The sequence below is a fragment of the Cololabis saira genome, chromosome 19 (genome assembly GCF_033807715.1).
Source record: "Cololabis saira isolate AMF1-May2022 chromosome 19, fColSai1.1, whole genome shotgun sequence".
NCBI classification, from domain to species: Eukaryota; Metazoa; Chordata; class Actinopteri; order Beloniformes; family Belonidae; genus Cololabis; species Cololabis saira.
In genome coordinates, this window is record NC_084605.1 from 31,033,779 (window position 1) to 31,104,622 (window position 70,844).

The following is a 70,844-nucleotide window of genomic DNA, read 5'->3' on the forward strand; positions in this document are numbered from 1 at the left end:
ATAGCACGTTTTCATGTTGTTTCCTTTGCACAAACTGCATACCAAACCCCAAGTATTTACTTTGTCTCTCTCGCCATCCACAAAGTCGTCGTTTGTGTTGGAACGGGTCGGGCTGAAACGTAATGCTAGGACTCGTCTGATAATACCATGAAATGTTATTTTAAACCATAATGTGCATCTAAATTTAGAGAGGGAGTAAAGTTCTCTGTTTTCATCTGAGGGTGGGCACAAAGGTTGGCAGCACTATGTATAAATACTGAGGTCATAAATCGATAACGGTGTTCCAAATGAAAGGAAGTGCAAACAAAAGAAAAAAACAGCAGTCTTTGTGTATTTGGACTGAAAATTCCTGATGTTTATCACATGTAATCCACCTTTTATCCTTTTTTTGGGGGGGGCATGTCTCATTTAACCATAGTGCTTCAACAAAATTCAAACACCAAGTCACCCCATGATGAACTTTAATCCAGATCTTTTCATGACTTCACTTGTCTCTCCAGAGGTGGGACTTTTTAGATTGTTTTAGCACATTTTTGAGCAGCATTTCACAGAGAAAGGGAAACAGTACTTTACTGTTTTGAAAAGTGGTTACTGCATTTTTAAGCTGCCACAATCATTCAAAATTATTGTTATTTTCTGTCTTTTACTGTAGTCATTTTGGTGGCTTTAGTAGTCAGACAGCTCTAGTTGTCTGGCACATCTGGACTAACTTTTCGCATGTTTTGCTTTGTCTAAATGTAGAAAAACCGTCATCTGTTTCCGCTGTGGGAAAGGCTTTTACACTGTGGTCAGCCACAAAGGTGTCCCCAAAAATAATTCAAAAATAGTTCAGGAAAATGTCCCTTTGTGTCACATTACGTAGTCATTTTAAGTGTTGACCAAACACTCAATGTGTAACCTTAACAACCTAAATTGGGTAATTGTGAATATTAATCTCTGTTATGACTTGGCACAATGAAGCACTTGGTAACTTCTCTATGTGACATGAGTGAGCAAAAGGTTACAGTTCAGAATTAAAGTAAATGACACTTTCATTAGTGGGAAGAAGTGAAATTTCTAATAAATGCGAAAAGTGCTTTGTCAATATTGAAACGATCTCGTTCCATAGTTATCTGAGGGGGGGCTAAGAACTAAGAAGGTAAAACTTAAAATTAAAAACAAATTCAGCTTTAAAGGAGCTTGAGGCAGGATTGTGGCAGGATTTATGAAAAAAATCCGTATACGTTTTAAGTTTTCTAGTAATAATGTCAGATGAAGCGTTCCAAACTCAAAAGAATGATCTCTCTAGTGTATCTCTCCGTTGCCTTGAACAGGCTGTGTGCTGCAAAATGTGCTGCAATTCGGTCCCGAATTTCCCGCGCTGTCCTGCGGATGTGACGTCACATGACGCTGCATGCGCGTTCTCCCCGTTCTCCCGTGCCGGTGTGGGTACCAGATTGTATCGGGCTGCAATATTTTCCCCGGAAGTGTCGGCCTGAAATATTTTCCCCGGAAGTGTGCATTTTTTCCCCGTGTCTTCACATTCAAAACATCTTTTTTGGCAATTGCGGATTAATCAGTGAGCGCTTAGTTGACGTTACATTTTTTTAATTATATTTATATAATGTATTATGACTATTTTGCTTAGACATTTACAGATTCAACAATGAGAACATATAGAGACATACACTTCTGTAAAGTCAGAAGCAGCAGATCCTAGTGGAGGTAAAAGGGAGAAGAAACAAGGAATTATCAGAATTATCAGTGATCTTACTGACATAGGCTAAAAAAAATATTAGAGTTAAAATATTTATTAAAGACGGAACGTCATCACGTACGGTCAAAAGCCAATCACAAGACGGAACGTCATCACGTACGGGGAGCCGGTAAAAAAAAGCAGGTGGGAAAAAAAAGCACCGACACCGGCTTCACTGTTGGCTGCAGTAACCCCAAACGGCCGTCGTGGTGAAGGGTGGCGCTAGACAGTCTCATTTCTTAAAAGGAGCCTCAAGCTCCTTTAATCGAAAAGAAGATGTTCGCACTTAATCCATTTTCAATAAATGCATGATACTGACCCTAAAATGCAGTTTGCCACAGAAAAAAACACCTTTCTTTAGGTTTTGTGGAACCTGATTGTGTGGATAATATCTTTGAATGGGATATTGTGAATACAAAGTTAGAAATCAATACTCTAGTTTTACAGGCCGATAAAACTGCTGAGTTTTATGCCTTCTGTGTGAAATTCTGTTTCCACAGCTGTACTGTCATTCAGTATCACGTGCAACAATTTGAGCTTTATGAATTACATCCCTCAGCTTGAGATAATTTGCACTGCATTTAGATTTATGTCTCTTTCTCAACCATCATTATCGTCTACAGCAGCATAAATTTTATATGTATCACTGAGACATGCAGGAATTAGCTCAATTTTGGGTGTGTTTATCACAGATCCTGGAGCACACTCTCACTCCCTCAGATCTGTTAAGCATATTTCCAACCCCTCATGGTTGATGTGGCAGAACACCATATAACAGAGCAGGAGGGTGTGGTTACCTAAATGCCCTCATTTTACTGCTGAGGAGGGGGGGGCTGAGAGCGCTTTAATTCCGTGGAAAGTGGTGATTCTATATTTGCCCCAACCATGCAGTGACTCCACCCTCCACATGGCCCACATAAAGCCACTCCAGTAGAAGAGTTTATGAATACTGAACCTCTCCTCATTAAGTTTGGACGCTGTTACTGAAGACCTGGCAGAGGTTTTTACGAAAACAATACAACCAAACCAACCAGACAATGATCTGTTGTTACGAGTGACCACACTTGCAGTGCACTGAAGTGGTGTAGCACAGCTGTATGTGAAAGCATGCATGAATGAATGAAAGGTTGGATGTTGAGAGGAGAAAAACAGATTCGGAGAGAAGCTGTATAAATGCAGCAGTTTTGTATGTGGGTGGGGTCAGGTGGACAAAATTGACTTCGACCACATTATATGTAAAGTTGGGGTAATTACTAGGTTTGGAAGATTTAAATAGCTGGGCCCGCAGTGGTAAACATACTGGCAGTCAAGGCGGCTGCCTCTGCAGGATCCTTCTGTATTGCCTCCTTAGCGACAAACCAAGTCTGCTGAAAGCTTAAACCTTTTCACAAGACAAGAGGGCCAAAGTCAATTCAATTATTGCCCCAAAACAAAAGGAGAAAGTGAGTTAACCATTTGTGTTAAACTATGAAAACAATGGAATTAGCCATACATTCATTATGTAGTTTTTTTATGTAGTATACATTGTACAGTATAGACCAAAAGTTTGGACACACTTCCCCATTTGTTTGAATGAGAAGATGTGTCCAACCTATGGTCTGTACTATATATATATATATATACTGTATATATATATATATATATATATATATATATATATATATATATATATATATATATATATATATATATATATATATATATATATATATATATATATTAGGGGTGTAACGATACACTAATCTCACGATACGGTACGATACACGATATTGAGGTCACGATAACGATACGATATTATAGCAGTATTTTTTTAACAACCTTGAATGAGGAACATATGACTGGAAAAAATTGTCTTTTATTTGAAAGACACAAAATACAAAACAATGCTGTGTATTTGCCCTATTGTTACAGTTTGTAATGCTTTATAACTGTTTAAGTTTTAAAAAGAAAGCCAGGCCAACCATTTTCCACAAACTGAACTAAAAGTAAATGTCAGGTTTGCATTATGCATCTTCAGTTTCATACAAGTACAAATATTTTGCCACAAACTGAATAGTTTCTCTCATGTATGATTTGACTTTTTTCTTTTTTCGGATGCGCGTTACTAGTCAACACAATAGATTAATATTAATATTCCAATATCGCGATGCACTTTGTCACCTCCACGACACGTATTGTGACGTTTTTGTATCACGAAATTTTGTGGCACGATATATTGTTACACCCTTATAATATATATATATATATATATATATATACACATTAGGGGTTGCAGTGTCCCTGTCAAGTATGAGCAAGACAAGAAGAATTTAATCCTGGAATTGCTGTGACTTGAGGTGAAAACCAATGACTTCGGTGATTTCCCAAAATGAAGTTGGCTTAGCATTCAGCCATTCTTTGAAAATGCAATTTCTAAAAGAAAAAGACGAAAGAAAGAAAAGATAAAAGAAACAACATGAATAGATCTTGAAAATGCTGAGTGTAAAGTTGATTTATACCTCTAAATGAAACCGATAACATAATAACCTACGTTTGCGTTAGACGCTCCACCCTAGCCCTTCCCACAGCCTGACATTAACCTCCTCAAAAATGTAACTACACCTTGGGTTGACAAAGAGTGCAACAAATGTAATTGGTTGACTTGGTAGCAGTGTGCTGTATTTCCTTCTGTATTCCCCACAACCACTTACCGTTGAGCAAGCGTTACCTCAACGTTGCTCAACGTTCATCAGCTCCAACTCATGTACGGCACAGCTCATTTACTATGTTGCTTCGTGTGAGCTACATAAAGCAAGTAACCGAAAGAAAACTCAGGATTGCAGAGGTAGAACGCTGAGGGAAATAACCCACACTGCCATCTAACATCTGGTGGTGTAATTACACAGACACAAATGACAAAAAGCTAGCGTAAACTCCGACTACATGTATTGTAGATCCCATATGCAGTCTATGTGTAGTTGCTTTGAAGCATAATTCAAGCATAAGTGCCTACCATCAGTATTGCTCTGTAGCCACTTACACACAGAACTTTCATTATCAACATTCTTTCTTGTTTTGTATGTGAATGACTGAGATGGAAAGGTAGGGCATTTGTGCGGTGTTCCACCTTGGGATGCAGTAAAGCGGAAACAAGCTCGGTGCAACAAGGCTCCTATCAGTCGGATGATTCCGGGACATCGGCATGCTGTGTGTAATCACCCACTGATGTGGCTGCCTCTGCACAGTCCGTGTGAGTTGACTACTTCATCGATTTTGAGTGATGAAGCAGTCAAAAATCAAAAAAGCACAGCAAAATATGCTGTGCTCCACTTGATATTTCCAATATATGTTTTGCACGATTCAGTTTCTCTTTTTTTTTCCTTTGACATGAACATATTTCCTTGTCAAAACTCTGATCTCCTCAAAAATGAGATATTTTACATGTAATGTAAAAGCTGATTTATTGCAATGAACAAAATGAAAAAAGAAAAAAAAACTCAACATCAGCAAACAGTCTGGCTTGTCAAAAATATCTTATCATATCCAGCCAAGAGAATGGTGTCAACATGAATAGATCCACTGACAAACCTCCTGCATAATCCTGCAAACCAGCTGCAGTTAAAATGTGAGCTTACAGTAGCAGTACAAGCACCTGTTTTACGTGACTGATCCATACAGTCTTCAAGGCAATATCAAGCAAATTCTGACTTACAATCCTCAACAACAGAGGAGACATTCAAAAAGTATATTAAAAAAAAGCTTTCCCTGCGGAAGTAAAAAGAGTTGAACCTTCATAGCAAAGTCAGACTTTTTAGTAAATAAATATATTTATATGGGACGTTACTTCTGAATTTCAATGAAAAAGAAATTGCTTGGCAAGAAACTGGTATTTCCTCATGTGGCCACATGTGGTGTTATACAAAGAAGTTCATTTTTTAGTTTCTTTGGAACAAAGCATCTTATGTTCAGAATGCATGAGCTATTAGACAAGAAGAAAATGAAAATGAAAAAAGATCTAATGGAAGATTCTGGGAGTGTTTTAAACAGCTCATTACTGCTCACCAACCCACAGCTATAGCCCTTAGGGATCTCAGATATGAAAAGTGGGACAGATTTGCAGGCAAGCCAACAGCATTGAATGCATTTCATTGACAAAATAGTGCAGAGTGCAAAGGTAAAGATACGTTCCCGTTCTCTCTTTTTCTACATTTAAAGCAACATTATAACCCCATGCTCTTGCTTCAGTAGCTTTAATATATTTTTTAATCAGAAAAAAGTCAATTTTCCTCATCAAAAACTCTTAAATAGTAAAACCTTTAAATAGCATATTGTTTGAAAATGTATAAATCTGTCTGCTGATAAACTAATCCAATAAATATAACTCACTGCAGAGGAAAGTTTAAAAAAGATTGACTTTTCCTGCATTTCCGTTGTTTGTTGTTAATCTTTGTTGAATTCTATAAAGCATTGAAAACTTTATCCTCGATCAGACTAATGGACTTGTCTGTTAGCACCTTTTCACTGCTCACGAATTTGTACCCAAAGAGCTTGAGTGTTGGTCCACAGACTCTCTGTACAACCTGAGCGATCTTGAACGGTAGACTGAACCTCCATTTTTCTACTTGTTCAGAGGAGTTTTTCTGCGTAGAATAAACACCACTGGTCTCCTTAGAAGCGTGGGTGTTCTTCAGAATCCAGGACTTCACCTGTGAGGTGAAGGGGATTCCTGAAAACTTGTACATCTCTGCTGCTTTCTTCATGGGGAACCGAGCGATGTCCTCGTAGCGCACCAGCATGTAGCGCCCACGCAGCCACGGCGGCTGCCGCAGGCCGACCTTGGCAGACAGTCTGATGTTGTCGCAGTTACCTTTCAGCTTCCTGACTTCGTCATCATCAAGGGGCACATCCCCACCCATAGCCCACTCCTTCCAGTTCTTGTATTTGGCAGCAAAGGCCACCATGCGCGAGGCCAACACTGCACGAGGATCCCGAACCAGCTGTATGAATTTGACGTCCAGGCGTGGGTCTTCAGCTAAAGGACGGAGATTCTCCAGCTGGCGGACTCTCACGGACTTGATGACCCTGTGATCCTTCTGGAGGCAAGACTTTGACGCCATGGTCAGGTTCAGGGGCCCACAGCGTCTGGTCTTGCAATGATAGCGCTCAAAGACCCCTTTGACGACAGGGCTGCAGACAGATTCCCCACACAGAGAGGTGCTGGACTCGCGGCGGAAAAGGGCTGGGGTGATGTGATCCACAGGCAGGGGGTCTATGAATTTTTCCAGCAGCGTGAAGTCACACAGGAGGAGATGCTGCAGCACGTTGCGGTACGCCGCGGCCGCCGCTGTAGCGTTGGTTCCTCCGGTGTCCAGAGTCAACATCTTTTCCACGTGCCACAGAGGCTCAAATAGGTAGAACATGTTGTCGGCCTGCTGGTTGAAAAACTCGCCGACAAAAGAGGAGCCTGTCCTGGTGGTGGCTAACAGAAGAATGTGTTTCTTGCCACTTTTCATCACCTCCTGGTGTTTGCTGTAGTTCTCCAGGCGCCGCTTCATCAGCATGAAATCTTTGCTGAGTGAAGGGAAGGACGCATTGTGCTTCAGCAGTATGCGGGAGAAACCACCAGGCCTTAGAGGGGTCTGGGAGGTCTGCTTCAGCGTGAGTTTATCTGAAACCCTGAGAATGTGACACCCAAAGTTATGTCATCTTTAAAAGTTAACACATTCACGGCTTCGTTATTTAACCTGATATTGACAGCATTTCAGTATTTTTTGCTCAATATAAACTGCTGATACTGCAATGGACTTACCTTGAGATAATCCGGTTTTCTTTCTCAATGATAACAAGTGCCACAAAGAAGACGATGCATATTGTGTATTTGATCCTCATTCTTGGAAGCGGTTGTGTCTGGATGCGTTTTTACAGACTCCTTCTTGACAAGTCCTGCCAATCTTGCAAATCTCCAGTTGCCTTCTCAAACAGACTTCCACTTATTTGTATTCCCTGTTGTGGGCAATGTTTCCTCCTGCCAAATGAAATGAACATCAACCTGTCAATTACGCATTTTTTGCAAATTTGAGAACAGCTATAAGCAACCACTTTCTCTTGATTTGTCCGTTAACAGACTTCTTGATGTTTGTTTTATGCACTGATGAAAAGGGGGAAGTTGGAGCAAAAGTTACACTTATAATACTGCACTGTGATGCTGAGTCACAGCCGCAGCCACGTAAAGCCTATGCTGCTTTCTACAGACTCTCGCTTCCTCGATTTTTTTTAATTGTACAAAGTTGCACCTTATTCTTCAATAGCACAATTGAAACATTGACTTAAACATTTACAGAAGAGAAAGCAACTGAATGTGAGAATCTAGAAGCCAAGCCACTCTTTGCCATGAGGAAGTCCTTGTTATCTTTAAGTGCACCAGTGCATTTAAGGAACATTCCCACCCACCGCGCTAGACTGGGGGCTGGTGCACATAGAGACACTGTATTTATGAGTCTGTGTAGAAGTTACTTTTAAAATACCGAGAAGAAAAACATCCACGAGGGCAGGGTGAAAATATGAGTGACAGACCGCAATCAAGCGCAATTTCACCAATTAAACTGTGATACCACAACTGTAAAGCTTCATGCCAGAAAAGCTCAAGAGTTGTCTGGCTTGAAGTGATACTCTCTACCCCCCACAGATGTAGGCAGTGGAGCAGCCTGGTGTCCAAACTGCCAGCTGCTTCGTCTTGTCAACACTGGTGGGAGTGAAAGGGAGGAGTGGGATATCTTGAACAGAAGCTCCAAAACATAGACTTGAGACTGACACATGTCCAAATGCTGAGAGGCATAACTGTGCTGAGCTAAAAATGAAGGGGAAGGCCGGCCTGTCACAGAGCCGTAAATTTACTGCTCTGAGCCCGAGGGCCATTCGGTAGTTTTACAAGTCTGTAGATGGCAGCCAGATGAAGATAAGGGTGGATTTAATGGCACATGTTTTGGGAAAATCTGGAGCATCCCTGAATGATTAATATCGGGTCTCTTTGAAGATAATGGCAGCCCGGTTCAGATCCCTGACTAATCTTCAGAGTTTAACATAATCCTGCATACCTTTCCTGCCAGTGAAAGGGTCAGTAACACAGCGAGAGTAAATGAGACAGCCTCCGCACAGGAAATTTGCTAAGCATCAACAAACTGCTGCTGTTAATTAGCAGAGGCACATGCAACACCCCGGTTTTTTCCACTCAAGGACGGTACTCCTGTGTTTGACATGAAACAAGCTCCACTCCGAATGAAAGCCCGATACATGACCAACATTTTCTGAATTTTTGTTGAGCCTGTACGTCTTCGAGTTTCTGTGTTACACATTTGGTGCTCCAGTTGTCATGCTGTTGCAACCTCTGTCCTGGCTAGTTCTGCAGCACAGAAGCAGCTCCAAATGACTGCAGTCTAAACACAAGGTATGGTTGGACACTGCCTGTGAAATTCTCTGAGTGGGAACAGGAAGTTTGCAGCTCCAGTACAGCGCTGTTGACGTGGAACGATGTGAAATGAAATGTTGAACGGCCCTGCAGTGCACTGAGCCCCACTTTCACCGGAGGGGAAAAGTCAGCCTGGTCTTTGCACCACCCTGCCGCATGCCACAACCACAAAGGCCTCTTTGCACAGGAGTGACTCTGAACCCCCTATTCGGGGTGAGATGGCAGAACATAAACAGCTAGGTCATTCACACGTCACACTCGCAGTGACTCAGTCCCTGGACGCTCCAAGTCATGTTGAACTGGTCAGATAGCCGACTGCTTCAAAGGAAGGTACAGTTTGTCTGAGAAAAACAGCAGGAACATATTTGCTCTCTGCGGCCTCTTTTTCTCCACTGACTGTACTGTACCTGAACAAATTAAGACAACATAATTTGTATTGATCAGTGAGAAAGTATATTGACAGAATTTATAATGCTCTTACAACAGGGTTGGAGTGTATATGAAAAAAATAACATTCCACATCAACAATTCATCAAGAAAATAAGTAGTCTGGTGGGTTGTCATTTATATTGTAAATTAGATGTACACCAATTATCTCAGCTTATTGCATCTGCTGTGTAAAGAAAAAAAAAAGCCCCACATGAGCTGACATTCGTGAATGTTCACAAACCACTGAGGCATATGACACGTTTGATCATCTGCTCATAACAAAACCACTGCTCCACCATTTATCATCTTGTTACAAATGCTTTTAATCGCTGCTTCTTATTTAAGTCTTATGTAAAGGCAAATTAAACACCTGCCATCTGAGCCCATTTTGCATGAGACTGTGTTACAAGTGTACACTATGGTGTTCAATGTATTCATTGAAAAGATCCTCAATGACATATAGATAAGGCCCCAATAAGAAACAGATAAAAGACTAAAATGACAATTTTAAAACAACACATATCTGTTTTTGTAATGATTATGCATTATAAAAACAGATCATTATCATGTGCTATATAAATCATTTTGGGGCATGCTACAATCAGCAATGGAAATATTCAGCCCCACCATGCTTACAGGTATCAAACAATGTTTGGTGTGTTTTTAAGTTTCAACGAAAACAATCATTGACTTCTCAGTAGATTAAACTATTTAACTGTTAAATACGAGTAGTAAAATACCTTAAAGTTGAACTTGTTTGATTGACAGGGCAACGATATTTAAAGCAGGATATTTGATCAGCACTCTCCTTAGGCTACTGTTTCTAAATGTACCTGTAACATATTCGTATTCAGGTGTAGATTTTGGCAGATTTCCAAAGGAAAACCAGTTGGGTTGATTTAAGTCATTATCAATTTGCATTGAACGTCTGGCAAATGAAACCTCGGAGTTACCGTTGCCGTGGTAGCCAGCGGTTAAATCAATCCGAATATTCATCACTGGGCGTCATAAATTGCCAACAGTTAACTAACTACGACTGTTCCTCTTTTTGCAGCCCCCAGTGCAAAAAGGGTCTGGGAGAGGAGTGAGGGGGGAATATAAGCAGTATAAATAAGCAGTATGGGGTAAGATAAGACCCGGGGTACAGAGCAGATACGCATCGCTCCCCTCCCCAGAAAATCTACACCCACAGCACTGGAATGTCATGCAGTCTATATATATATATATATATATATATATATATATATATATATATATATATATATATATATATATATATATATATATATATATATATATATATATATATATATATATATATATATATATATATATATATATGCATATACATATTTACAGAAGAGACATGCTGCAAAGTTAAAAGTTTCGAGAGCAGATTCAAACTGCCAGCTGTTTTTCCATTTAAGGAGTTACTGCACTCTGATATAGTTTAGATTAAAATATCAACGCTTTAACATTGTGTGGTGGTATCACTCAAATATGATGTATATAGATCAGTTTTCTCCAGTTTCCATATACCAACCATTCTGGGGGAGCTGCGGTGTTTGGAGGAGTCCCGCTATTTCATCCACTTGTTCAGCCTCTCCTGAAGGTGCGAGTCCCGAGAGAGATGAATTCCATTACTTCCCAACAACTACCTCACTTGTGTGAACAACGGTCCAGTCCAGAGGAAGTACCTGAAGTCGCTGCGGTGTGGGAGACATGTGGATCAGATGGAATCATGTTGAATAAGGTGCAGGTCAGGTTGCCCGGTGAGCTGAATGACAAGTCTGTGCAACAGTTGTCCCAAGTGAACAGCTCAGTGAAGCAGTGGGGATATTTGGGGCCAGAGGAGCGGAGCTTCGAGCAGGAGGCGCGCTGCCACTGGCCCGCACAGAGACCCTCTGTTTGGCGGGGAACAAAGTCAACTTTTTACATATACCATAATGCAAATGATTTAGGGGAAAAGGGAAGGTTTAAGGCCTCAAGACTCCATGAGATATTGCTGTTTTAGGTCAGTTTTAGATTTTAGTAGAGATTAATGCTATTTTAACGAAAGGTTGAGAGCTCCACCTAGTGGACAGAATCACTAAATGCGTCTCAAAATTTAAATAATAAGATATGATACTCCATCTATTCATTTTCTATACCCGTGTTATCCTTTGCAGGGTCACGAATATAATATAATATAATATAATATAATATAATATAATATAATATAATATAATATAATATAATATAATATAATATAATATAATATAATATAATATAATATAATATAATATAATATAATATAATATAATATAATATTATATTATATAATATAATATACATTTTATAAAATAAAACATTTCTGAACTTATCAATATGACTCTGTCCTTCACAGGATAAGTAAAATGGATCACTGCAAAAACTCAAAATCTTAACAAGAATATTTGTCTTATTTCTAGTTAAAATGTCTCATTTTAGTAAAAAAAAAATCTCATTACACTTAAAACAAGACTCATCACTGGAAAAAACAACAATTTTCACCTGTTTCAAGTAGATTTTCACTTGAAATAAGTAGAAAATTCTGCATGTGGAACAAGATTTTTTTGCTTGTAATAAGAAGATAAATCTTGTCCCACTGGCAGATTTTCCTACTTATTTCAAGTGAAAATTTACTTGAAACAGGTGAAAATTGTCAAATAAGTTATTTTTCTGGTGATGACTCTAAATGTTGAAATAGCAGTAAAACCACATTCATTGATGAAATTACATAAGGGATGGAAAGGGGGGATGGCAGTTTTACAGGGGGGATGATTTGGCCCGTTTTTATTTCATCCCCCCACAACTCCAGTACTGAATATAATATAATATAATATAATATAATATAATATAATATAATATAATATAATATAATATAATATAATATAATATAATATAATATAATATAATATAATATAATATAATATAATATAATATAATATAATATAATATAATATAATATAATACAGTAATGGTTGCCTCACACCTACCAGGTTTTCTCTATACTGCTGATTCCACCAAAAACATATGTTTAATAAATGTTAAAATTACAGGGGTTTCAATTTAACACAATGGATGGATGGAAAATGAACTAAAATATATTGTATTTCTTGTGCTGAAAGGAATATTCTGATGTTACTATTGTGGATTGATTTCATCTCATGGTAGTTCATTATGAGCTATTTTCAGTGAATCAATCAAAAATACTTTATCAAACGCCAAAGGGAAATTAATTGTTGCATTAGTCGTGACTTCACTCTCTTAAAGGATTCATTGTACAGGTGTATTACTATGGTGAGGTGTTGTGCAAATGGAGGGGTGTTGTGCAAAAAGGAAAAATAGAAAAAGACTATACAAAGCCTTGTTATTTTATCAACGTTTTAATGGCATATCCCTGCATTTCATTGTCTTTGATGAACAGATAGAACATGCATAAACTTGACTCTCTTAATCCTAAATATAATGGAAACATTGCAAACATCTGTATGGACCTGTCCCCTCATAAAGATCTAAATCTGTGTTTGATTCTGAAGGAAATCCCATTGATTTTAATTTGGATAAATATCAGCCTCACTGATTTTACTAATGTGTGTTATTTAAAGGTCACCGTTAATTGGCCAAGTGATAAACACTCTACTTCTACTATTGTATAAATGTTTTCTGTATGTATGCTAAATAGACAACAAAATAATAACAATAATAATAATAACAGCATGATGAACTCTTGATGTTGCTCTGATGAACTCTCAACACTCATAGAGTCTCAGAGTAATCAATCACTGTGCAATAATAATAATAACCACACAATCCTATGCTATAACAATGCACCTTTCATTAACCATGTCTACCTCATACTGCTGCACCTTTCACTTTTTTTTAAATTGTATATATGTTAATAAGAGCCATTTGTCTATTTACTGTACAGTGAGCGAAACAACCGGAGTCAAATTCCCTGTCTGGCATGTTCAAACTTGGCCAATAAACCTGATTCTGATTCTGAACAAGAACAATAATAATAATAATAATTAGGATTGTCATATAAACTTTTTTAGAACAAAAAAAAAGATGAAAAGAAAAAAAAAGCATTGGGGTGCCTAAGACTTTGCACAAATGTGTAGCTAATAATAGATGGCCTTAGGCTTTATGTGTAATAAATGTCCTTGTATGCAGAGCAGATGTCTAAGGGATGTTTTTTCTATATACTGCTCGGATTGGCTCCATCTGAATCTGAATAGAGTTGAAATGGGGTTTAGAAAATGGACGAATAGATGATTACATGATGATTGCATGGGTAATGAAACCTGAAACGCAGCCAGACTGTGAACTACAAGTCCCATGAAACACGTCGCTCAATGATGACGAGCGGAAATAGAATCTTCAAGAAGGTTGCAAAACAATTGCGTCAGAAAACTGCGCAGTTCTTCGCGGAAAGGTGAACGACGGACAGCTCGCTCTCGGTAAGTTCACTTTCATTATTGTTAGACGACATTTCAGTTGGTTGCAGTGAAACTTTGTTTTCGGTTGGTAATACAGTTAGTTGTCCAGGACAGTGTCGGACCGACAGATATTTTAGATTACGTAAATGCGTAGTAGATGGGAGCGACTCAGCAGCAGCTAGTGTGAGTCAGGATAAACAACTGGAATCAGACGGTACTATGTTTATATTATTGCTGCAATACGCTTTAGGTTGATTATTACGACGGAGTATTAGGGCCAAACTAAGACAAAAAAAAAAAAGAAGGAAATTACGAGAATCATAATATGATGAGAATAAAGTCGTAATTTTACGAGAATAAAGTCATAATGTTGCGAGAATAAAGTCGTAATATTATGAGAATAAAGTCATAATATAATGAGAATAAAGTCGTAATATTATGAGAATAAAGTCATAATATTACGAGAATAAAGTCGTAATATTACGAGAATAAAGTCGTACAATTATGAGAATAAAGTCGTACAATTATGAGAATAAAGTCATAATATTATGAAAATAAAGTCGTAATATTATGAGAATAAAGTTGTAATATTATGAGAATAAAGTCGTAATATTACGAGAATAAAGTCATAATATAATGAGAATAAAGTCGTAATATTAGGAGAATAAAGTCATAATATTATGAGAATAAAGTCGTAATATTATGAGAATAAAGTCATAATATTATGAGAATAAACTCGTAATATTATGAGAATAAAGTCGTAATATTAGGAGAATAAAGTCGTAATATTAGGAGAATAAAGTCGTAATATTAGTAGAATATAATTTATGAGAACTCTAACAGGAAGAGCCTCTTCTCCCTGTGTTAAAAATGAGGAATATTGAGCATCTTGTGAAGTTATATTTATATATTTATAATATATTTAATATTTACGACTTTATTCTGGTAATATTATGTCTTTATTCTCGTAATTTTACGACTTTATTCTCATATTATTATGACTTTATTCTCGTAATTTCCATTTTTTTGTCTTAGTTTGGCCCTAATACTCCGTCGTAGTTTATTGCCTCTGTGACATTAGTTAAATGTTTCGTGAGGACTATAGACGGATGTGTTTTTACGTCGTTGGACATCTGCCCCTGTTTGTTATTGTCGTTACGTTTATTCCACAGTTGCTTTTAAAAACCTCTAGAGCTGCAGGGAAGTAAGTACCCTGCTGTTGACCTGTCATCATTTGGTACAATGTACGAATTCAACCAATAAACAAACCAACCAACAATAAGAAAAATGAAGTCGTTCGGCCAGAAAAAAAAAAGTATTAAATAAGTTTGACATTATCAGAGGTGTCTTCAGTATTCACATTCATTACTCAGGTAGAAGTATAGATACTAGAGTTTCAAAATACTCCTGTAGAAGTTGAAGTATCAACTCAAGTTTTTTACTCAAGTATAAAAGTCCTGGTTTCAAAACTACTTAAAGTATAAAAGTAAAAGTAATGTGGGGGAAAAAAGCCATTAAGGACAAAAGCCATTGAAAATGAATGCATCTTATAATGCAAATATATTAAAGAACCATATATGTGTACTATTGAGCATTAACATGTGTTTCAGAGAGCAGGAGATATGATGACTAGTTGCCTATAAGTATTGTAATGGTGCAAAAAGTCAAACTTCAGAGGCATGTTATCATTTATCCTAACCTTTATTGGAATGTACATCCAAGTTTAGTTGCAGGAATCTGAGGGAACGGATGTAAGAACAAAACTGGACAAGAACATCTGAAACAACCACAACCAAATTCACTCTATCCGGATGGAGCAATTTAACTGGATAGTTTTTTTTTAAAGGCCGAAATGAAATAGAGTAACAAGGCTGTTTTTAAAATGTAAGGAGTAAAAAGTACAGATAATTGTGTGAAAATGTAAGGAGTAAAAGTAAAGTCGTCTGAAAAATAATTACTCCAGTGAAGTATAAATAACCAAAATTTCTACTTAAGTAAGGTAACGAAGTATTTGTACTTTGTTACTTGACACCTCTGGACATTATAAAGGACTGTTTTCAATGACGGTACATTTGGATTTCATTGTAGGAACGTGTGATGAAGCCTGCTGTTCTTATAGTATTTGATATTTGAATTAATAATTGGCCTTCAATAAATACATGAATAAAAATGTTGACCATTAAGTCTGTTTTTGGGTTCTTTACTAGAAAGCTGACAATAATATTCCTGACTTTCATGTTGTCTTTCAGACTTATAAAAGTGAATAAACCCATTCACCATGTTAGTGGCAAGGCTGACATGCCTCAGGAGTTTCCCGCTCGTCGGGCTTCGCCCTGTGTTGACCCAGGGCTGCTCAGGCCTGAGAGCAACTCCGCTGAAGGCTTGTCCACCCCTGCTCAGGCCTCAACAGGTACTGCAAAGTTTTGTTTTCTTCCTTCCAAGTGTAGTATACATGGCTTTCCGATGCTTGTCAACTTCTTTTGGTAGTTTGGTCTTTTTCAGTTTATATTCAATGGCAGGTAAAAACTCCCCTAGTGGAAGAAAAACCTTAAGCCAAACAGTGGCATGAAAAAACTCCCCTTTATTCAGGAAGAAACCTGGACCAGGACCTGGATCATAAGTGGGGACCCTCCTGCTGAAGGCCAGCTGCACAGAGCAGGAAAAGAGAAAACAGACAGAAAATGAAGAACAGAGAAAGGAGAGACACAGACACAATGGCTAACTGGTGCACTACAGGGATAACTATTTAAGCAGGTGTAGACAGCAGACACTGATGTGGTCAGAGGGCGGGACTGCAGGTCAGGAAGTCAGCAGTGGGATGATCAGAGGGTGGGACTGCAAGGTCAGCATGCAGCTCCTGAAGCTCTGGCCTGCAAACATGCACAGAAGAGAAAAGGAGGGGGCAGACCAGCACAACAAACTACAAGAATAATAATGGCTTGGTTTTATATAGCGCCCTTCAAGGCATCCAGAGCGCTTTACAGAGACCATTATTCATTCATACACATCCTCACCGGTGGTGGTAGCTACGTTTGTAGCCACAGCTGCCCTGCAGACTGACGGAAGCGTGGCTGCCATATCGCGCCAAACGGCCCCTCCGACCACCACCAAACATTCATACACATTCAAACACATTCACACGGGGCAAGGGCATAATGGATAACCATTATGGTTATGAGATACTTCTAATTAATAACTGAGAAAGGAAAGAGAAGGAGGGGTGATGGGCACGCTCTGTGGATCATGTTGGTGTCCCCCTGCCAAGTAAGCCGATGACGGCATGTTTGAGGAGAACACTGACTCAACTTGTCACAATGGTCTCATACAAGACAAAAACATTCGGTCACATTTTGGTCACAGGTCTTGTTCTGTTAGTAAGTTACTCTCTAAGTCTGACCTTATTTGTTCTCAGAAAAGTTTCTTCCAAAAAATTCCCTTCAGCAGAATGTTCAAATATGAGAATGATTTAAGTTACATTAATGCTGCATACAAACCTTTCTGGTGACGAGTAGACTTAGTAGTTACACAAGTTATACTCTCCCTGATTGTTTTCTGTCTTTACTTTATTTGTCACTTTAAAGTCTCAGCTCTGTATTATTATTATTATTATTATTATTTGCAGTTTTGTTTAAAACATTTTTCTTCTTCTTTTTCCAGGGATTTTCATCCAGGGCCAAATTTGGATTCCGTCGCACAACCAGGGATCAGATAAAAGAAGCTGCTTTTGAGCCAACAAATACGGCCATCAAAAGTAAATACTGTGATACATGTTGTTATATCTTTTGTAATCAGACCAGTTTACAAAAGATTCAAGCCTGAGATATTTTAAGTCTTCTACACTGGTAAATTAAATGATGAATATGTGATGCCTGAACAGAAAGCTATAATTAAATACATTGCTTTTGTTTCTTCCACTAGTTGACAGCATGGGAAGAATTATTCTGGCTGGAGGTGCAGCAGTTGGTCTTGGAGCTCTGTGCTACTATGGACTTGGGATGTCAAATGAAATTGGTGCCATTGAGAAAGCAATGTATGTGATGATGCATTGTATTGTCAGCTCTTAAGTTTCATTTTCTTTTTTCCAGACCTGTTAAATACTGTATGTCTGTTATATCTTCTAAAACTTGCCTTTCCTCTCTATGCAGGATCTGGCCTCAGTATGTGAAAGACAGGATCCACTCCACGTACATGTACTTTGCAGGCAGCATTGGACTGACGGCTCTCTCAGCTGTTGCTGTGAGCAGAACCCCTGCACTTATGGGTCTGATGATGAGAGGATCCTGGCTGGTGAGCTTTGCAATCAAAGGGGTTTCAGGGCTTTGCTTCATTAATATTTATTTATATATAGTAATATGTAATTTTTTTTTTTACATACATGTCGTGTACAGGACTGTCTCAGAAAATTAGAATATTGTGATTTTCTGTAATGCAATTACGAAAAACAAAAATGTCATACATTCTGGATTCATTACAAATCAACTGAAATATTGCAAGCCTTTTATTATTTTAATATTGCTGATCATGGTTTACAGCTTAAGAAAACTCAAATATCCTATCTCAAAGAATTAGAATATTCTGGGAATCTTAATCTTAAACTGTAAACCATAATCAGCAATATTAAAATAATAAAAGGCTTGCAATATTTCGGTTGATTTGTAATGAATCCAGAATGTATGACATTTTTGTTTTTTTTAATTGCATTACAGAAAATAAAGAACTTTATCACAATATTCTAATTTTCTGAGACAGTCCTGTACATCATTGAGTTACCAAGGGAATGGAATTTTTAGATGGATTCATAAAAAAAATAAATGTTTCTTATCCAGGCAATTGGAGCAACTTTTGCAGCAATGATTGGTGCAGGGATGCTGGTTAGGTCAATTTCATACGAGCACAGCCCAATGCCCAAACACCTCGCTTGGATGCTCCACGCAGGTTTGCAGCTTATTTTCTTGCAGAATGCTTACATTATATTGTCTTAAATGGCCCCAATAAATATGTGATGTAGTTGTATTGGATAAACACTAGAGGGCGTTCATGTAAAGGCTAGACGGCAGGTGGTGCGTTTACCACCTGCCAAACCTCTAAAGTCCACTAACTTCATCTGTTTGTATTAATACATTGTTCTCTTGAAATATATTTTCAGTTCTTTTGCTTCTTGCATTTTTAAGGTGTGATGGGTGCCGTAATCGCTCCTCTAACTCTCCTGGGAGGGCCTCTGATGATAAGAGCTGCCTGGTATACAGCAGGCATTGTGGGAGGTCTGTCAACTGTGGCCATGTGTGCTCCGAGCGAGAAGTTCCTCAACATGGGAGGACCATTGGCTGTTGGTTTTGGAGTGGTGTTTGCTTCCTCTATTGGTTAGTATAATTCACTTCTAGTTCATAAATGCTGTCACAGTTTAAATGATGACTTTTTTTTTTAAACGGCAAAATACTATTTTGTCTACAGTGCATTAATGTTAGCAAAAACAGACCATACTTTTCTTTGAAAACCAATTTTGTTTAAATATTAATACATACTGACACTATCTGCTGACATGTGGCAAACAATACACCATAGCAGAAAAAGTTTGAAGTGGCATGTCTTAACAGCAGTATGCACACTCTTCTCTTGTGAAATCTAAAAAAAGAATGACCTGTTATGTTTATCCATGAGCACATTCACAACTCTGAGTGTAAGATTTGGGGGAATAACGTCACAGATAGCATCAAATTTCATTAATGTTCTCACATTCAGTCCATCTTGAAAAAAGCTAAAACCAAAAAAGGTGTACTTGCATACCATTCTGTCTATATGATTAAACAATAAGCTATTAATAATATGGATACGACAGATATCAAGCTTTTTTCATCTTCATTAAATCTAAAGCATTTCTGCAAATGAAGTATTCTCACACTAAAATAAAAATGTTATTATTGTGCATAAAATCATCTTTATGCCCTACAGCATTCAGTTAGTGTAAATGAAAATATAGCGTATTTTAATGGATATGAAACATGTACGTTTCCAAATTAAACTTTACAAAACCAACATGTGCAACGATCTCTTGGAGCATGTAAAGTGTTAAAAGTAATCTTCCTCCAAACAATGTGGGGAATACATCATGGTAATCTGGTCCTCATCCGATCTGAACATTTATGAATACGTTCAACCTCAGATGAAACGCAACATGACATATGGGACTGTGTCATTAGTTACCAAACAAAAACTAAGGCAAGGTGAAGTTAATGGAAAAACTTGGCATAGTCTTACTATTTCTAATACAATTAAGAGGTTAAGTTGCAGTAGTTGCTGCTAATCAAATGCACTTGATTACTTTATATAAAAGGAGCTTGCAGAGTTGCACCTAAACAAACTATAAGATTTCTGTAACAATGTTTAAACAAAGTCGTAAAACAATTTATCAAATCTACAACAAAAGCACTGAAGAAGAAGAAGAAGGAGAAAAAAAGTCAGTCCTTAAATTTCCCAGTCAAAGTCTGTACTTAAAACTGATTGAAATACTGTGATAAAACCTTAAGAGAGCTCTGCATAAGCCAATGTTGTGGAAAAACCCATGAAATGCTATTTAATGTGTTCTTTCCAACTAGGTGAATAACTGGACTTAAACTGAGTGTCTAAGTTATCAAGACTTGAGAGATGATTCAGACTTCAGTAATTAAACAATTGCATGTAAAAGTGTCAAAACATACATGAGGCGTCTCTCGATGCAGAATGACAATGAAACAAAGGAAGCATAGTGATTTTAAGGCACAAAGGATAATTCATTCTTACGATTCGAGTAGACAAAATCATCTTTAAGGTCAGTGTTAATCTTTTTTTTTACCAGTTTTTTTTTACCAATTGGTACATTTACCGTTCGTTTACACGAAAACAAAGCTCAAAGTCACCAAAAACGGATCATTTCTGAAAACTCCGGCCAAAGTGGAGATTTGCAAAACCTCTGTCTTCATGTTTGCATCTAAACAGAGAGAAACGGACATTTAGGCTTCAGAACGTCACATTATGCGACAAACGTCACCAGCGTCATGTGTGCGACCTGTGTTTACAATTTGTTTGGCCACCGTCAATATTTTCTTGTATTTTACCTGTTTTATATTCTAAAGTCACACTTAAAAGTAACTCCACTTCTCTGTCACTCCAAACGAAAGACTCTCGTTCATCTTGGAAGTAACTGGAAGTTACTCGTGTCATTTGTTGATGTTTTTTTCCAGGATTCCGATTGGCTAGCATGACTTTATCTTCTCGTTACACTGCCCCCTTTGGGTTTGGCAGCTCATAGCACCGTAACAGCGTATTTATGCAGGTTCGTGTAAATGATGGTATTTTTCAAAAAGTAGAGAGCAGTTTTGGTTTAATCAAGTGGCCAAGGTTACATTTTCCATCACAGCAAATACACAAAATGATCAATGAACTGCAGCAACATTGCTAAAAATCAAATGAAAAAACAAAAATGTGTTTTCTCTGTAGGGTCCATGTTCCTGCCGCCTACCTCGGCATTCGGAGCAGGCCTGTACTCAGTTGCCATCTACGGAGGCCTGGTCCTTTTCAGCATGTTCCTCCTTTATGACACGCAGAAGGTTATCAAGAAGGCAGAGACGCATCCACTGTACGGTGTGCAGAAGTTTGACCCCATCAATGCGTAAGTCACTCTGGAGTTACAATGTATTTTTCTGCAGACTATCACTTGTAATGTGCCATGCGGATCTCATGCGTCTGTTAATCCTACAGGTGTATGGGGATTTACATGGACACACTCAACATTTTCATGAGGCTGGTGATGATTCTGTCTGGCGGCGGCGGCGGCAGAAGGAAGTAAACATCTGGATGACCTCTGCGTCACTCTTTTGTTCGACAGAGCTGAACAAAGTCTTGTTTTCTATCAACATACATCAGGTGTTACCTTTTTAGAGGCAAGTTTTGTGTAGCTGGTGACAAACAATGCTTTGCAAGCATGTGAAGATGGGGAATACACATTGAGGCGCATGTTGCCAGTACAGCTGTAGAAGATAAATTGAGGCACATCATTAATGGAGAATGACCTCTCACTATATTTCGGAAAGTTATGGTTTATCTTGGGGTCACAGATCTGTTAAATATGTCTTTCATTTTCCTGCCTCAGATTTTCTCTGTATTTTTTTTTCTATTTATTTTCTCTCTGGATTAAATATCAAAGATATATTAAAATAAAACGGATATTTCAACAGCTTCACAGTCACAGACATCTAACTGACTAGATTATTTACTTGCTGGAAAATTCACTGATTGTGCACTTCAACAACAGGGTGAAGAAGTTGGGATGAATTCATATCTTTTGAAATAAAATGCAGCAATTTCAACAATAGAATCAATAAACACATCAAACAACATTTTTGTATCAGGTGCTATTATTATTGTTTAAGTATTTTTTATTTTTTTTAATGAAAAGTGATCTTGAAATGAACAGAGCGTGAGAGCTGGGGCGACCCCTAATGGATGTCTATCATAAGACAAAACACACTGATACATCTGCAGCATTAAAACATCTGCCGGGCCAGTCTTACCTTTTTTACTACTTGAAATCTATCTTGTTAAATTAGTTCTGGTGTCCAATTCACAGCTATTTCCATTGGTATAGAACGTACCGAATCAATAGTAATTGAGCGGGGTGGGGTTTAAGTGACGCCTCCTACAGGTGGGGCCCAAGAGACGCTATTCAAAACAACCAACCTACCTAAAAATAGTGCTGGGCGGTATGACCAAAAATTTATATCACGGTATTTTTCAAAATTATATCGGTTTCACGTTATATCACGGTATTTTTTTTTCATGCACGACTGGGTGTTAACCACATTTTCTAATGATTTGGAAAGGAATTGCTGCAGTAAATTGGCTTAGAATGGCCTATTTTACTGTCATGAGGAGGATGCATAAATCAAATAAATTTTATTTAGGCATGCTTTTCAAAGAAAAAAATCTTTTACAAAATTACAAGGTAGAAAATATTTATTGAACATAAAAAAACTGAACATTTTTTAATTTCCCAGCATTATGTTGTTTTGGTTCCACCTCCTGGTGAATGTTAGGTAAAATTCTTATGTGGTTACTTTTTGGTTGGCCAACGATTTATGTTTGTGGTGTTGCGCAACCGGTACGGGAGCGTCTATTTCCTTATATTACAACGACGTTATTAATTGTTTGTTTTTTTTTCGCACTTATTCCACCGAACACCGAAAGTGGTTATTTTTGCCATTTTCGGCCGAACAATTTTGGTTACCGAACAATCGGTGCATCACTACTGCTAAACAGTCCCCTCACAAACAGTGTCCAGCGGCGCTACGTTCTGCCGCGCGGTGGAACGTAGCACCGCGCGGCGTTCCCAACGTTGTGTACGCTACTTTACATACTCACCGGTATTACGGTATATGAAAAATTCATATCATAAGAAAAATAAACACCGGTATTCGGTATCAACCGGTATACCGCCCAGCAGTACCTAAAAATGCTGCAGAATCAGTTAGTTTTTACTGTAAAACCAACAGCAGTCATTCACACTTCCTGCGCCATTACATGGCATGTTGGGTGTCGTTTGTTGTTGCTGACTGGTTGTATGCCTATCCATCAGCATCCTATTGGCCACAAATTCTAAGTGTACAGTAGGTGTTTCTACACTGAGAAGAAACATGAGCTATGGGTTAACAGGTGTTGAGTTAGCATATGGACTTTGGATTTGGACGTCTTGAGTTCCAGATGCCGTACATATGGGACGATGATCTTTGTTTTTTATAGTTTTTTGTACCATGTTCACTTGAACGAGCACCATTTTGAGGGAGAAAATAAGCTGTTTCTTGGGGGTTTTGTGTATTCAACTTCCTCTAAAGGTGTGACAGTTTCAATCTTTGAACGCTGCCGAACATCCACATTTTTAAATATACAGAACAGGTCTAATGCTAATTATTACTGAATAATTGTGACCTGTTTTCTAAGCTTTGATACGTGCTTTGATCCGTGCTGCCACAAAGTAATCTGACGGAGAACTACTTACATGCTTTAATATCTGTTATCCACACTCTCAGCAGATTGAGGGAACAGCGGGGTCCACCCGGTAGTCCTTTTCCCCATAAACAGTCGGTGTGTAGTAGCCGATGACAAAGGCTTAGTGTAGTAATCCTCTTGTCCACCATCTGGCTGCTCCTCTGAAATTAAACCTTCAAACCAGGGTCCTTGCAACAGATGCTAACATCTGTAAATATGCAGGTGTTTTGCTCCAGCATGTACACGTGGGGTGTGCAGCTGCCAAGCCTTGTTTTTAAACCTCTGGGATCACGCGCATGCTTTGGGCATGTGTCTCACACAAACTGCATATGAAGGCGAACTAATGTGAGGGATCAAATAAAAAGCAGCAATGGTTGATATTGCTGAAAGCTTCAGGAAGGTGAGCTGTGCCATCACTGGGGATAGAAACTGGCCCTCTGTCTGTCATTTTTGGATTGATGACTCATATCTGGTTAGGATCCAACGGTTTTTAATACTTAGGCTTGAAGCAGATTGATCGTGTGTGTGCGTGTGTGTAGAGAAGAAGACAAAAATAATCCCAAAAAACAGGAGATGTGTGCATGTTTAATTAAAGTTGGCTCCCTGACTATGAACTAAAATTGAAAATATATCCACTAGGGGTGTAACGATACACGATATTGAGGTCACGATAACGATACGATATTATAGCAGTATTTTTTTTAACAACCTTGAATGAGGAATGTATGACTGGAAAAAATTGTCTTTTATTTGAAAGACACAAAATACAAAACAATGCTGTGCATTTGCCCTATTGTTACAGTTTGTAATGCTTTATAACTGTTTAAGTTTTAAAGAGAAAGCCAGGCCAACCATTTTCCACAAACTTAACTAAAAGTAAACGTCAGGTTTGCATTATGCATCTTCAGTTTCATACAAGTACAAATATTAAGCCACAAACTGAATAGTTTCTCTCATGTATGATTTGACTTTTTTCTTTTCCAGAAATGTAACAACTAAAATTAAATAAATAAATAAAAGTAAATAAATACATACAATTTTACATCATAAAAAAGATTGATTCATGCTCACCTTATAAGTGTAAGAAGAGATTTATTTTTGTTACGAAGGTTATTTTAGTAATTCAGGGTTCATTATTTTATAAATATATTCTTTATATTCTGATGTAAATCAGGGACTATAATTACACTAGTCAGTTTATCTGTAGTGATTAGTCTGTTTTAGATTGGGCGGAGTGATACGGCACAGTACAGCACTAGGTGCTGTGTTGTCCACGTGTTATTGTACTCACGACCCGAAAAAGGTTTAATTTAATAAGGTAAGGCTTAACTCTACACCAGACTTAAAAGTTCAGAGCTCAAAACCCCCCAAGAGTCCCGTGATCGGGACCGCAAAACGGTACTACTTTCTCTGAGCGGAGTAAGATTTTGGTCCGCGGGTCGAGGCGCGGTCGGATTCTTCTATTAATACATCTATTAATACATCCATGGGTCGGATGCGCGTTTCTAGTCAACACAATAGATTAATATTAATAATCCAATATCGCGATACACTTTTTCAAATTTCGTGCCACGATATATATCGTATATATTGTTACACCCCTATTGTTGGGCCACCACAAATTCCCAATTATTATATTTACTGGCGTTTTTGTACATAGTTCATTGTAAATATACACATTCTATTTCAGGTGATTGGTAGTAACTTTCAGAGTCTGTTATGTTATGTAAGTGAGTGGAAAATGGGATTTTTTTATGTCATAACAGCAAAAAATGAAAAAAACAACATTAGAATATGGCTCCTATAATGAATAAAGTAGTGTAGTGATTTTCCATAAACAAATACCTTTAATTTGTGCAAGTTGATCCAAGTTCTAGGAGTGCAGTTTGATTGTTAAATAAACCCTTAAAGTGACTAAGTGCCCCACAGATGGAGCCATTTTTTCCTTTAAAGAAGAGACATTTCCCACCATGATGTTTTATAGCAGTGATCACTCAGAAGCCATCTAATTCCCTTTGCAGTAAAAGTTCTCACTAAAGGAAAAGCTGGATCATGTGCATGCCAGCAATATGTCACCCAGCTCAGACACGCGCACACTTCCTCGCCTGGGCAGTGTCACCAAATCCTCTCACAGTTGGTGTCAGGTCAAGCATTAAAAGGTGCTGTCCTCTTGTCACACCCACATAGACTCACTGACTTGTTGACAGTGTGGTGAAGAAAGATTCATTTGGCCAAATCACCTCCAAATCAGTATTATGCTCAACAGGCATTTTCTATCACTTGAAGAGCTTGATGTCTATACTCTACGTCTCATGAACTCTTCCTGTCATTGAAGCTACTGCTGTGGAAACGACCCCTTCCATCCCAACAAAACAACTTTACACGTCACAAAAGGCACATGATGTGGAAGTACATTTATTCAGGTTATACTTTTAATGTCCTGTTATTGAACAATATGAACTTCAAATTCTGGTAGTACATCAGCAATATCTACTGGTTTTTACTTATAGCAAATTATTTTGCATCGTTGGATCATCACAGCAGGTTGACACTCACTAACTGATATTTACATGTTGCAGATAACCTGGACCAGAATTATGTCATGTGAGAAGAACACACTTGTAATAGTCTTTATTGTATTATTTATCTATTTAACGTGTTTGTGGCAGGGTGGAGGTTGATTGGGCATAGGTGTGCCCAATCAACCTCTCCACCCTGCCTAGTTACATAAGAAGTGGCTGCACAGCAGCAAGAGGTCTCTGCTGAAGGTGCTGGTGCACGTGTGTCTGCAGTGAACAAGAATAAAAACGTTTCCTGCACTAAACCCTGTGTCCTCTGTCCTGTCGGTCGGCCCCAGTGGCAACGAGCTTGCTGCAGTGTTACTTTAAAAAGTTGCCATGATGACATTTTTTCCTTACACACATAAGTAGTGCAAGTTTACTCTTCGAAGAACACGGACGATTGCAACTAAATGCACATGCCTGAAAGATTACATTTGAAATTTCAATGTAAGATTTTATTTATTATTTTGCAAGATTATCTGACGGTGATTAACCCCTTGATGCCCAATGTCGCAGCTTCGATAGATGCGTTTCTGAGACCTTTACACCAACCCCCAAATCAAAACAATAAAACAAAAAAAAAGATTTATACAATTAAAAATGTTGTAAAAGGAAATATATTTAATATTTCAATACATAATAAACACTTATGTACCAGGTGTCAATGGTTAACTATGTTGCAGGTTCTGATTGTATGTGGATTAATCTTTATGAGCAGTGTATTATCAAAGACTAAAGATCTCAGCAGCAAATAAATAAAATAAAAAAGTGATACTGTGTTTAACTTAATTTTAGTTCCAGCATAAAAATTCTGGTCATATTTTTTTACTAAAGTAGTACTATTCCCCCAGATTTGGAATATACTTACTATAGATGCTGATTGTAGTGCATTTGTAGTTTCCAGTGTGTTAATGCTTTGTTTTGTATCTTGACTGCATTTTGAAGTTACCAGAGGATCTTCATACAGTATATCCTCTCTACATAAACTGTGTAAAATCTGGCTGAAATCTATTTTTATACCTGTGAGTAGAGGAGTCACACACTCTGCACCTCAACATGAGTCAGTAGAGTTAACACTCTTTACTGAGATGTGAGACAAGTGCGTTATCGACATGACACCTGCTTGTGCACAGATCCAGTTATTAAAAAAAGAAATGGAAAGAAAGTAAAGAAAAGCTGACAAAGCTGTCTTGTGGTCTAACTGGCACAACGTTTCTCAAGCATCATCAGGGTTGAGGATGAAGGTGCCATACTCCCAGAGTGTACAAAGTAAATTCAAGGAGTACTTACAGGACAAATATCATCTTTTTGATGGCATTGTCCCTTTTTAGAGATAAGTGTGTAAAAATGTGAAATCAAATAATCCTTGCCGTTAATTTAGCTGGTTGGAGATCGGTGGCTACAGACTGATGGGTCAGTAGGTTTCTTCACCTTAACTATAAGTGCATCAGAGATCTGTGGCTGTAGCTTAAGCATTTGTTGCTCACGAGCACCCAAGGAGAGCGTCCACTTGAAGCTTAGGCCACTGTGACTAATGAGTATGTTAAAATCCAATAGAGCAGGGAGAGGAGCAGGATAACCCATGGTGGCAACCAACAAACACAAGCACACGATCAGAGAGAATATTTCCTGACGGCTCCTCAAAGTGTAAATCCAATGCAATTCTGTGTGCATTTGATCCCAAACATTAAAAGGCTTTGAATTAACGGAAACCTTTGAATGAGTGTTTGATGCATGTGTTATTACGTGCGTTTCTGAGGTGTGATGATCACGCCACTGTGTGTGAAATCTAAACTCCCATTCCATGTAGTTTTCCTGGCAAGATCGGCGCACGAGCTGTGTGGCAGAAGATGTCTGCGAAGGGAAGGGGTGCGTCACTGGATTAGTGCCTGAGAATCTGTCCCAGCCTCTTCCTCCTGAGCCTGCTGAGACGTCTCCAGAAGGGCACAACACTCGCCGCTTTGCTCGCGTTCCCTCCACCAAGCCTTCCACATGAGCCAGCCAAGCCTTACTTTTGCACCAGGATGAAGGAAGACAAGAAAACGCACGCTTTAGTGTTCCTGCTGCTGCTGCTTCACTACAGCTTGGGTAAGGCTCTGCTTTTCTTTTCTTTTTTACATTGTGTGTGGTTAAGACTTCTTGGCTTGCTCTTATCTGGTTAATCCCCTAACGCAAGGAGGGCATGTCCATCTTAGAGTACACCGCTCATGCTGCTTGTAATTCGTTAAATTAAATGAGTAACGATATGTTTGTTTGAATTTCAACAGTTGGATCTTGTATTTAAAATCTACTTCTCATTCAGCTCGCTCCCCTTTCTTCCTGAGCAACAGTCGTCCCTTAATAATTATTGATTGATAAGTATCATTATCGTAATAAATATCGTAATATTTTAGAAAAATAAAGTCCATGTAATTTATGTGACTTTATTTGGATTTAAACAGTGTATGGATTATTGGTATGTTATCTACAGCTACAAAATTAGCAAAGGGTTAAAAAAAAAAAAACACACACACATACATATAGTATATTTGAACATCTCTCTTCAGCTGAAATAACTGAGAACATGCTTTTCTTTTTCCTCCTGAAGGGCAATCAGACTATGCTCCATACTTTTATGACAATGTTGCAGGCAGCACAAGTGGGAACATGGCCTTCCTCAGCATCTCTGAGGACACACCTGTCGGTAAGTCAAACAGACTGTAAATTTTAGCTGTACTATTTTGGGACTAAACTAACGGTTGGATGCTGTGGTGTGTGATTAAAGGTGTGAATTTGAAGTGTGTGAAACGATTAACGCTGCATTGAGGCTCCAGCTTATCACTGTAATACCTTTTGGACTGTGACGTGCATCACGTGTCGCGTGAAGAAAACAATATGGGTGGTGACTCATCTGACCTGACATCCTTTATCTGGTCTGGGAAACGTGTGGAAACAGAAAATCTGACAATTGAAAGAAAAGCTGTGGCATCTATGCTCCATACTTTTATGACAATGGATCTAAAACAAAGTCAAAACATATCACAATTTAAAAAAATATATAAAGAAACTTTTTTCTCAAAATACAGTGGCGAATAAAAATGTAGATATATATAGATTTATTTAATATGTGTAGATATATAGATTAATATTATGGAAATAAACATGTTATATATATGTATGTATATGGATATAGTAGATATGTTGATAAATGGATGTATATTCATGTTGATATATAGACTTATATTATGCTTTTTGTGTTCTATAAGTAAGCTCATTGATTCTCTTGCTATTTGGGAAAATGTATATAAGATTTAGGGGTAGGACCTGATAAGTATATACTTCAATCCTACTCCCTTTCGAATATGTTGGTGGATCTGCGAGACCTGCCCAAGAGCTGCCTTGTCTTTTTTTGTACTTTATTTTTTTTTACTTTTTTGTATTGTTCTTTTTTAATATGCATATTCGAAATCTCCCCCAAGCAATGCATATTTTCCTTATCTTTGACTTCCATTTCGACTTGTCTTGTTTCTGGCAGGAACGCAGGTATACATCCTGAATGGGACGGATCCAGAGGGGGATCCGGTACGATACGGTCTCACATTTGAGAAGGGCTCCACAGAATACCTTCAGGTAGACCCGAAATCGGGAAACGTGACCCTGGTTCAGGAGCTCGACAGAGAGGTGAGTCCGTCAATGATGACTCTTGAACAAAAACAGAGCAACACCTGGGCTTAAAGTGACAACAAGCCTCTTCTTTTGTAGACCCAAGATGAAATCTCGGTGGTTGTGAGCATAACAGACGGCCGCAATCGAGTAAGTTTTTAGCTGTGGTGCTGTTTTTGTTTTGTCATTACTTGTTTAAGAGGAAAGAATATCACGCAACTAATATACTAACATAGACACTGCATGAAAACAGAAGGGAACTTATTGGCCAAGTAAAGACTTACTGAACCCTGATGCTTAAAAAAAAGCAAAATGCATCTAATTATATTGATTGATTTGACTCTGATCACCTTGTTAATCCTTTCCTGCTCAAACATAATGCAGACCTCGGTTAATTGTGGCCTAATGCAGCTGTTTTGTTTTAAAAAATTATTTTTCTTGTCGCCCTCAGGTTGTTGAGAGAGTTCGAGTGTTTGTCACAGACGCTAATGATGAACCACCTGCATTTCAAAACCTGCCTTTCATCATTAATGTTCCAGAGGTATCAAATATATAACATGAATACACACATGCCTACTTACAACCTCTAAATCTGGACATTAAGTCAAAGGAATGTTAATTACTGAGATGAAAAGTGGGCTTTAACATCATCTTGTTCTCACCAGGACACTGCTCCAGGAAGTAGCGTCTACAGAGTTCATGCAGTGGATAAAGATCTGGGCTCAGGAGGCAGTGTCTCATACCACCTGCAGGTGATTTTACATGCTCTGTTATTACACAGAAAAACTGCACAACTTTATTGGTGAAATTGTACATCTGAACACAACATTTCCCAAAACATAGAAGCTTTTATTTTGATTACCGTATTTTCCGCACTATAAGGCGCACCTTCAATGAACGACGTATTTGAAAACTTTTTCCATATATAAGGCGCACCGCATTATAAGGCGCACTAAATATATGGTAAAATACCGTACTATAGTGGCTGGGGTTGAGTTACGTATCTACCTGATGGAGCTGCGCTACAGGAAATGCTACAAAATCCTACTGCAAATGCAAAAAAAAAAAAACAAGAAGAAAAGTACCGTATGTCAAACTTTATTAACAAAATAAAAATCCGCTTTGCTCCGTCTCTTCAAAGTCGCCATTATGCGAGTCAGCGTTGCTGCTGTTGTCTTGAACGTCTGTGACAATTCCTGACGTTTTTAGCGCCATTACTTTGGCGACACCAACTATAGTACCCAGAATCCCCCTGACTACAGTAACAGAAATGACCGTAATGATCATAAAAAAGGCGCACTGCATTATAAGGCGTACTGCCGGTTTTTGAGAAAATTAAAGGCTTTTAGGTGCGCCTTATAGTGCGGAAAATACGGTATCTTAGACTACTGAGTCAACCGTCAGGCTGAAAAGGTTCTCACTAAAGTGCACCGGTGAGGCATTTATGGCTCCGCGTGCGTAGAAAAGACGCCCGAGCCAACCAAAGCTAAAGGGACCAAAGCTGCCACAGCCTCCTTGCACATGGCATCCAGATGAATTCAGTGTCGATTGGAAGGCTTGACTAATCACATATGAGCTCTTTATGGCTTCAGACCTGTTAAATCTCACACCCTGGACTCTACCCTGAAGCCTGCCAACAAGTTTATCCTCTCAGTTTCTTCAACCTCTTTCAAAAGCATTAACAAGAAATTCCTTTTAAAAGTTACAAGTACCCTTTTTACAACTAGAAGTTTGTGTTTTATGATTGCTTGTTCATTGGTTTGCAAGTAGCCCCACTCTTACCCACAGTAGAGCGATACTGTTCGCTGGTTGATAACTGACGTAACACCATGAGGTGAGGCCTGAGGTCAAGCTGATGTCATGTGAGCTGTGCTGCCATGTGGAGGGAAGAAAAGCGCATTCAAATGATGGGCCAGTGCACCGGGGAACAGATTAATCTGATGCAAGAGAGCAGTCTGGAAATGGTGTTACTTTAGTAGATTAAATTTCAATTAAATTTGAGCAACGGCACTGAGGGCTTAATAGGAGCTCAGGCGTGGTGCTGGCCAACAGCTGACAGCACAGTAGTTGTTACCACTCATGTGTCAGCTATCGATAAAGCCATCTGAACACGACAAGGTTGAGGTGAAGCAGGTTGACAGGCAATACTGGTCACCGCTTACATTTTCTCCATTGCATTCTGTCCAACTAACTGCTTGACTCTTTCTTTAATAGAGTTCCCCCTTTGCCAAGTTCACCATTGATGGACACAGCGGGATTCTCAGAGTCAAACCTGGCGAGACTCTGGACTATGAAACCACACCGACACATTTTGTGACAGTAATTGCCAAGGTGAGAGGGTGTTTTCCTTCTGTGATGCTCTAAACACATTTACACTGTCATTTGCTCTGATCTCAGTAATTACAAGTTCCAAATCTGTCCATGTCCTCCACATTCACACCATGTATTTTAGGTAATTATCACATTTAATTAAGCAACACCTCGGTTATAACATGGCTTGAAGGAAAGATAAACATGCATTTTTTTCAAATTTCATCTGCAAACAAGTTATACAAATTCTAATAGCTTATACCTTTGCTGAGTTTGTAAAAACTTGGCAGCAAAAGTACACAGGGTGGATTTTCAATTTCCAAAGATTAAATCTCAAACCAAGATTAGGCCTTTTACTTTTCTTAATCTGGATAGAAAGTGGCATACGCTCATAGAAATATGAGAAGGGGATTTCTTAAAAAGAACTCCTCTTCCTAAGCAGGGGTTAAAGACAAGACAATCCTCCTAGAGAATCCCTCTGCACAAACACTCAGTATATGTGTTGTGTGCTGTTTGTGCTGAAATCACAATTGTTTTTAAAGAGCCACAAAAACATATTATACTTCATTTTGTATGATATTGTCAAATAGTTCCATATAAGTAGCATGAACCCATTAAAGTATGATTTAATTACTGCAGTCAGTAACTGATTTAAGACAATAAATTAGCAGGGAAAAAGCTTCAAAAATGAAATATTTATGGAGGCTTTAACGATGGTTGTTAACACCCCTGTTCCTGTTTTTTTAATCCCAATGAAGCTGAGTTTGGATAATTCAGACACTTCCTGTCACGGCCATCATGTAGATAATTCTAATTTCTAATTAACAAACCCTCATAAACCAAAACACGATGCACTTCTACCTTTATAGCTGCTAAGAGTTATGAATCATGTGAGCTGAATAGCTTCCAAGACAGAAACGTTTAAATTGAAAGTTGTTGGTTCCAATTCTAGGCAGACATCAAACCACTTTCTTTTATATAGTCTGACTAAACCACACACAAGTCATACATTCATCTCTTGATGCAAATGTGCTATCCATATTTCATTTTAATTCAGTAGGTACCAGTGTATTAGTTCAATAGATCTAGATTTGAGCAACACATTTGGTATCCCTTGTCGTGATGTGAAAAAACCCTTCAATTTTAACAATAAACCAAATGTTTGAACCTTAAGTCAGATAAAAGAATATAAAATAAACTTTTAGTCTTAAACTCATCAAAGCAGATTTTATTATAAATTTCACTGGATTCAAAATAAAGTCATTGGACTCCAGCAGGAACCTTGAAGCAGTGTCTTTAGGCGATGGACAAACAAAGAAGTACTATGATTAGCCACAGATACTATACTTCATATAGATATACAGGACTGTCTCAGAAAATTTGAATATTGTGATTTTCTGTAATGCAATTACAAAAAAAAAAAGTCATTCTGACATTCTGGATTCATTACAAATCAACTGAAATATTGCAAGCCTTTTATTATTTTAATATTTCTGATCATGGTTTACAGCTTAAGAAAACTCAAATATCCTATCTAAAAAAAATAGAATATTCTGTGAATCTTAATCTTAAACTGTAAGCCATAATCAACAATATTAAATTAATAAAAGGCTTGCAATATTTCAGTTGATTTGTAATGAATCCAGAATGTATGACATTTTTGTTTTTTTAATTGCATTACATAAAATAAAGAACTTTATCACAATATTATAATTTTCTGAGACAGTCCTGTATGTCTAGCATCCACGAGACTCAATTAGTACTGAACTAGAATAACATTTACCACTATTTGTGTATGGACATTTTATACATGTTTACCACGTGTTATGTTGTATTGGAGTAGTGGAGTAGTTCTGCTGTCTGACTCCCTGCTGGTTTTCCCAGGATGGAGGTGGAAAGTACAAGGACAAGAAGCAGGTGCTGACCTCCACAGCCACTATAACAGTCAACGTCCTCGACGCTCAAGACATGCCTCCATCCTTCATAGGAACCCCATACTTTGGCTACATCTATGAAGTCTCAGTCCCTGTAAGACTTTGTGTCACTCTCAGCACTGATAAAATGTTGATGCTTTTGCTTACATTAAGTCATTTTTATTATTATTATTATTCACTTTCAGGGCTCTGAAATATACACAGTGTATGCCAAAGATGGAGATCAAGGCAATCCCAACTCTATACATTATTCCATTATTGATGGTAAGAATAACACGCAAATTGATCATTTGTGGTATTTTATGTTATGGTGGTGTAGCCTTTCTTTGTTTATTTTTTCCTGGTTGATCATTTTAAGATCATAACCAACATGCCATGTCATCTTGCAGGTAGTGACGGTGTTTTTGACATTAATGGCACCAGCGGTTGCATCACCCTGGCAACTCATCCATCATTTCTGAAAAATGAACTTTATGAGATTAAAGTCAGGGTAATACTCAGCTTTTGGTTCTCCTCCACTCAGATCTTGGAGATTACTGTTATTACACTCAAACACTGTCACTTCTGAGCGTGATGGCCTATGTTATGTTTAAATCCAGGCATCTGAGGTCGGGTCGAACAACCATCAGGTGGACTACGACATTACCACGGTGACAGTCCGGGTGGTGGATCTCAACAACCATCCTCCCACCTTTTATGGAGAAAACGGTCCTCAGAGCAAGTTTGAGGTCACAATGTTCGAGCATCCTCCCGCGGGGGAGATCCTGCGAGGATTCAAGATCACAGTCAATGACTCTGATCAGGTCAGTTGGCTCCTACATGTTATGTCATTTATCTGTTAAGTCGGTGTTTTTAATGTGTTGTAACACCTTTTTATCTCACAGTATATTCTTTTTGAGGTCATTTGGTGACAGATCAAGTAATACCCCTATGGCAGGGGTTGGCAACCCTCGGCTCTAGAGCCGCATGCGGCTCTTTAGCGCCGCCCTTGTGGCTCCCTGGAGCTTTTTCAAAAATGTTTGATCTTTTTTTCTTCTTTTTCTCTTTTTTTTCTTTTTTCTTCTTTTTTCTCTTTTTTTCTTCTTTCTTTCCTTTTTTCTCTTTTTTCTTCCCTTTTTCCTTTTTTAATCTCGACATTTCGACTTTTTTCTCAACATTTCGACTTTTTTCTCGACATTTCGACTTTTTTCTCAACATTTCAACTTTTTTCTCGAGATTGTACTTCAACATTGATCTCAACATTTCGACTTTTTTCTCGACATTTCGAATTTTTTCTCTCGACATTTTGACTATTTCCTCGACATTTTGACTATTTCCTCGACATTTCGACTTTTTTCTCGACATTTCGACTTTTTTCTCAACATTTCGACTTTTTTCTCAACATTTCGCCTTTCGCCATTTGCCTTCATTCTAAGGTTTATACAAGACTTTTCATTTTTTGCGGCTCCAGACATATTTGTTTTTTGTGTTTTTGGTCCAATATGGCTCTTTCAACATTTTGAGTTGCCGACCCCTGCCCTAAGGGTACAACATTGTCTGAATATCATTCAACCAGTCTTTAAATACATGTGGTAATACATAACTATTGGACATAAAATGTTCAACAACTACTTTTTCCATCACGCTTTGCAGATTTTCCAAATATTATTCTTTAAAATCTCTTTTGATCCTAGTTAGCGAGACGACCCTTCCATCTCATTGCTTATCTGGGCATTTACATATTTGTTATCTCTGGATTTTGGCTGGTTTTCAGGGAGCAAATGCCAAGTTTAAACTGAGGCTGGTGGGGCCGAGTCGAGTGCTTCGTGTGGTTCCCCAGACGGTCCTGAATGAAGCCCAGGTGACCATCATCGTGGAGGACACATCCGGCATCGACTATGAAAAGGGATCAACCCTCACTTTTAAGGTAAACCCTCATTTTTAGCTGTTACTGATGAGTAAAGGTGGGCATAAATATATCAAAATGCATTTCAAAATCAAATATAACCCTTTCTTGTGAGAGGGCTGTTGCCTGAGGACAGCTGGAGGAGACTTCAGACTTGGGGCCAATCCCAGTACACCCCCTACTTTCTACCACTAGTCCTCACTCACTACCACTAGCCCTCACCCACTACCACTAGCCCTAAAAATTAGTAGGGCCCTTGTAATCTTCCCTAGGGATTGGGACACCACTTGCGTGGTTTACGTTCGGGTACGTAAGCGACTGCGTAGTTACGTTTGCACATACGTCACACCATATCAGGAAGCCCAGAGCTAAAAGCAAGTTTTAATTTCCGCTGTAGCGCTGTTAATATGTCACTTTATTAAGTTTTAATATTTTTTCAGGCGTAAAAGTAACAGTTAAGATCCCCAACCTGGGCTCAGTTTATCCAAATAACGCCTGTTAAGAAATTTGATCCGATGTTTTCAGGGGATATCTAGAGCCGCCGGCTCAGGAGCTGATTTATGGTTCGGCGTTAAATCAACGCAGAGCCTACAGCGTAGGTTACGCAGCGATGCGCACCGTACGCAACGCGTCGCCGCGTAACCTACGCCGTAGGCTCTGCGTTGGTGTAACGCAGAACCATAAATCAGCCTTTATTCTGGCGAGATCTGAAAAAACGAGCAAGCGAGTGATTATATACATTCACTGAGTGAATATTATGAAAGTAAAATATATATTTCTCGCTAGAAATGTAATCAAAACGCATTTTTATGCAGAAACTAACTCAAAATATTGATTTTATTCACAAGAAATGTCCATGTTTTTTCGTTTGATTCAGTCTGCAAATGACGATGAAAAGCATTCTGGGAAATCTTTCTGGCCCTAGGTCGCGAAGTCAGCATCTGAAAACCCTCGCTCTGAAGTGCTAGATTCATACCTACTAGCCCTCGTTTTGGCCACTTGCCCTAGATGCAAAGAGGAATTGGGACACCACTACCCTCACGGGAACACGCAAAATTTAGGGGTAGGACTGAAAAGTAGGGCTAGGGGGGGATTGGGACTGGCCCTTACAGTTGTAAGATAGCATACAACCAAAGGCTGTGGTTGATGTAAACAGTGTTTCATTTCTTCTCTGTGTTTCACAAACTAGAAACACAGCAGTAATGTTGTTAAAACAACTATAAGACACTACATTTTCATGTCCACTTCACAGCTGACATTAGCGTGAACCCATCAAGCTAAATGTTGACATACTGTATGTCTGTGTTTCTTTAAAGAACAAAACTGAACTAATACAGCAAAGATGTTGCACTAGATGTGAGTTAAATCTAGTAAAATACAGCATTGTTAATAGTTCACCTACACTGGGACTATTTTCTTGTTACCTGCCTGGAAAGTTTTGAACGATTCCCCTACCATGGGCATAGCTTTTCTCAGTTATGTCATCTCGTAGACAACTTAGAACGTATTTTAGTATTTATAATATTCCAAATTCAAAATATGAAGCATTTTGATACAAATCTTTCACACTTTTCAGCGCTCAAATACAAATTAAAAAATGCATTCTGTATTCAGGATGAGTGTTTAAAAAGTATCTATCAATAATATTACCCATCCCTGTCAATGAATGTCAAATAAATCAGTTTACATCATGGGATTTTTATTTATTTATTTGTGCGTGTAAAAGGTCTGTTACAAAGTCTAAAATGTATACTAAAGGTGGGATTGAACCGCTTGTAATGCTTAATTTGTTGTTTGGCGCCTGGGAAACGGACATTTTAGCAAATGTCAAGCAAAGAAAGAGCAGCTTTCTTGCACGAGTCCGGACTGGTTTGAGGATTCAAAAGAGGTTTTTAGGAGGAGAGTTTTAAAAGGTGGCATGTAATACTGCTGCAGTGTAACATACGACAAAACGTACTGTATGTGTTCTGGGGACTTTAAAGGATTTAAAGTCATTCTAGCATACCCACAAAATAAAACTCTAAACATGTAATGAAGCGTTGTTTGTGCTCATTATTATCTCTTACAGTGAATGTTAGAAATCAGTGTATCAAAGAGGCCAAAATGCAACTGAAATAATCTGAGTTTTTTATATTCACTTTCTTTTTCCCAATGACTGCGTTTCCATGCATCAATAACCCTTTTAAAACCCGAATATTGGCAATAACCCGAATTCCATTCCGTCCATGTAAACACCAATAACCCCTTTGAATAACCCGAATTTGCTCATATTCCGGTTTTAAAAAACCCGAATATGACCCCTGGGTTACTCCTTTTAAAACCTGAATATTCGGTCATGTAAACACCAAACGGAATATCCCTGGTCTTTTGAGTCCAGGAAGTTCTTCTAAACACGGAGAAGCGCAAGACCACGCCACACTTTTAGAGTGAGGAGGAGACTAATCACTTCATAAATGTAATGAAGGATATGAACATTTTGGCATTTGTAAATGGTAGAAAGTACGGGGATAGCGAGATTTTCAAGAAGGTGAGCGAAAAGTTGCGCGAAGCAGCATTTGTTTTGAATTTGGATACAGGAAGAAGAAGCGGAAATGATGGGAATTGCGTCAGGATGTTCTCCCTGCGTCGCTGGTTTGATCCAGATATCCCAAATGATGAATCACCATGTAAACGCAATATTCCGAATGTTTCAGTAACCAGAATATTAGCAATAACCCGAATTTTGCCTGCATGTAAACGTCATTGATACTACAGTCTTGCACATGTGCTGATGTGGATTTTGATCTTTCTCTAAGTGGACATCATCTGAACCTGCCTGCACTAAAATGAATTGTATTGTTTTGTTTATCTCTGTAGTTGCTTGCAGTGGAAATCGACACTCCTGAGCGGTTCAGCGCAACGGCGGACATAGTCATCAACCTGCTGGACACAAACGACAACGTCCCCACATTCACATCTGAGTATTACATCGCCAGGGTGCCCGAGAACTCACCTGGGGGCTCCAGGGTCGTGTCTGTAACGGTGAGTCAATTGTGATTAAACGGCGCTTCCACCCAGACAAAGTGATTGTATAATCCATCAGTCCTGCGGTAAATGCATATTGCTCAGTGCAGTTCATTAGATGAAAGCAGGTTGAATCCCCCCCCCCAAAAAAAGAATAACCATTTAGTTTTAGTTGTGTTATGCGTAAGACATAACGCATTCATAGGCATATGCCCTGTTTTGCTAAATTTGTTGCTCACGTTGCATCAGGCTTTATATAATGTTCAATACGCTGGAGCAACATGTCCACGCTGCACAGAATGTAGAAAAAAGCTTGAGGTTAATCATGCTGACCTCTCCTTACATCCCCTCTCAGCACACCAAGAGACTCCGCCCTCTGTTCAGGAGCTTAGGGCCCTAGCTGGCCATCCACAGCAACTCCAGGAACAAAAAAAGAAGATATAAAATGAAAATAAAAGACCTATGAACTCTATTTTTGTAATCTCCGAGTGTCATCAGCTAACTAATCTTGTTCACGAAGCATACATTTTCTAAACTTACATAAGTTGTACCCTGCAGAAGCATCAGGAGTTTAATCTCTGTTCTGATTATTCCTCCAGGCAAATGATCCAGACTCAGGAGCTTGGGGTGAAGTCAAATACACGATTTATGGATCAGGATCAGATTTGTAAGTAAAATCCTTCCTATCCTACCAGTTTAGAATCAGTCTGATCAAATATTTGGCTCTCGCATTTAAGCAAGATGCATTTTACAGACTAAAAAGTGATTTTGTCGGTGGTATTTAAGTGTGTTTGGTAATCTTGGAGATCTCACCCAGCAGTACACTAGCCTGGATTCATCGTAATGTATTTTTAATGGAGGAGGAACTTATTTCATTGGGCCCTCTGCTGCACAAACATCTCACTCCAAAATGGCTGCGAGGTGCCGGCTTATCTCCTTAATTGGATTGGAGGGTTAAAATTAGACAGCCTGGCTCATCTCACACAAGCAGAGCCAATTAGCATGCAATGTGACAGCTGGAGCCACAGAAACGGTAGCTTTGAAAAGCAAAGCAGCATGCAACAGGGAGAAAGTGAGAATTTATGCTCAGCTCCAAGCGGCGCCCTGAGTTAATTGTGTGAAATTCGTCAGTTTCACTTGCGAATATTCACAGAGGAGAACAAAGCGGAAAAGTAAGCTGAAAAACATAGCAGCAAGCCGGAACCACATTCAGAAAGAAAGTGAAGTGGTAGATGTTAAAACTCCTGCGTGAAGTTATATAGGAGTTTGTAATAACATATTTCATATTCTTTTTCTCTGTTCTGCACACAAGATGTTTACGATAAGAAATTTGGGAAAGTCTTGTTGACCTTGATCTGGCGGAGAACACAAACAGTGAGAAATGCTATTAAAAAAAGGTCGATAGTGGTCATAAGTGATGAAGAACGTGTGCACCTTCAGGGAAATCTGGACGAAATGGATCTTCAAAAATCTGGGGGGGAGAAATAATAATATAAAAACACTGTGATTCTAATTTTCCATTTACTGAAGACACTAAGAACTGTGTGTAACTTAATTTTGTGTATTGATATTAATCCATTCCTGCATTTGAAGATGCCAACACGTTTAATGAAGAGTTGTGAAAGTAACACTTTTACAACTCCGTTATGTTGCCATTTCTTCTTATAAAAAGTGTTTTGTGAAAATACCAAGTAATGAAACATCTCTTTTCATATTTTGTCCCATGCCTCCTGTTTTAAAAAAAGACAACTTTAGGGTGTTTAATAAGTGTAATAATACGCTTTGAGTGGTTGTGTCTTTTTTCCCTTTCTTTTTTTTTTATTCTAAACTTCTTCATCATCATCCGTAGTTTCACAATGTGGCAAAATGTGGTTTTGCCTTATCTTGACTTTAAAAAAGTACAAGTACATCCCTGGAAAGCTGCTTCTTGTAGTGCATGGCAAAGTGTTTGTGTAGATGTATCACCAATTAATGAAGGATGGCTCCTGGTGTGAACAAGTGTGATTGATCAGAGATGATGGGTGTCCACTTAAGGATCCATTGCCCTTTATATTCTGAAAAAGGTTATGATGGATAGTGGGGGGTTTCTTGTGCAAAAAGTATTAAAAAAAACATTTATATCACATCTTAAAGAAATAGTACAATACATTTTACATCATTACTATCTCTAGCAATTTTCTTCAATATCATATGTGCCTGAATGAATGTATATTAGCAAACAACATGAAGCTGAAAAAAGACAAAACATCTTCATATCATGTGTAATGAAATAAAAGCAAATGCATTAAGAGCTTCCATTATCTATCTATACCCGCTTTATCCTGTGCAGGGTCACGGGGGTCTGCTGGAGTCTATCCCAGCTATTTTCAGGCAACAGGCAGGGGTTACACCCTGGACAGGTCAACAGTCCATCACAGAGCTCATTAAGAGCTTCACTTTCCCTAATTCCTCCCTTTTTGTATATTGTCTAAACTTTCAGCGAATTGGGCTTGAAGTATCTCTTGCAGTGAAATGTCATGCCTGTGTCTGAAACAACTGGCTTGTTGGTGATGACACAGAATGGACGTCTGCAGCTGCCACTCACGCAGTAACTGATCTTCCCCGCAGGTTTACTATCAACCCGTCATCAGGTCTCATCTCCACACAGCCCTGGACCAGCCTAGACGCAGAGGTCAGGTCCAAATACAACTTTTACGTCAAGGCTGAGGATTCGGAGGGCAAGTACGGCCTGGCTGAAGTCTTTGTCACCGTTCTTGATATGAACGACCACCCTCCAGAATTTGACGAGACACTAGTGGAGAAGACCATGATCATTGGCATGCCTGTCAAAGTTGAGGTAAATCACACTGCATCATTTTCATCTCGCCGATACAAAGACACAGCCTCAGCTGTTAACTACTTCAGATGTTTTTTGTTGTTTTAAACACATTCCCAAATATTCTCAGCTTGCAGTCTTTTAAGTTTCATATATTTTGGGGCCGGTTTTTCAGTATTTTGAAAACTTAGAATAAGCTCCTTATCAATTAATTTCACTGAAATTAAATCTCATCAACAAAATCAGAATCAGAATTACTTTATTGATTACTACTTTGTGTCATAATGTCATTATATTGAGTTCGAGTCATGTTACAAAGACGTAAGAAGTTTTGTTGGCCTCTTTAATTTGGGTCAGGAAGCAATTTCACTACAAAGACTGGATATAAAAGATGGATATCGTCCCCATGACTTCTGCCTTTGGTTTTTCAACTCCTCTTATGGAGCTTTAAGTTTTTTCATTTGGTTGTAGTCAGTACTCAAGTTGTAAAATAAAATCAGGGGGGATGGTGGATTTTATCGTACGGGGACAGATAATTTGTGCTGATTACAAATAATATAATATATTACAAATAATAGCACTGACCAAAACACCTGCAGAAATACTGCAGGAATGACATAGCAGCAGTAAAATGCAGCCTTCTGTAAGCTTTAAATATCCACTGGGCTTACATCAAATACATCAAAACACAACAATAAAAACAGTTTTCTGAACTTATCAATATGACTCTGTCCTTCACAGGATAAGTAAAATGGATCACTGCAGAAACTCAAAATCTTAACAAGAATATTTGTCTTATTTCTATTTAAAATGTCTCATTTTAGTAAAAGAAATCTCATTACACTTAAAACAAGACTCATCACTGGAAAAAACAACAATTTTCACCTGTTTCAAGTAGATTTTCACTTAAAATAAGTAGAAAAATCTGCCAGTGGAACAAGATTTTTTTGCTTGTAATGAGAAGATAAATCTTGTCCCACTGGCAGATTTTCCTACTTATTTCAAGTGAAAATTTAACTGAAACAGGTGAAAATTGTCACATTTTTCTGGTGTTATTTTTCTGGTGATGACTCTAAATGTTGAAATAGCAGTAAAACCACATTCATTGATGAAATGACATAAGGGATGGAAAGGAGGGATGGCAGTTTTACAGGGGGGATGATTTGGACCGTTTTTATTTCAGGGGGGGATGCCATCCCCCCTCATCCCTCCTCATCCCCCCTCAACTCCAGTACTGGTTGTAGTCATGTTTCATTAGCCAGAGAAAGAGGGGCTCTGATTTGGAGTAAAGGGATCTGCAGGAACTAACTTGCTTTTTGAATCAGCCTCAAGTGGTCATTCAAGAAACTGCAGTTGCAGGGGTTGGCTTCATTTTTCAGGCTCTAAGGCCGCTTCATGGTTGGCACACTTAACGATAACAGATGAAAAAATGAGCAATTCGCTTTTTTCGTTTAAGTAAATTTGAATTTTCTTGTTGTGTAAATTGTTACTCCATGTAGGCAATGGACGACGACGCAGAGTCTCCCAACAACGTCATTGAGTACTCCATCATGACAGCCGACCCTGACAACGCATTTGACATCAACGCAGACACTGGGGAGATCAAACTGAAGCCCTTCATCAAGTCGATGGAGATTGTACAGAACATCACCAAGCAGAAGGACTGCAGGTGGTCTCTGGTGGTGCAGGCCAGGGACCGAGGTTCTCCGTCCTTCAGTACAACGGCCGTGGTCAATATCGATATCACGGAAGCGGTAAGACTTGCTTTGACTTGCAGCATGCTCACACTACTTCCTATTGCACACCTGAGCTGTAGATTAAAGCATTTTAACTTGAGGCAGTAGACCCTTTTTGCACTTCTGCTTTAGATTAAATCAGCTCCCTTGTTGCAGTCGGCCATATTTCTCTGTCCTTGAAGGATAACACTGGTTGGTTGTTTTCCTGCAGAGTTACCAAAACCAGAGCTGAAGCCTGATGAAGCTAACCTTCTGCATGTGTCCTAAAGATATTAAAACTACATTCAATGCTTTGACTAATAAACTTGACAATATTTGTAGATTTTTACAAGTGGATCTATAGGACTGGGATCAAAATATTGGCCCTTTATATTCTTTTCAGGGTGTGTTTTAGTGCTACTGTTGTATTTTTAGTTTTTTTTCCGCATCTTTTGGACAAGAAACGTATTTTAAGCATTTTGGTCATGAAGTAAATGGTTTTAACTACAGAATGTACAGTATGTTTATAGAGTTCATTCATTTTAGTCTCTGTCATAAAATGTAACTTTTAATGGGGAAAACCATCGTATCATTTAAAGTTTTCATTCATCATACATTTCATTTATTCGCTTGCTTTGCATTCATTCTGTCACTCTACATGCTGACTTGATGCTTTTGGCTTTTGTTTCTGTGTTGTGTATCGTGCTTTTCAGATCAAAGGTCGAATTATATCGTACTTCATGGGCCTCAGCAGGCGTCCGATGATGATTATCGGAATTTTATCCAGCGTTGTCACCTCCCTCATTTTACTGACAATCTGCATATCCACAGTCCTGTACTGTAGCGCGGTGAAAAAGTCCCGAATCCACCCTGAGAGTAACTATATTAAAGTCATCCGCAGAGTCAAGATGTAACTGGTACTGTGAGCCCGCAAGGCGTGGCCAGCTCAGCTGGAACTTGTCTGTAAAAGAGTACTTGAGCACCTTCATTAGGGGAGTACTGAAGCAATATATAGATATTTAAAAACTCATGTACAGATAAAAAATTATTTTTTATAAAAATATATTAACAGTGTAAAAGAATGTATACATTCAATATTTTCTACAAATTATTTTACGAGCTAGAAACCAAAATTGATCAAATTGATGAAGATTTATTTGGATTTTTTTTTTCTAGTTTTATTATTTTTCATTTTTCCCACAAACATCACTGTTCTTGTCTCATGAACCATCATCCATCTCGTCCAACCCTCATCAGTGCTAATGCACCGCACTGCCAGACGCATTCCCAACAACTAGAGTTGTTCCTAGATCTTAGCTTTGCATCAGCAGTCCTTCACCGTAGGACGACAGGTGACTGTGTGTGAGTGTGAAAGCATTGTGTGGTTTGTAGACATGTTGTTTGGGCCTCCTCTGTCAGTGCTATGCACATTCACATCGCTTGCTTTCCATGCTTCAGACACATCCTGCATTGAGGCATAGACTCAGATTCAAATGACTGTATTTGTGCTCTTTTACAGACTCCTCTCAAGGGGCCTATGGCGGCCTTTTTAATGAAAAGTAGGGACAATCCTATGAAAGCTTTAGGCATGGTCACTTTTATCATTACTGTATTGGTAGGACTGACAGTCTTGATCTCTACGGCTATGTACTTGCGCAACACAAAGTCCAACCGGATCATGCCAGCGCGCCGCATCATTAAAAGGAAACCCAGGGACCAGCAGCCCTGGAACTTGCCAATTATCAAGTTCAGCAACAACGCAGATAAGTTCCTCGTCACTGATCCAGAGAGCAGCCCCCAGCAGGAGCCTGGCAGCCCCCGACCCAAGCCTCCACCACCTATTGCTCCTTGTCTGCCGCCTCCACCTCCATCTATCACACGGCTCAGTGAGAGGCCTCGGGCAGTTCCGACAATATCTGGTGTGCTGGCCTCAAAAGGATCAAGGAAAGCAAAGTCTGGCCGCCGCAAAGAGGGAAACTTGAGCTCTGCTTTGGTGTCAGAGCTGAAAATGAAGCTGGAGCAAAAAATCAATGAGAGCAACCAAGGTTATTATTAACTTAAGCTACACAAGTCTGTGGTTCAAAGTCACTAGGTGGACCAACCTAGAGATTATTCATGAGTAAAAGGTAATAACAGGACAGTTTACAGATTTCTATGTCTTAAGGCAAGACTTTAAAGAGGTGGGGTGTGCTGCGTCTTCAGCTGACCGAGTTTTGACCGAGGTCAAAGCTTGAGTTGGTGGGACAGTCACAGATAATTCACCACACTGCCATATTACGGATTACGTCATTTTAACAGTATGAAGCAGCAATGTAAATTGTCCTGAGAGAGGATTACAAAGACTTACTGTGTATACATGAGTTGCATAACATCCTGAAAAGTGTAATGCTCACAGCTCTACAATGGTTTCAACACAAAATAGGATTTTTTTCTTAATAAATCTTGAAAAGAAAGAAGTGTAATCTTGCTCAGGAACATGCAGCTGAAGGAAATGGTCATGGGAAAATATTGCTTATAATGAAGTGCTAAAGGAATTATGTGTTCATATTTTTACTGTGTTACATCAGCCGCTTCAAAGCTGAGAAATTGCTCCTTTGTATGATTACAATGTGCCACTGTAGAAAAACAAGCCTGCTTTATTTAGTAAGGTAACTATAGAAAAATGCTTTTATATTAAACTACATATGTCCATTTTAAGTGTACAGCATTGTATTATTTTAAGTATATATATGTAAATATACTGTATATGACAGGATTTCCAGTTGTATGTTGTAGTAAATATGATATTATAAGCAAATCCACCCCCAACAAGATGTTGATGATGTTTTAACAATTCAAGCTTGCAAAGTAACGTGTTAATAACTCGCTCGGACAATTTTCTTCATAAATATTTAAATGTAGTTTTCGTCAATCGTTTGAGGTCCACACACTATTACTGTCCATGTCCATTTAATGCCTTCAACTGCAGGCAAAGAAGATGTCATCGCTGTAATAAATAATGCGTATCTGACTATATCTCATTTTATTTCTGTTGAAATAAATTGAGATCAACTATATACCATAAATATGAAATACAAATGCCTGGTTTTTGAAGTAACATATTTGTACCGTCTTTGTACTGTTTTGATTTTAAATAAATATTCCAAAATCATTTACATGGAGGAGAGCTATTATTTGGTTTCACTTTTTTGTTTTGTTTCATTTTAAATAGATTTTTTTTAGATTAATTTTTATATGTTTTAGTTTAAAAATATTGTATGAAACCATTTATATTATTTATTTATTTATTTATTTATTTATTGTTTTTTTTATTCATTTATTTAGTTTGATTATTGGGGTGGTACAGAGGTCTAACAGATTAAAATATCAAATATGATACATCAGGCATTAAATTCTGAATCTTTCTCTAATCTTTCTTTTGAGAGGTTTTCTTGCTATTTGGATATTTCTGAGAGTTTTTCATTAAAACAAGTCAGTATTTAAATTCATTTATATTGCTTAAGAAACCTGGTCACTTAAATGCTTTATTTTCCCTGTCTTGCTTAAGCAGCAGATATATATATATATATATATATATATATATATATATATATATATATATATATATATATATATATATATATATATATATATATATATATATATATATATATATATATATATATATATATAAGTTATATATATATATATATATATATATATATATATATATCTCAATCAATTGTTTGTTTGAGTCTTTCATCAGTTAAAGTAGCTGTAAACAACACCTCAAGCCAGGTGGCTATAAGATGACCCAGCTTAGTGCATTGACTGAACAATTAACAACAAGTTAAACTAATTTAACATCTATATTTCGGTATAATTCACTGGGCAGATACAGTTGGCTTTAAAGATGCCATTAAATGGAAATATCATATCCTGCTGACAAGGATTCAGATAGAAAATCAGTTTAATCTGCTTAACGGCGTATGTGAATTCATTGCCAAACACTGCTTATGTAATAAATCCTCTCAATGGTTGTACAGAAAAATCTGAGCATGTCTCAGCATTTGTCTTCTCTTTAATCCACATGAAAAACATTTCATTCCATTACAAGACAACATGTGTGTGGGGACTGTAAAAAGAAGACAATAAAAAATACAGGGTTTTTATTTTCATAATAAAGATGAACAGTATTTTACAAACTCTCACACAATACATTATTATAATGTGTATAGATAGATAGATAGATAGATAGATAGATAGATAGATAGATAGATAGATAGATAGATAGATAGATAGATAGATAGATAGATAGATAGATAGATAGATAGATAGATAGATAGATAGATAGATAGATAGATAGATAGATAGATAGATAGATAGATAGATAGATAGATAGATAGATAGAAACTAATACCTTTACATTAAATTTTAAGTTCCGAAGTGCAGTTTTAAAATATTAAAGAAAAAGTAAATGGATTGTTCCTTTAAGGAAGAAAGGCATCTTCATTTTGAATTGATCACTTGAAATATACAGTTACTTTGAAAATAACCCCAGTTGGTACTCTTATACATACTGCAACTTTTCAGTCAAGGAAGTACATCCATTTTTCAAGCAATTTTCACCAATCCAAAAAAAAAAAAAAGAAGAAGAATGACTGTTCTAAAGTTGTTTCCAGCTGGATGGCAAAACTACGGAAGCCGTAAAGGGTCATACATACATACATACATACATACATACATACATACATATTATTTCCTCTTTTTTTGGTTGAGAATGATATCGTTATCACTGGAAAACGGAAGAAAATTAGCTCGTTACCACGAGAAATAGAGGATTTATCTTGATATAATGGAAAAAATGATCTTGTTATCAAGGGAAATGGGACAACTACTTCATTCATAAACATTCATAAAGACTTGTAAAGTAGCTGGGAGGGAAAAAGGCACAAACCAGAGCCAATACTAAGAACTGCCATTATTTTCACATTTACATAAATGTACAGTTTTTACCCTGCTGCTAGTACAGCTGAGCTGCACTTCCTCCTTTACTCCTATCCTCAGACTTCCGCCTCTTTACTGGCTTTTCATCGGAGTCCCTACACAGGGCTTCATCACTGGTTCCCTGCAGGCTGTCGAAAGTGCCCTGTCTCTCCGTTCCTTGCAGGTTCTCTCCAGGCATTCTACGTTTCTTCCACATATTCACGCAGTGATCCAAACAGCTGAACCTGGCCTCTGTGGTGCAGGCATACATGCCCGCGGGCACGGCCAGCACCATGGCACACACAATAACTATAATGTGGATGAGCTTCTCTCTTTGTTCCAGCTCGCTGATATCATTTCCTGTCACAAACACAATACACTGGCCTACCCTGGGTGGATGGTTCTTCAGCGTTACACACACCTCATATTTGGTGACGGGAAGTAAATCGCTGACTGAGTAGCTGTTGATTCCAGGGCCGATGTAGATCATCTCCTTCTTGGGGGAATCGTATTTACCAAAGTGTATGGTGAACCAAGTTTCCGCTGGGTTTTCTGTCGCTGCATGCCACTCTAACGTGATGCCGTAAACTGTCTGCTTGGCGATGCGGATATCGATGTGGGGGCTGTCATCCGATGACAGCATTGGGACAGGTGGAGGAAGAGGAACAGAGGAGTTGGAGGAGTTGATGTTGAGTGTCATGTTGACAGAGCAGTGTCCTATGAAGTTGTTGGCCGTACAGGTGTAGAGTCCTCGGTCTGCTAAGCGTACAGAAGGGATCAAGAGCTGGGAAGTGACCGTCTCCTCATCTGTCTGAATCTCTTTAGCTGTAAGAGGAAAGTAGAACATCAGAGGTCAAGTTCAACGTATACCTCTCTTCTCCTAAAGCATGACCAGAACTCTTGAATGTATGTTAGCAATTACAAAGAAAGATTCTTACCAGCAAATGCTCTTATAATCTTCAGATTGTATATCCATTGAATAGTTGGGCTTGGCCTGGCCTTGACTATACAGGTCAATGTTGCATTCGATCCAAGAGGTAGACTGATGTTTGTCTCCTGGGCAGAAGCTTCTGGCTTCATGCATGTTTTTAATTGGGTCTCATGGAAAAACTTGTTGGCTTTGGAGGTAGGTGCTGAGCACATCAGGTAAGAGTTCATCAGAATGATGGGAGCGCCGACCTCTCTGATGAACTCAACAAAGCCTTTAAGGCGGCAGTCACACAACCAGGGGTTGTCGTGCAGAGCCAAAACAACATTGGACACTACTCCTTCTTTCTCCCAAGCTTTCTGTGCTTTCTGATAAAGAGGCCAATTAATAAATACTTCTTTTGATATAATGCTAAGCTGATTGAAGGATAGATCTAAATAGGTCAAAAAAGGCAAGTATCTCAGAGCATGTTCGGGTAGCACATCCAGTAGATTGTGCTTCAGGTCCAAAATTTTGAGTTTAGGTGCGTCCTGAAACGCCGTCCAAGGTATGGAGGTCAGTTTGTTCCCTTGTAGCCTCAGCTCTGTCAGGTTGCTGAGCCCTTCCAAGCTTTTGATGTTCATCACAGTGATCTCATTGAAATTTAGCCAAAGAAACTCCAAGTTGGTGACTTGGGAGAAGGAGCCTTGAGGTAACTCAGTCAGGTGGCAGTTTTCAATTCGGATTTTAGTGAAGATGTCAGAAATGTCCATTGGAATTTTATCCATGGAGGTTTCCATACATAGTAAAGATCTAAAATAGTTGATGATACATGTATTAATAACATACGGTGCATTCTTTGTACTTTACATAAATACACATGTAGGATTTACAAGATTTGCACAAATCTATGGAAAATAGTTCAAGCTTTCATAATATTTTGGCTGACAGGTTACACTTAAAGCAATAAGTATAGAGTTAAAAAAGAAGGTCATGGCTAACACATGAACGGCTCGTGAAAGGTTTAGTAATTCACTTACTAATGGTCGCTTACCTCCCCAAGTTATCATCCGTGCAGGAGCAACCCAAAGGACAAGTTGAGAATCCAGGGCTGATGATATCAAATACCAAAGAGATACCTAACAAAACATAAAAGGCGTCCATGTTCTTACACGAGCATGTGAATCAGGCCTGTGAGGGCAGGACATGCCTATCAGCCGTGTGGGAGAAAGCCTATTACCTTAATCTTTATTGACGTAATGCTTAAGACACCAAATGACATGTGAGGCACAGGAAATGGGTATTTATAGCAGTGGTCCACTTTATGTAGGCAACATAGTCAAATCTGCTCGAAAGCACCCAAATGTTTAACATTTTTCGTCACAAATGATGCTATTTTGACTTTGGATGATATTCTAGCTCTTCTTTTAGCTATGACCCAAAAATACTTTGCATCAGTCTAATTTAATTTAATCATCCCCCCTCCAAGCAGCATCACCAACAAGACAGGAGGCCCCGTTTGTATTAAGTGGGCCGGAGCCCATCAGGCTTAGCGGGGCTGAGAGGGAGGGCTGTAGAGAGACTGAGACAGATGTCTGGGATCTGACCTCAATAATCTGAACACTGGTTGTCTCTCAGGTTGGTTGAGTGCGAGTCAGCATAATAAGCATGTGTGATGGTAGAAAATCATCCGCATCATCTTTTCTTCAGTCAGTAACATTTCTCTTTCAACACCTGAGCTTTTTATAGAGATGTATTTTAATTTAACAGGTGAGCAGATTAAAGTTTGAATCATTAACCTAATTGCTTTGGTATAATTCGAGTCTCGTCAGCCTGAATACTTGACACATTTTTTTTTCTCTGATGGGACAAAAATAAACTCCCATTAAGTTGATTAAGCATTATTAATGAAATTCAACCAGGTGTGTCCACACAAATCTTATTTCTTCATACAACACTGTGAGCTGTGCATTAATACTGTCATCTCTCATCAAAACATTTACAAACTGAAATAGTAGCTGGGACTTTTCTGCATGGAGTAAGACAGGTTTTTCCATGCCTTAGTGGATGTATATCATGTCCATGGAGGCTCCAGCCACGAACAGGAGGGAGTTGATGTCATAGATTCACAGATTCATGTTCTGTACCTGCTAAACTGTACGAAGTTTTGCCAAACCTTATATGAACGTAATTAGTTTTGCAGGACGTAAACCAAAGAAGCACAGCCCAAATTTTTTTGATGGATTGTTTAGTGAATATCTAAACAAAATGTAATGAATGTCCATCGAAAATATACAATATTTCACTGGGTGCTCTACCTCATGATGGTGCTATCAGTCACAATCACCAAACCACATGTACATTTGTATAAACATGGATACCTGGTGATGAGTGTGATGTTTTCTCAGATACTTCTGTCTGGACCAAAGCAATAGCTGCATGTTGAATCATGGTAACCGAGTGTTTTATCCTACAAAATATGCACTGGCATTTAAAATTCTGATATAAATTTAAAAAAAGTGTTTTAATTGTGTTTTTTATCCTAATCTAAGTCATGCTCCCTAATTAAAACGATTTTCACATACATTTTTAGTTTTAATATTATAAACTGCTTCAAGTTGTTTTGTTTTTTTTTTTGTTTTTTTTTTCCTTTTTTCTTAAAAAGCTTAGCCATAAAAGGAAAAAAGAGAAAAAAAACCTGCCTCAATTTGGACTTTTAATGCTCATAACAAAACTTCAGCCTCAGAAGTAACGTGCTGGGATGTTAAAAGAAAACATTTAATCATGAATCCATATAAAAAATATTTATTTTCATTGAGTATATTTGCACATACACATAAATTCGAGGTTATAAATATTTACATGTTATAAAATGCATTGTATATTAGGTTTCACAGCCAACAGTAAACCTGGCACATTAACATCATACTGACTGACAGACTGCTGGTTCTCTAAACATTTTCTGTTTTAAATATAAATTTCAACATAAAGAAGTTAATTCCTGAAAAAAAAAGAAAGAGAAAAAAATGTATTGGGTTTATGAGAGTTTAGGTTATCAAGACAATTTTCTCATCAAACAAATCACCTTCAACAGTCCGTGACAAAATGAAAGAAACGTAACAAAAATGCAATCACTCATAGCAATATTTAAACCATGTCGTTGTAATTATCTTCCCTTTTTTTTTTTGCTTTCAGCCAAATGATTGGCTGGTTTTATTCCAAAAAGGCTGTAAAATAATCTCATACAGTACATCCAGGGCTGACAGTGATCTCTGAAGACCCCTAATAGAGACACATTTGAGGTTAATGAGTCTCTGAGCAGCCCAGCACTTTATCTAGCAACACCAGAGGCAAAACAAAAGTGTATTCAGCGGTGATTGAGGTTCTGTTTGGTTTTAGCAGAAATACTCATTAGGTAAGCCTTCAGTCCTGGCTATGGCCTCTGAATCTAGGCTGGTCCTGGCTGACAGCAGCCTGTTGGATTCATCAGGATTTAGCCTGGTCAGATATTCGCCTTCCATCCCTTTAGGTTTGCCCCCTGGGCCAAGAGTCTCAAATGTGACATACGAGTCCTGGATGTCCTTTGGTTGTCGCCCCAACAGTCTTTGGATATGTCTCTTTAGTGCCCCACAGCACACGATCAGCGTCAGGGGGACGGCGATCACGCACGCCACCGTTATCACCACCACATTGATGAGCTTCTGAGTGCCACTGGCACTGGCGGCCTCGTCTGTTGAGAAGATTACACACTGCTCCTTTTTTGGTATCAGTCCTTTGACGCAAACACAAGCAATGTACTTTGTTTTTGGCACAAGGCCTTCGATGGTAATCCGGTTCTTTCCAGCACTAACATTGATGCGCCGCATGTCTCTGTCTCCAAAAACGGCATATAGGACGCTGAATTCTGTTACATTTGTGGCAGTGGGTGCTCGCCAGTTCAGAGAGACCGTGTGGTCAGTGTCTCCAATTACCTTCACAGAGCGCACCACTCTCTTCTCAGGAGCTTGCTGTAAAGATGAAGCATTGGCTGTTAAGTTACCTAAAGCATCTTGAACCCCCTTCCCCGGCTTCTTGGGGTCTTGCAGTTTACTCTGTGAACCATCGTCAGAGACACTGTAGCTCTCAACCTCATACTTCCCAGTCACACCTTTGCTATTAAGAGGTTCAATAATGGGCTGGGAAGGAGCTCTGGTAGGTGGGGGAACATATCTGGCAATGAGTTTCTCCTGGTATGCTGCCCTTCCAACGGCACCAGCCTTCCTCCCTCTTCCTCTCCGAGAAACGCCACCAAGCGATTCCTCCGACTGGATGGAGTCCGTGATCACCAAGGAGATTATAGCATCTGTGGCGCCCACAAAGTTGGTTGCTTTGCACACATATTTCCCAGAATCTGTGTATGCGACTGCAGGCACACTCAGGATTGACCAAATGATGCCTTCCTTTGAAATCTCTTCTTGAACTGGAAAAAAGCACACAAATAAACAGATTAACTAACATAAATAACTTTAATCTCAATTACATTTGAACTTGGACACTAGGGCTGTGCGATTAATCGATTTTAAATCTAAATCGGATTTATTAATCACAATCGATGTTAAAAAAAGGAAAATCGGAAAATCGATTTTTCTTTTTTGCAGCTGGCTGCATTACAGACAGAGCCCGTCTAGTCATCTTTGTTTTGTCAAGAAAATTGTAAATGTTGTCACTTTACTAAACTCTTACAGTATCTTTCACTTAATTCCCAATAGGGAAATTTTTTGCTATTTTTCTTTAAAAATAAAGATAAAATATTTGAAACAATTTATTCCATTGTTTTTTGTAGTTTTACCAAAAAAATCGAAATCGAAATCGAAAATCGGGTTTTCAGAGAAAAAAAATCGGGATTTTATTTTTGTCCAAAATCGCCCAGCCCTATTGGACACAAATAGATGCAGTTCTGTACTTGTCCCATCTGAGATCAGGAGAGCTCACCTGTGCCATTCATTTTCTTGCCATCAGCACGGCTCCAGGACAGCTCGGGGATGGGGACTCCAGACGTGCCGCAGCGCAGTAGGACGTTGTTGCCCAGAGAGCTTCGGACACGGGCCACGGCCGTGTGCACCCGGGGCAGCTGGCACCTCTGCAGCTCCACCTCGTTGAAAAAAACACCCGACAGGCTTTCTGGATCAGAACACCTCAACCCAGTGTCGATGAGAGCCACGGACGATGAGGGGGACTTCTGAAACTGAGCCAGATCGTACAGTCGACAGTCACACAACCAGGGGTTGTCGTGAAGACCTGCAGTGAAAACAAGATGCAATCAGTTTACGCAACGCTAAGTCATTTAAGAACAGCTGAGAGTTAAAATAAATGGGTTTAGTCCGTCTGATTGACACACTGGTCACAAAAATTAGACTAATCCCTAACTCAAATAAAGCAGCTTTTAAAGACAAATGTCCAGTTTCCTGAAATACCACAGCAAGATCCTCACCCAGAATTAATTTGGAGGAATCGGAGTCTTGAGCTGGCTTCACACTCAGCCACAACGTGAGGACATCAGCTGGGAGAGTGGTGAGACTGTTGCTTGATAAATCCAGATAGGTGATGTTCTTTATGTACGTGCTGGCCGAGGCAGGGATGGCAGAGATCTTGTTGTTGTGGAGGTCGAGGAGCCTCAAGATCGGCATCTCAGTCAGAGATTCCCAGGGGAAGGATGTGAGAGAGTTTCCATCCAACCTGAGCTCATCCAAGTTGCAAAGTCCCCGGAAACTACCAGCATTCAGTGAGTTCAGGGAATTAAAAGACATCCAGAGAAACTCCAGATCGTTGAGGTAGTGAAAGCTGTCGTTGGGAATGCGTGAAATAGTTGTCTTCTCTATACGCAACTTTGATGTGTCAATGGGGAAATTTGATGGGACAGAAGAGATTGCTGGATTATTGCAGAGCACACTCCTGCAAGAAAGAAATAACAAACATGTTGGTCATGTGACAACTTACATTAAAGCTATTTAAACTGGAGGATTGAAGAAGTATAAACTAAGAACTATGAAATATAGCTTATGCTTCAATTTCATTTTAAAAAAAATATTCTGAGGTAAAGATATGTAACTATTAGTCAGTAACAAGCAGAGGTGGGTAGAGTAACCAAAAATTGTACTCAAGTAAAAGTACTGTTACTTCAGAATAATATGACTCAAGTAGAAGTAAAAAGTAGTCATCCAAATAATTACTTGAGTAAAAGTAAAAGAGTACTTGGTGGAAAAAACTACTCAAGTACTGAGTAACTGTTGAGTAACTTCTGATTTATTTTTTTAACACAACCATTCAAACAGACAAAAGTACAAAATAATCATCTTCAGGCAAATTAAATCAATAAAATAAATTAAAATTAATAAAAAATAAAAAATTGCTTAAAGTAAATTCAAGTACTTTAATAAATAATAAAATAAATAAAATAACAGAATAAAAAAATTAATTAAGCACAAGTAGCACAAAATGTCAAGCCTTTGTACTTTTCTTTTTTAACCAGGCAGAACTAGAACAAGCCCATGAACTCATAGAAACTCTGTGTGTGTTTGAGTCTGTGTAAATGTGACAAAACATGCAAAAACAAACATTTTTCCCAAAGAATCACCCAGTGATGTCATGAGATTGACGCATACGCGGATAAAAGGGATAAAAGAAAAGTAACAGCTCAACGTAGCCTAATGTAGCGGAGTAAGAGTAACAGTTTCTTCTTCACAAATCTACTCAAGTAAAAGTACAAAGTATAGTGATTCAAAACTACTCCTAAAAGTACAAAATCTCCCAAAACTTACTCAAGTAAATGTAACGGAGTAAATGTAACTCGTTACTACCCACCTAACAAGCGAAGGAGATTAAAGAGGAACCCCAATTGATTCTTTCACAAGTGACTACAATAAGGACAGGAGCTATAAAATTGGTTTGTATGCAATAATTGACGTATGATTCATATAATTTACCTTGCTTTAGAGCCGTCGCTCTGCTTGTGGAAGAAGCAGCTGCATTGCAGAGGACATGAGGCGCTCACCGGAGGAAGAAAAACTAAAGCCAAACAAAAAGCAGCAGCAAAGTGTGGACTCATGTTTCCCCTACAAGCGGACACAACTCTGAGAAACTAAACTACCGGTAATAGCAATAAATACTTTTTTAAAAAGGCGCTGCAAAGCGGACTAACGGGACATCGGATGCATCGTATGGTTCACAGGCTCACAGCTCCAAACTGTTCCTACTGGTCGGAATCCTCAGATAAAAAGGATAGGCAGGGATTAGAGGAGGACTTGGGTTATTTTCATTCACACGATTAGGCTATTCTTTCCTGGGAGCTGATTGGCTGCTCACTTTTCACTTTCTTTCTCAGAGAGACATTTTTCCAAGGTGGTTAAAGAGGTGGCTGGTTAAATATTTCCGGATAAACGAGGAAGAGCACCAAAGTTCATGAAAAGGAGAATGCAACTAGCAAAATCCTTAAACCTACTAAATGATATGTGAAGCAGATTTTTTTGTTTGTTTGTAGCAAAATGGAGTGATTATTATTATTATTATTATTATTATTATTATTATTATTATTATTATTATTATTATTATTATTATTATTATTATTATTATTATTATTATTATCATCTATATTAGGCTTACTATTATTATAACCAAAGCTTATATGTATGTATATATACATATACATGTTGAAACTGATATATATTACAGTTTCTGCTCTTATTTCTATATTTGTGCGTCTCTTTTTTTTTTTTTTTTTTTTTTGCGCGTCTCTAAACTGTTAATTTAAATAGAAAATAGACTTACAATACAACAACTGGCCACTAGATGGAAGTGGCGAAGGACTGAGAGTGTTGTTTTTTAGTTTTACACTCTTGTTCACAAGTTAAAGTTTCAGCCAAGGGATGGCAATAAAATCATATTTCTTTACACAGGTGATCCACAGACTATATTATGCATTTTTTCCATTATGTCTTCTGTAAAATGTACAATTTCCTTGTTGATTTCCCAATTTGAAAGAAAGTATGGAGTAAAGTAAGCTCTCAATAGAAAGATCAAACCTTGGGTTTAACTCTTTCCTTCACACGCTCCCCTTTATATCACCATATGTAAATATTAATAACATTTAAAAGTCCTCTCTCATATCCACCTTCAAAACAAACCCAGAGGCAACAAATGTCAATATCCAAGCATAAGCTCCTGTCTTTAAGCCTATTGTTGTGCTACGGTTGTTACAGTGTAAGATGAAGAGATAAAAATCAATATAGAGCCAGTCGGTAACCGGGATTGCTTGTGACACACTCTGAGGATGACGCATGTGTTGTCACAGTCCCTGATGGTATTTTGCAGGTGCAAAGGTTTAAGGACATGGCAGCATGGGGGGATTTCAAATCCTTTAATCCAGTCATCTCTCTGTCTCTTATCATTTCCTCTTTGTTCCATTTCTTTCAGGAGGGCTGCCTCAATTAAAGAGACCTCCAAGCATGCACCTGTCCTCACACATCACCGTGCTGAACTTATGGGTCAGGACCTGTTTTCAGTGGGTCGTAGGCCATTCCCATAAAGTAAAGTTACATATTTTTGAGTCTTTTTGGACGTACTTCAAAGTTGTTGACTTTTTTATTTCATGTTTGTGCATGGAATCACTGTTACTCTGTACAAACAAAGGTTTCAAACTGCACTATCTTTTCATTAAATAAATTTGAGAAGCTTAAAACTTTCCACGATTTGGGTCGCAGCTCATCATTAAGTGGTGGTGGTGGGTCCCAAACCCAGACCAGTTGAGAACCGCTGCTCTATGTTAGCTCAATCTGGCATTTCCTGTTTCAAGGCATTGCCTTAAATAACTGAATGTATGTTATTCAACCTATAAAACTGTGGATGCACGTAAAACTGTAACAGTCAGTAACAGTAACTTACAACCCTTAAGTTCTACGTTGCTCATTATAACCTGATGCAACATGTGCATGCTTTTATTTTTGAGTCATTAACATTTTCAAAACACACAATAATTATAATTTCTAAGAGGAAAACATGAGAGTAAAATCTATATTTTACAATAAAAGAGGAAGGTTTAATCTGTTGTTTTCTTGTTTCTTCTTCTGAGGCTGACAATGAAAGGCTTTGATGGACAACTTTGAGTTTTTCGAGAAAAGCATCATGTTTAAATAGCTTTTTGTAAAGAAACCTTCAGTCATAACATCAGCAAGGTAAATGCAATCTTGCAATTTACTCAATACTCAACACTGCAAATTTCCCCTCTGTGGGACTATTAAAGGATTATCTTATCTTAATATTTCTGTTCATGTGACTGGTGACTTTGGTAAAGGTTTAAACTGACATAGAGAGATTAAAAAAGAGCACGAGAAGGACAGAAAACGGCAGTAAGATAGGAAGAGAGGGACAAAAACATGAAAAAGCAGATGCTGGGCAGCAAGGTGTCTGCATATCAAACACAAGCTGACAGCTGGTCCAGAAGAAAGAAACCTGATTGGGATATTATCTCCATTTGGAACAAGGTTAGAAAGAGTTGAGCTTGCTGAAAGGAGGCTCTAGTCACACAAATATGTGTTTTTGGACTGTGGGAGAGAACCCACGCAAACATGGGGAGAACATGCAAACCCCACAGAGAAAGACTCCCGCCAGGCCCGGGCCGGGAGTCAAACTAGGAACCTTCTCCATTACATGTGAGGCAACAGTGCCAACCACTTAGCCACGGTGCTACCTTGGAGCTAGCCCTGGAAATAGCAACTTACAGTAACCGCTAAAAATGACTTGCTAAACGTGACATTATATTATTTGACTTTATTCACTTTGGAACAAAATGTCAAATATTATGACTTAAACCTTTTGCATAACAGTGCATCCGATAAACTTAGTTTTCCCTTTTTGGTTCTTGTGGAGAAAAAAATTGAGAATTCACCTTTAACCAGCATTTCCCCAGAAATATAACTTGAGGTAACTTAATTGATTGTGTCTAACTTCTTATGCCGCGTCATAATATCATGGCAAAAAAACAAACAGATTTCATTTTGTCAACTTGCTCCTGAGCTTTGGTGTAAATCCAACAGTGAAAGCTTTATTTCATTGCAAAACCAAGAGATTACGCTGAGTTCTTAACTATTTGCCATTGTTTAACCGCTGCACATCAGAAAAACTATTACAGAGTGGGTATTCAGGTCAGTTGGGGCGGCAGGTATTACTCCACATTTTCATTTGTAGTGAAACAAAATAGATACAGCTTGTTGAGATAAGAAATGAGACATAAAAGTATATATATATAACTATATTTTAATGTCGGCATGTTAAGGCTGTACAGACTGTAACCAGTCCTCAGTTCAGTTCTCACCATATGAATTAACTTTTGATTACAGTTCTGCATCTGACATTTCCAGCAGCCGATCAGTCCGCTGCATTCACGTCCTCTGTCGGGTTGGATCAGGCGAGCTGCAGTTTCATCACCCTCAGCTGCAGCAGATTAACTCATTGTGTTATTGAATCTTTTGAATTGTGAAATGTTGCACCATGTTGCTTTATGCTCCTCACGCTGCTGCTGCCACAGCTTTGAACAAACTACCAGCCGCCGTCCTGTGTGGATTACAGGCAGCAGACATCCCGTAATATTCTCAATCAGACGCTCCAAATGAGAGAGCTCAGCATTTCTATTGTCCCCTGTGTCCGACGAACAGATGCAGTCATGAGCATCAAAACAGCAGTTTTCTTTTGCTGAAATTGTGGACGTCTGGGCTCACAGTCAGGACAATGTGGGCAGTTTCAGAAAATGGGTTTTTATAAGTCCACTGGGGCACGTCGCTACTACAGAGTTAATGAGTTTGTGGTAATCTGTGGACAGATTAGTGCAGCAATCAGACTCTGCACAAATGTTGCATTAAAATGGTTCATGCTAATGCAGGAGTTTCAGGTCACTTTTCTGCTTCCCTGATTTGAAGAGTTATTTTGGTCAACATTTCAAGGCAGAGGATATGGTCCGGACGTATTTACCTGCTTTCGTAACTGACATTCTAAACTTACTGCATCTTGTAAAAAGGAATCAGGAACTATAAGTAGAAGGGAAATTCAGTCCATGCACTTTCTATACCTGCTTATTCTTATATGGGGTCACGGGGATCAGCTGGAGCTTATCCAAGTTCTCTCCAGGCAAAAGGCAGGGGTACACCCGTAACAGGTCACCAATCCGTTATAGGCCACATGAAGATGTCGACTACAATTGTAGTGAGCTGATCAGGGTAATAAAGCCCCAATGGTTTTTATGCCCTACTGTGACAGCATTTGACTCCTGCCTCAGACCGTGTGCCAACAAGCAGCATGCAGACATGATTCCTTTGAGCAGCTGCCTGCCAACTGAAAGTAGTTGGTCAGGAGAAGTTAGAAGAAAATTACATTGTTTTAAGTTGTAGGCTACTCAATTCAATTCAATTTTATTTACCGGTATATAGCGTCTATTACAGGGGTCGGCAACCCAAAATGTTGAAAGAGCCATATTGGACCAAAAACACAAAAAACAAATATGTCTGGAGCCGCAAAAAATGAAAAGTCTTGTATCAGCCTTAGAATTAAGGCAACACATGCTGCATGTTTCTATATTAGTTATAACTGGGGGAAGATTTTTTTTTCATTATGCACTTCGAGAAAAAAGTTGAAATTTCGAGAAAAAAGTAGAAATGTCAAGATTAATGTTGAAGTAGAATCTTGAGACAAAAGTCGAAATGTCGAGAAAAAAGTTGAAATGTTGAGAAAAAAGTCAAAATGTCGAGAAAAAAGTCGAAATGTCGAGAAAAAAGTCGAAATATTGATAAAAAAGTCAAAATTTCGAGAAAAAAGTCGAAATGTCAAGATTAATGTTGAAGTACAATCTTGAGACAAAAGTCGAAATGTCGAGAAAAAAGTTGAAATGTTGAGAAAAAAGTCAAAATGTTGAGAAAAAAAGTCAAAATTTTGAGAAAAAAGTCGAAATATCGAGATTAAAAAGGAAAGGAAAAAGTAAGAAAAAAGAGAAAAAAAAGGAAAAAGGGAAAAAAGAAGAAGAAAATAGAAAAAAAGAAGAAAGAAAAGGAAAAAGGAGAAAAAAGAGAAAAAAAGGAAAAAAAAGGTCAAACATTTTTTAAAAAGCTCCAGGAGCCACTAGGGCGGCGCTAAAGAGCCGCATGCGGCTCTAGAGCCGCGGGTTGCCGACCTCTGGTCTATTACAATAGAAGTTGTCTCTAGGATCTTTCCAGAGACCCAGAACATGACCCCAAGCAATTATTACATAAACATAACATAAACACTGGCAGGTAAAAAAAACTCTCCTAGTGGAAGAAAAACCTTAAGCCAAACAGTGGCAAGGAAAAACTCCCCTTTAGGTGGGGAGCAACCTTGATCGGGACCTGGATCATAAGGGGGGACCTCCTGCCGGAGCGGAGGCCTACTTTGCTCAGAAAGGTGGAGGCCATTGTAAGATCTGTAAACCTAGAAACACCTTGAGAGAACTGTCCACATGCTCCATCCTCACCTCCTCCATCACCATCTGGTACGCTGCTGCCACTGTAAAGGACAGGAGCAGCTGCAGCGTATCATCCGCTCTGCAGAGAAGGTGATTGGCTGCAATCTTCCATCTCTCCAGGACCTGCAGCCTCCAGGACCCTGAAGCGTGCAGGAAAGATTGCAGCAGACCCCTCCCACCCCGGACACAAACTGTTCCAGACTCTTCCCTCTGGCAGGAGGCTGCGGTCCATCAGGACCAAAACCTCACGCCACAAAAACTGTTTTTTTTCCCGTCTGCAGCTGTCCTCATCAACAAGGCCCCGGTCCCCCCTCTCCCCCGTCTACCACGGACTGCCCCCCATCCCACTCTACGTTACATTAACGTAAATATTCCAATCCTGACCTTATGCGTCACATTAACGCACATCCTAAGTAACTTTTGTACAGACTCATATCCAGCACTTTAAAAAACCTCATATTGTACATTTCTGTTTATATATTTTATCTCTTATATATTTGCTTTTATATTTGTATTGTATTGCACCAATCACCACAACAAATTCTTTGTGTGTGTTTAACAAACTTGGCAATAAACCCTTTTCTGATTCTGATTCTGATTCTGATGCATTCAGTAGGATTTTGTGGATGTGGGGTACAAATGTTACCCAAGGTGGAGGACTAGTGTTGTCATTTAATGGTTTTTCTTGTAAATAGCACTATGCATATAAAGGTGAGCTGAAATGAATTGAACTGACTCAAAATGAACGATAGACGAGCTCCTACATTTACAAGATCTGATTGGCTGCTTTCTAAGGGGGCGTGACTGAACGTGCAGGGTGCCCACACTTATGCTGTGGATCATATTCTTAATGCTGCGTTCCATTTACCTCGGAAGTCGGAACTCGGAACTCGGAATGACGTCACAGCCGAGGTATCAGCGTTCCAGTTACAAAGTAGGTAAACAAGTTTGTAGTTCGCATATACCACATGAAAAATGTAAATTACACTATAGCAGCATATATATGCCAAACAATACTTGTACACGACTGATTTAGTGTGACCAAAACTAGAATGAAGTGCTACGAATTTTTACAGAGCTCTCTTCTACTGTTTACAACCGGGGCAGCCATCTTGGAATGTGAACTCGGGGGTGGTGAAGACTCTCCCACTTTCCCAGTGGGAAATCCCACTTCGAGGGGCGTTCCAGTTGAAAAATCCAACTGGGAACTAGGAAATCCCCACTTCCGAGGACAAATGGAATTATGTTATGTATTAATGATCCTATGATCCTATAATGTATTATGTATCTAATGTTAGAGATAAGAACAGAATTGTGTAGTATCAACTTTACTCCTGTCAGAAATCAAGTCAAATTGACTCCGATGCCCGTGAATAACTGACACGCCGGTGAAAGACAACATTTCCCATGTTCCCATCATGTTTTTCTGTCAGAGACGGGAACCTGAAATGCACAAAATTGTTGGAGTAAAGTCCAAAGTTTCTATCCAGCCTGGGTTTCAAATCCTATTTAAGATCTGACTCCATACCACTCTGAGCGTTTACATGAAACATCGTGTGCAAACTTTTTTTGCGACCATAAAACTTTGTAGGAAGTTCGCTCGTTAGGACATTCCTGCGAGGATTGCAAAGGGGGTTAACTGAGATTAGGCTCTTTATGCTTTTTCACGTGAAAGAGCCTTTATAAGGCGATATTTTTGGAGGAGACGGTGGTTATTTGCACGGCTTGTGTTTTGTGCAAACGTGAATTCGTGCATCTAAACATGGGAGCCTATACATTACCGGATGGATTCACGGACTATGACATGTTTGCTTTCGGCTCTGCACTCCTTGTTGGAGGTAAGTGGACCAGGGTTTACCCAGAGACATAAAGAGACAGTGCACTCTAAAAACAAAGATCCAGCTTGTAAAACATCATAGCATATAAAATATACTAGCAATCCATGCAAATGTTTTTTTTTTGTTTTTTTTCATCTTTGTGAGTGCAGTTTACACCCTGCAAACCACAATGACTCCAAAAATCATTGTATTTTTTTGTGGACCATAAAGGTTAGAATAACTTTATGCTGAGATTGAGACTGTGGCCAAATCTTTTATGTAAAATTGTTTAATCTAGACTGGTAATTCTTGTTTTAAAGGGAAATCTTTGATTTATTTTCACTTTCAGGCCTTCTGGGATTCTTCCTCAATGCCATCAGCGTCCTGGCCTTCATCAGTGTGAAGGAGATGAGAACTCCTAGTAACTTCCTTGTGTTCAATCTGGCTTTGGCTGACATCAGTTTGAATATAAACGGGCTCACCGCTGCATATGCCAGCTATCTCAGGTATCAAACAGAGGACACAGACTTTTTAAACACATTTAAATTCTATAAACTCATATAAATATGAGCTACAGTTCTTTATAACCACCCACTTTGTTCAGACTTATATAATACTAATATAACTAATAGTTTAGGTTTCCACTTTTAAGAAATATGTTCTGTGACAATAATGTTCTCTACTGTACTGAACCCACTAATTTATTGAGTTTATAAGCATTTTTATTTTTAAGACTTACTGCAGAACAGTATTGTGCATAAAGTACAAGTGCTGTATGATTATATTGCGTGAGTTCACAGGTTTGTTTGGGGGTTTTTTTGGCAATAAAATTATTTAAATAATTAGTGTTATTATTTGGATGATAATGGCAGACATTTTCTGATGACACAGCATCAAAGAAAAGGTCTTGAAAATTTTTGTGCATATAGAAAGTCTGCAAATTACAAAGTTGCTCCAATAACCCCACTCTGAAGAAATTGCTGGTCAACAGCCTCGTAACAACTTGTCTGTCGCACTTTTTCTTCTTCTCTTAAGTATGTAACACATTTTTAAAATGATGCCATGGTGCGTAGTTTTTCGACATAAACTGGATTATTTCAGCCAGAAAGTGGCAAGGTTTGACAATGAATTATGGGATAAGAAACATTATTATCATTGCAAAAAAAAAAAAAATCCTCTAAATTAACCATAACATAAAGTTAATTAGAGTCTGTAGATGAGCAAAAGCGGGCTCTTTAACAGCCTGCGGTTTGATGTTGCCTGTGATGCAGCGTTGTGAGTGGGCATTGTTTCATGGATAATCAGCCAAAATGATCTCGAACCAGTGGATTATTCCAAAGTAGCTGCTGAGAAATCCCACTAGTGCTCTGTGGATTTAAAAAAAATGCAGTAAGCTGGGGTATGACAGAAGTTTCTTTGTCCCCTCTAGGTATTGGCCATTTGGTCAAGAAGGTTGTGACTATCACGCTTTCCAGGGGATGATATCGCTCTTGGCCTCCATCAGCTTCATGGCTACAATTGCCTGGGACAGATATCACCAGTACTGCACCAGTGAGTAAAAGAAACAAGCACGGTCGCAACACCAAGAACTTTAAATATGACGTTTCTGCTCAGGGGGTAAATGATGACGCATCGATAGAAATTAATAAACTATTATCTACCTCACACAAGTCATCCAGTGTGTGTCGAGTCTTTCGCAACAACATATTCCCCCCAGATCAATTTTTGTCTTGGCTCTGGTCAACAAACTGTCTGTTTACAATCAATGACCCCTCTGTTCGAGCTGTATTAACATTGTTTACAGATTTGGGAGCAACATTTAACTCTTTAAGTGCTTACTTGTTCAGCTTCTCCATAATAACTGCGTAAATTCAACCCTATCACTTCAAATTTAAAAGAAAACTAATCCCAAAAGGAAGAAACCGATTTCCATCCTATTGTCATGTGAAAATGAAGGTACAACCTCTTTCAGTTCATTTTCTTTATAAACAAGTAAGAAATAAAAACTCCAGTCAGTCCTTAGCTAAAAAATTTAAAAATAGATAGATACAATCTCAGAAAAACACTATTACACCATGGAGTTATTTATGTAACAGAAACTAAAAGAAAATGCAGACGTGTGTAAAAACTAGTTTAAGTACACTCTATGATTCAACAGTATTTTTTGTATGATATAACCAATCTTTCACATCATTGTGAATCTATTTTAGTCCACTATTCTTTACAAAGTTATTATAGTTAATTTTCACTCATTCTGTCTGATCCTTGTCGTGTTGCGTGACCAGATTCTGACCAAGCTTTAGCTGTGAGACAGGTGGAACACTGGAATACTTTGCTACACAGAGGATTTCATTCAGTCACTACAGGGTGCCAAGGTTTTGTGGCAGGATAAGAAGCTGAACAAATCATCCCCCCTCTACCCCGATGCTAGAAAGCTGGTATGACGTGTTGATATTAATACGATGTTTCCTCAAAGTGAGACGCAAAGCTCTCCACTTTGGTTTTGTCTCCCCAAAGCACATTGTTCAAGAAGTATTGTCCTTATTATCAGATGCAATAAGCAGTAGGTGCTTTCTCCAAACCCTTAAAAACAAGCCATATTTGTTTTTATTTTTTGAATTGCACTGCCTTGGACTTGAACACCTAAAACCTAAAACTCTTGAGATGTAGCTCATGGTCTGAACTTGCTGAGTTACTGTTGTAGCACTTTTGGATTCAGCTCTGTCAAAGTGCTCCTCTCCTTTGGTGTGCAATATTCTTGAATGGGAGATTTATCTATGTCAGTCATGCAGTCAAATGTTTGTGAGATGCATGTGGTCAGCTGCAAAGAGAGCAGACACTCTTGCAGGGCAGTGCAGGTGATGGCATTTACGTCAAATACTGTATCACATACACCTTGTGTACCAGCGGGTGCAGAAACCGTGCTTTTCTTCAAACTTATGGCTTCACTGATAGATTTCCTGGCTCCATCTTCAGTGCAAATACACTGTAAGCGTGTTTGTTTAATATTTGGATGTATTAATATCTAAAAATACTTAAGTAGCCTATAGTAGAGATACAATTTGCAAAAAGCTACTGGATAAGTTTTGCAAAATGAATGTTGTTGTTGGAGTTACTTCCTCCATATTGGTAATTTAAAAAATATATAAACAGTGAATACTGACAGAGTAATTTCTGAGTAGAAAGTTTGAGTAGAAAGTATTGATAGAAAGCCAACCTATTTTTATATTAGCTGGGCTGATTTCTATTAGGATAAGCATTGCTTATGTGTTGGTTTCAAGCTTGCTGCAGACAGTATTTTTGTGGGTGTGATTTGTGCTGCTGCTCTGCAAACAATCGCCGTATGTTACATGTTCAAGGTAGCAGCTCTGCAAGAGTGCATTGGAACTACTCAAACGGAGAGCATGACTGGAGCCTAAAGAGAAGATGAAGCCTGTAAAATGGTGGGCTAGTTGCTCTTTGGGCCTCCTACGTCTGGGCCCCAGACACTATTACCTCTCTTTTTTGTGTGTGTGTGTGAAATTTCTTCAGTGCACAAACACAGTCATGCAGGTAGTTGCATGTACCACAGTGCTCCAAAGGAGTTTTGTTAAATGGACTCATCCATTCCCAGATAACCACGACAGATGGATGCTTGTTAGTCTGCAGTGCATTAGGCCTGAGAGGATTAGGTTCTACCTCTTCACATTCCCTTAAGGCAGGGGTGTCAAATGTGCGGCTCGCGGCCCGAGAGACGTTTTCATGCGGCCCGCGAGAAGTTTCCAACGCAAAAAAACGAAATGTTAATTTACTAAAAAGGAAGGCATAAATAATTGCCATGAATCGCAGCATATCCGATAATATATTTCTTCTACAAATCCATCGTTATTCCACAAAGAGAGCAGTTTGACATTTTTTTGTTTTCTAGAATGCATTTGCCGATTTTATTTCTTTGTAGACGGTCGTTTATTTTTATTAACTGACTACTATTATATATTTTTGCAAGAAAAATATCACTGCTAAAAAAGATGATAGAAGATATTTATTTGGAGAATTTCAGTTTTGAATACGAGGATAGTGACAAAGTAAAACAGTTAAAAGAGAAGTGCTGACTTTTTCAGCACACTGGCGTTAATATCCGCGCCAATTTAAAAAAATAAATACACTTAATTGTACTGGAAAAATCTCGGATGTAATAAGAAAGATTTTGCTTTTAATTAAATTTCCTATAAAAAACATACTTGTTTCTGTTTATCTTTGTAAAATTATATTAAAAGTATCTTACATAATTTGAAAAAAAACGAGAAATTTCAAGAAAAGATCCTGAAGAAATATATTTTACATAATTAGAGTGGAAACAAAGTCCATATTTCCTTTAAAATTAACTAAACTGATATTGGATTAGATAACAATAGTAAAAAAAAAAGAATTAGAAAAAAAAATTTCTCACCGTTTTTGTTATTTTGAGCGTGCGGCCAGCGAGAAAAAAATTGGTCAAATCCGGCCCGCTAATCAAAATGAGTTTGACACCCCTGCCTTAAGGCAATGTATAAACCTATAATGTATCGACCTGAACGGGGTTTCATTTTAATGACCTTATTCTTAGACCTGTTAAGGACCATATGATTTTTGTAAAATGATATCCTTATTATGAAACGTTGGAATTGTAAAAAAGGATGTACTTCCTTTTTCACATGACTCTAAACACAAGCTAATCTTCTGGTTTTATCCTGCAGGACAGAAGCTCTTCTGGAGCACGGTTATGACGATGAGCGCCATCATCTGGACTCTCTCCATCTTCTGGTCGGCTGTTCCGCTGATGGGATGGGGTGTCTATGACTTTGAGCCTATGAAGACTTGCTGCACACTGGACTACACCAGAGGGGACAGGTATTTAGATCCATACAGAAATTGAACTGATGATTATTCTGAAACAATGTTTTGATGAGCACAAGCTTTTATTTAATTAGAAAAAAAAAATTAATTGTTTTTTACAACTGTTTACATTATTTGATGTTATTTTTCTGTCTGACAGGGATTATATCACCTTCGTGCTGACTCTAATTGGGCTTTACCTGTTGTTCCCATGTTTCGTCATGGTGTCATGTTATGATGCCACCTACAAACATTTCAAGAAAACCCGTAACTACAGGGTAAATGTGCTGCAATTTTCTGGAATATTTGACATTATTGACACTGCTGTATCTCAACACTCAGATAGGCCTACAAGAGTGAATATCAACTAGGAATGATACTTTATGGCTTAGTCTTAGATTGGAGGATTGATACCGTCTTCTAAAAAACTAGATTATAAACGACACCTAATAGTACTGACAAACAGCCGTCAAATCACAATATACGGGTGTAGTTTGGTCTTTCTTTTTTTGCTTTTCTAGAGAAAGGATTTCAATGTGTTTAATGCTATAAAAATAGCTTCTTTTTTTTTTAAACCCAAAGTCTATCAAACCCCACCCTGTTGATGAAACCATCCAGCACAGCCTCGTTGCTAGATACATTTTTCTTTCACCACGATATGACTAGGCTCTCTTAATTTTTTTTTTTTTTTTTTACAAAAAACCTCCCTCCTTTGTCCTAACTATAGACCAGAGCATCGCCATTGAAAATGTATTTGAACCATTACATAATTAAGGGTTATATACAGTACTCGAGTTGAGGGGGGATGAGGGGGGATGGCATCCCCCCTGAAATAAAAACGGTGTAAAATCATCCCCCCTGTAAAACTGCCATCCCCCCTTTCCATCCCTTATGTCATTTCATCAATGATTTTGGTTTTACTGCTATGTCAATGTTTAGAGTCATCACCAGAAAAATAACACCAGAAAAATAACTTATTTGACAATTTTCACCTGTTTCAAGTCAATTTTCACTTGAAATAAGTAGGAAAAATCTGCCAATGGGACAAGATTCATCTTGTCATAACAAGCAAAAAAATCTTGTTCCACATGCAGATTTTTCTACTTATTTTAAGTGAAAATCTACTTGAAACAGGTGAAAATTGTTGTTTTTTCCAGTGATGAGTCTTGTTTTAAGTGTAATGAGATTTTTTTTACTAAAATGACATTTTAACTAGAAATAAGACGAATATTCTTGTTAAGATTTTGAGTTTTTGCAGTGATCCATTTTACTTATCCTGTGAAGGACAGAGTCATATTGATAAGTTCAGAAAAGTGTTTTTTATTGTTGTGTTTTGATGTATTTGATGTAAGCCCAGTGGATATTTAAAGCTTACAGAAGGCTGCATTTAACTGCTGCTATGTCATTCCTGCAGTATTTCTGCAGGTGTTTTGGTCAGTGCTATTATTTGTAATATATTATATTATTTGTAATCAGCACAAATTATCTGTTCCCATATGATAAAATCCACCAGCCCCCCTGATTTTTTTTTTACAACTCGAGTACTGGTTATATATGGATAATAATTATTTATTATTTAATGGTGCTGGGCCAGTGCAAGACCGACCAGCTTTCAGTTAGTGGATGCACTATTTATTTGCTGTCCAGACACGGAGAAATGAACGTCTCGTGCTGTGACTACAGCTGAGAGCGGCTGCTGGAGGACTGACAGTGCTTTGGTGTGAGGGAGGGCCCATGGCAGCACGGGCTGCACGCTGAGAAGAGCCAGGACGATACAAGCCTTCAAAAGAGTCTTCAAAAGTCTTCAGTGACACCTGAGAAAATACATTAAACTTGTCACTATTCAGTT

At 38.4% G+C, this 70,844-nt stretch overlaps 6 protein-coding genes across 10 annotated transcripts in view; 3 read left to right on the top strand and 3 right to left on the bottom strand.

The window, feature by feature from the left end:
• Window positions 1-5,158: 5,158 nt before the first annotated feature.
• chst3b (carbohydrate (chondroitin 6) sulfotransferase 3b) lies at window positions 5,159-11,431 on the bottom strand. Of its 3 annotated transcripts, none has more exons than XM_061707698.1 (3): window positions 11,306-11,431; window positions 7,524-7,739; window positions 5,159-7,390 (listed from the first exon to the last, which is right to left on the bottom strand). In XM_061707698.1, the coding sequence occupies exons 2-3, from the start codon at window positions 7,601-7,603 to the stop codon at window positions 6,172-6,174; spliced, it is 1,299 nt and encodes a 432-aa protein (XP_061563682.1). In that variant the 5' UTR covers window positions 7,604-7,739; window positions 11,306-11,431; the 3' UTR covers window positions 5,159-6,171. The 3 variants fall into 3 exon arrangements, with proteins under 3 accessions (XP_061563682.1, XP_061563680.1, XP_061563681.1); XM_061707696.1 differs by having other exon boundaries at window positions 11,152-11,421; XM_061707697.1 differs by lacking the exon at window positions 11,306-11,431 and having other exon boundaries at window positions 7,524-7,852.
• A 2,606-nt stretch (window positions 11,432-14,037) lies between these two features.
• On the top strand, window positions 14,038-22,443 carry ghitm (growth hormone inducible transmembrane protein). The gene is made up of 9 exons (XM_061708633.1): window positions 14,038-14,092; window positions 16,321-16,481; window positions 17,729-17,822; window positions 17,990-18,101; window positions 18,217-18,358; window positions 18,898-19,006; window positions 19,243-19,431; window positions 21,545-21,716; window positions 21,806-22,443. Exons 2-9 carry the CDS (start codon window positions 16,350-16,352, stop codon window positions 21,891-21,893), a joined length of 1,038 nt encoding a protein of 345 aa, XP_061564617.1. The 5' UTR covers window positions 14,038-14,092; window positions 16,321-16,349; the 3' UTR covers window positions 21,894-22,443.
• A 6,118-nt stretch (window positions 22,444-28,561) lies between these two features.
• On the top strand, window positions 28,562-47,070 carry LOC133418831 (cadherin-related family member 1). 2 transcript variants are annotated; one of them, XM_061707694.1, is made up of 17 exons: window positions 28,562-28,737; window positions 29,237-29,332; window positions 30,164-30,309; window positions 30,391-30,441; window positions 30,743-30,832; window positions 30,957-31,043; window positions 32,506-32,622; window positions 34,486-34,629; window positions 34,721-34,799; window positions 34,925-35,025; window positions 35,135-35,338; window positions 36,289-36,441; window positions 39,277-39,441; window positions 40,023-40,090; window positions 42,031-42,259; window positions 43,738-43,992; window positions 45,473-47,070. In XM_061707694.1, the coding sequence occupies exons 1-17, from the start codon at window positions 28,674-28,676 to the stop codon at window positions 46,007-46,009; spliced, it is 2,586 nt and encodes an 861-aa protein (XP_061563678.1). In that variant the 5' UTR covers window positions 28,562-28,673; the 3' UTR covers window positions 46,010-47,070. The 2 variants fall into 2 exon arrangements, with proteins under 2 accessions (XP_061563678.1, XP_061563679.1); XM_061707695.1 differs by having other exon boundaries at window positions 44,667-45,614.
• A 1,159-nt stretch (window positions 47,071-48,229) lies between these two features.
• On the bottom strand, window positions 48,230-51,013 carry LOC133419142 (leucine-rich repeat, immunoglobulin-like domain and transmembrane domain-containing protein 2). 2 transcript variants are annotated; one of them, XM_061708154.1, is made up of 3 exons: window positions 50,880-51,013; window positions 49,857-50,638; window positions 48,230-49,743 (listed from the first exon to the last, which is right to left on the bottom strand). In XM_061708154.1, exons 1-3 carry the CDS (start codon window positions 50,987-50,989, stop codon window positions 48,956-48,958), a joined length of 1,680 nt encoding a protein of 559 aa, XP_061564138.1. In that variant the 5' UTR covers window positions 50,990-51,013; the 3' UTR covers window positions 48,230-48,955. The 2 variants fall into 2 exon arrangements, with proteins under 2 accessions (XP_061564138.1, XP_061564139.1); XM_061708155.1 differs by having other exon boundaries at window positions 50,866-50,998.
• Window positions 51,014-52,614: 1,601 nt separating this feature from the next.
• lrit1b (leucine-rich repeat, immunoglobulin-like and transmembrane domains 1b) lies at window positions 52,615-57,068 on the bottom strand. Its single transcript, XM_061708751.1, has 4 exons — window positions 56,788-57,068; window positions 55,296-55,756; window positions 54,797-55,102; window positions 52,615-54,284 (listed from the first exon to the last, which is right to left on the bottom strand). The coding sequence occupies exons 1-4, from the start codon at window positions 56,907-56,909 to the stop codon at window positions 53,221-53,223; spliced, it is 1,953 nt and encodes a 650-aa protein (XP_061564735.1). The 5' UTR covers window positions 56,910-57,068; the 3' UTR covers window positions 52,615-53,220.
• Window positions 57,069-63,804: 6,736 nt separating this feature from the next.
• Window positions 63,805-70,844, top strand: part of rgrb (retinal G protein coupled receptor b) — an 8,166-nt gene continuing 1,126 nt past the window's right edge. The window contains exons 1-5 of the mRNA XM_061707800.1: window positions 63,805-64,162; window positions 64,491-64,647; window positions 65,571-65,692; window positions 68,857-69,010; window positions 69,156-69,273. Of these exons, the coding sequence (XP_061563784.1) occupies window positions 64,087-64,162; window positions 64,491-64,647; window positions 65,571-65,692; window positions 68,857-69,010; window positions 69,156-69,273 (627 nt within the window). The 5' untranslated portion in view covers window positions 63,805-64,086. The remainder of the gene's footprint in view (window positions 64,163-64,490; window positions 64,648-65,570; window positions 65,693-68,856; window positions 69,011-69,155; window positions 69,274-70,844) is intronic.

Bases quoted from the DNA above. Each gene is read 5' to 3' on its own strand.
- LOC133419142 (XM_061708154.1), bottom strand. From the start codon at position 50,989: ATGGACGCCTTTTATGTTTTGTTAGGTATCTCTTTGGTATTTGATATC. The intron at 50,639-50,879 runs GTAAGCGACCAT...CAACTATTTTAG, and splicing joins ACGGATGATAACTTGGGGAG to ATCTTTACTATGTATGGAAA. The intron at 49,744-49,856 runs GTAAGAATCTTT...TTCCTCTTACAG, and splicing joins GATTATAAGAGCATTTGCTG to CTAAAGAGATTCAGACAGAT.
- chst3b (XM_061707698.1), bottom strand. From the start codon at position 7,603: ATGAGGATCAAATACACAATATGCATCGTCTTCTTTGTGGCACTTGTT. The intron at 7,391-7,523 runs GTAAGTCCATTG...TCACATTCTCAG, and splicing joins GAAAACCGGATTATCTCAAG to GGTTTCAGATAAACTCACGC.
- LOC133418831 (XM_061707694.1), top strand. From the start codon at position 28,674: ATGAAGGAAGACAAGAAAACGCACGCTTTAGTGTTCCTGCTGCTGCTG. The intron at 29,333-30,163 runs GTAAGTCAAACA...TGTTTCTGGCAG, and splicing joins CTCTGAGGACACACCTGTCG to GAACGCAGGTATACATCCTG. The intron at 32,623-34,485 runs GTGAGAGGGTGT...TGGTTTTCCCAG, and splicing joins TTGTGACAGTAATTGCCAAG to GATGGAGGTGGAAAGTACAA.
- lrit1b (XM_061708751.1), bottom strand. From the start codon at position 56,909: ATGAGTCCACACTTTGCTGCTGCTTTTTGTTTGGCTTTAGTTTTTCTT. The intron at 55,757-56,787 runs GTAAATTATATG...TCTTTCTTGCAG, and splicing joins AGCGACGGCTCTAAAGCAAG to GAGTGTGCTCTGCAATAATC. The intron at 54,285-54,796 runs GTGAGCTCTCCT...GCTTTTTTCCAG, and splicing joins CAAGAAAATGAATGGCACAG to TTCAAGAAGAGATTTCAAAG.
- ghitm (XM_061708633.1), top strand. From the start codon at position 16,350: ATGTTAGTGGCAAGGCTGACATGCCTCAGGAGTTTCCCGCTCGTCGGG. The intron at 18,102-18,216 runs GTATGTGATGAT...CTCTCTATGCAG, and splicing joins GGTGCCATTGAGAAAGCAAT to GATCTGGCCTCAGTATGTGA. The intron at 19,007-19,242 runs GTTTGCAGCTTA...TGCATTTTTAAG, and splicing joins CGCTTGGATGCTCCACGCAG to GTGTGATGGGTGCCGTAATC.